This window comes from Vicia villosa, unplaced genomic scaffold (genome assembly GCF_029867415.1).
Source record: "Vicia villosa cultivar HV-30 ecotype Madison, WI unplaced genomic scaffold, Vvil1.0 ctg.000664F_1_1, whole genome shotgun sequence".
Taxonomy (NCBI): Eukaryota; Viridiplantae; Streptophyta; class Magnoliopsida; order Fabales; family Fabaceae; genus Vicia; species Vicia villosa.
In genome coordinates, this window is record NW_026705296.1 from 174300 (window position 1) to 246388 (window position 72089).

At 32.6% G+C, this 72089-nt stretch overlaps 3 protein-coding genes and 2 long non-coding RNA genes across 8 annotated transcripts in view; 2 read left to right on the forward strand and 3 right to left on the reverse strand.

Moving 5' to 3' along the window:
• Positions 1 to 6669: 6669 nt before the first annotated feature.
• On the reverse strand, positions 6670 to 8981 carry LOC131630264 (uncharacterized). Its single transcript, XR_009292291.1, has 3 exons — positions 8705 to 8981; positions 8366 to 8439; positions 6670 to 6953 (listed from the first exon to the last, which is right to left on the reverse strand). It is a non-coding gene; the product is annotated as an uncharacterized LOC131630264 (long non-coding RNA).
• A 7857-nt stretch (positions 8982 to 16838) lies between these two features.
• LOC131630266 (transcription factor MYB14-like) lies at positions 16839 to 18224 on the reverse strand. Its single transcript, XM_058901059.1, has 3 exons — positions 18092 to 18224; positions 17881 to 18010; positions 16839 to 17322 (listed from the first exon to the last, which is right to left on the reverse strand). The coding sequence occupies exons 1-3, from the start codon at positions 18222 to 18224 to the stop codon at positions 16839 to 16841; spliced, it is 747 nt and encodes a 248-aa protein (XP_058757042.1).
• A 28940-nt stretch (positions 18225 to 47164) lies between these two features.
• Positions 47165 to 48295, reverse strand: LOC131630265 (transcription factor MYB14-like). The gene is made up of 3 exons (XM_058901058.1): positions 48101 to 48295; positions 47881 to 48010; positions 47165 to 47689 (listed from the first exon to the last, which is right to left on the reverse strand). Exons 1-3 carry the CDS (start codon positions 48231 to 48233, stop codon positions 47203 to 47205), a joined length of 750 nt encoding a protein of 249 aa, XP_058757041.1. The 5' UTR covers positions 48234 to 48295; the 3' UTR covers positions 47165 to 47202.
• A 17653-nt stretch (positions 48296 to 65948) lies between these two features.
• LOC131630250 (uncharacterized) lies at positions 65949 to 68716 on the forward strand. The gene is made up of 3 exons (XR_009292287.1): positions 65949 to 66338; positions 66429 to 68299; positions 68449 to 68716. It is a non-coding gene; the product is annotated as an uncharacterized LOC131630250 (long non-coding RNA).
• A 3197-nt stretch (positions 68717 to 71913) lies between these two features.
• The window catches only part of LOC131630248 (uncharacterized), a 1817-nt gene continuing 1641 nt past the window's right edge, over positions 71914 to 72089 (forward strand). For 3 of the 4 annotated variants that reach the window (XR_009292286.1, XM_058901045.1, XM_058901044.1), the window contains exon 1: positions 71914 to 72089. This exon is cut by the window's right edge and continues 329 nt beyond it. The gene's annotated coding sequence lies outside the window, so the exon portion shown is untranslated. The other variant, XM_058901043.1, reaches the window with a different exon arrangement.

Genomic DNA, 72089 nt, shown 5'->3' on the forward strand with positions numbered 1-72089 from the left:
TTCCGTAGATATGCCTCTTGAGATAGACATAACTTCGACTTCTTTCTATCTCTTCGAATGTCAATTCCAAGAATCCTGGAAGCAGCTCCCAGATCCTTCATATCGAACTCCTTATTGAGTTCAGCCTTCACCCTCATCACATCTTCAACATTGTTGCTTGCTATGAGAATATCATCCACATAAAGCAACAAAATAACAAATGAATTACCAGGTCGAAATCTGAAGTAAACGCAGTGGTCGAACTGACTTCTAATGAAACTTATGCTTGCCATGAACTTGTCGAATCTCCTATTCCACTGTCGAGGAGATTGTTTCAGCCCATACAAAGATCTCTTTAACTTGCACACATAATCTTCCTTCCCCATTTACAGCTGACTAACCTTGCCCCAACAGGTTTCTTGATCAGTTCCCAAGTATGATTATCATGAAGAGATTTCATCTCATCATCCATGGCCTTCAGCCATTCAGTCTTATTTCGACTCCTCATAACTTCCTTATAGTCTCTAGGTTCTTCGTCTAGAACCTCACTTGCAGAGATTAAGGCATAAGCTATAAGATCTGCATATCCAAGTCTCTGAGGTGGCTTGATGACTCTTCTCGACCTATCTCTCGACAATAGGTAGTCATCGTCAGTTTCCTCAACTTCAGCATCTTCTGCTTCTTCTTCGACTTCATCTGGGATATGCAATTCAGCATCAACATGCTCCACCTCAACAGGAATCTCTACCTGTTCCAGCTCTTCGTCAGATGTTTCTGTACTTCGACCAACATCATTAGTTTTCTTAAAAGCCATTTCAGCTTCATTGAAAACTACATCTCGACTGGTGATACACCTCCTGTGACCTGGCTCTAGGCACCATAGCCTATAAGCTTTGACTCCTTCAGGGTATCCCATGAACATGCATTTCAGAGCTCTAGGTTCGACCTTATCTTGCCTAATGTGAGCATAGGCTACGCAGCCAAATACTCTCAGTTTGTCGAGATCTGGTGGATGTCCCGACCAAACTTCTTCAGGTGTCTTCATATCTAACGCTGTCGAAGGACATCTGTTTATCAGATATGTTGCTGTCAAAACAGCCTCAGCCCAGAACACCTTTGTTAACCCTGCACTAGTCAACATGCATCTGACTCTCTCCAAAATAGTTCGATTAAACCTTTCAGCCAAACCATTTTGCTGTGGAGTACCTGCAGTAGTTCTATGCCTTGCAATACCAGAGGCAGCACAAAAACTGTCGAATGCCTCATTGCAAAATTCAAGGCCATTGTCGGTTCTCAACCTCTTGACCTTTCTGCCAGTCTGATTTTCAACCAGAGTCTTCCAACTTTTGAAATTCTCAAAAGTTTCATCCTTAGTCTTCTGGATGAATACCCATAATTTTCTGGAATAATCATCTACTATGGATAGAAAATACCTTGCTCCTGAATGTGATGGACACCTTGCAGGCCCCCAAAGATCAGCATGGATGTAATCAAGGGATCCATGTGTTCTTTGTTTGCCTTTGTTGAACTTCACTCTGCAAGATTTTCCAAGTACACAGGGTTCACAAAACTTCAGCTTTTCGACTTTGTCTCCACCAAGCAGATTTTGTTTCCCTAATTCGACTAGACCCCTTTCACTGACATGGCCCAATCTCATGTGCCAGATTTCTGTTTTCGACAAAGGTTTCGTGGATGCAACATTTGTCGAACCACTTACAACTTCAGCCTCAAGGGTATACAAGCCTTGTTTCTTCACGCCTCTCAAGACTTCCTTCGAACCTTTCATGACTCTTAGGATACTTTTCTCTCCTTGGAAAACATATCCTTTCTTGTCGAATTCACCAAGAGAAAGCAGATTTCTCTTCAAATCAGGAACATACCTGACTTCAGTCAACAACCTTATTGACTCATCATGGAGCTTGAATCTCACAGATCCAACACCTGCAATCTTGCAAGCCTTGTTGTTTCCCAGCAATACTGATCCACCATCTTGATCACATAATTCCTCGAACAAGTCTTTGTTTGGAGTCATGTGCCAAGTGCAACCTGAATCCATAATCCACTCCTTCTTAGAGTCACTGCTTGAAACCACAAGAACATCAGATGATTCGAAATCATCTTGAACAATGGCAGCGTTGCCATTATCCTTACCTCCATGATATTTCAAGCGTTCAGGGCACACCTTTCTTGTGTGACCCTCCTTTTTACAATGGTAGCATCGAATGCCAGATGCTTCGCCACTGTAAGTCTTCGACTGGCTTTTGCCTTTCTTCTTGTCGAACTTACCATCCTTTCGTAAGAGTTTTCCTTTAACGGCCAAACCTTCGCCAACAGTCGAAGGTTTATGCTCCTTTCGTTCATTTAAGTCCTTAGAGTACAAGGCTGATTGAACTTCTTCAAACGTCAGGGACTCCCTTCCATACAAGAGAGTTTCTTTGAAGTGAGCATGTGATCGAGGCAAAGAACACAATAGTAACAGCGCTTGATCTTCATCATCGATCTTCACATCAATATTTTCAAGATCAAGAATCAGCTTGTTGAACATATCCAACTGCTCAGCCAATACTTTGTCTTCAATCATCTTGAATGAATACAAAGCTTGCTTCAGGTAGAGTCGATTTACCAGCGATTTGGTCATATACAAACTTTCAAGTTTCACCCATAACCCTGATGCCGTCGTCTCCTTTGATACCTGCCGGAGAACCTTATCACCAAGGCTCAACAGAATTGCGCTGTGTGCTTTCTCGATCATAGTTGTCTTCTCCGCTGCCGTTAATGCAGCATTCATGGCTGCCTCTCCCTTCAACGCTTCCAAACAACCCTGCTGAACCAGTAGGGCTTTCATCTTCAAGCGCCACAGACCGAAATCATTCACTCCAGTGAACTTTTCAATCTCATACTTTGTTGAAGGCATCTTCTCCACGCTCACCGCACCAATTTGTTGTGAAAAACGATACCAATAACAAAGTATAATAGGGAATTAGGGAAGAGAATAAGAACACAAGAATTGGTTATAACTGCTATTCTTTTACTTTCTCTTAAAACAAGATTACAAGTTTACAAGAATAACAAATAACCTCTCTCACCCTAAATTAGGCTTTGCAGCTTAGCAATGATGAGAGACTAGTATGCTATTTATAATAAAACCTAACATACTAACTAATGGGCTTTTTCCACAAGGCCCATTACACAAGTCAACTTAATAAACAAGCTAACTTAACAAATTAGGGTTTAAACACTAAAACCTAATTTAACATGCTAACAACCCTAGCATCTTCGACACAAGCATGTGAACAACCTTCGACTTCATGCTTAACCCTGTCGAACCAAGAAGCTACCCTTCGGCTATACTAGAGTTCGATCCAAAATCTCACAACAACAGTTTCTAATCCAATATAATCAAACTACCAATTCTCTGCCCAACGGAACCAGACGTACTGGATAACAGAGATCATATGGTCTTCCATAACTCTATAGATTACTCTAGAAGAACATTAAAGATCGCACCCTCTACAAGGAAGAATACACGGGGAAAAGACAACCCAGAATCCCAATAATGTTGAAGCAAAGAATCATTTATGAAGCCTCTGATCTTTACTCATATCTAACTCTATGCTTGGCTTCGTCGAGCCGCTAGGAGATAGTATAAAGAAAGAAGGAAACTAGGTTCGATCCGTATAGAACGTTAACATTTATCGTGAAGAATTCTTTAAAATTTATCACCTCCATTAAACAATCCTCTCAGCGTGAGTAGGATCCTACCAAACGTCAAGGGATAAATTCTCACGATTCTTTTAAACACAAAACCATTTATGCTTTGGAGAATCCGGGATAATGTCTACCCCAAAGTAATGGAAAGCAAAGATATTTCCATCCTGTTATTCATAAGGTATAACACCAAGAAACCCCTAGAGATAATCTTGTGACGTTAGGGTATTTACAATATTCAATAAAATACTCTACGAAGACGTCGACTGCCCCTGTGGTGCTTGTCGTTAAAGGTACGGGGAGAAATCCAATGTGGACCATTGCCTCATCAGGAGGACTAAGAAAAGGTTGTCTTTATAGACGTTATGAACAACCATGGAAAATGTGATAAAGAAGGAGAGCAATTTATCCTTATGACTCCATCTATGAATTAAATACTCTGGAAGGTTTTTTGCAATTTCAATCATCAATATGCTAATTGTTAAATCACTGCGACCAAAAAGAATCTTATAATTCTAGGTAGGATATCATAAGCCACTCTTTTGAGACAAACTTCACGTTTAAGGAGCACTCTTCTCAACGTAGCTGACGCACCCCCACTTAGGAACTAACCACTTCAAGAGCCTAGGGAGTGGAGCCTGAAGACGTCCACCCAAATTAGGTCAACCCTAGGGGCAGGAACAAGAACCTTACCTTTGCTCGCGGACAATTCCTAGCGACATGGAAAAAGTACAACAACTCTTCTCAATTAGAGCTAGTAACAAAGAAACTCTGATTGAAAGTACAAAATTAAAAGAATACAATAATAGTGGCGCAAAGAGGAACTCCTTTGAGAGATTAAAACTACAAGGGTTATCACACTCGAGGCAGACAATATGTCACATCCATGCTGGTGCAGACTAGAGGCCGACCGTTTTTACCGTGAAAATTGGTATACAAGCGCTAGACTTCCAATAACAAAGATTTTTTTGTTATTTACAGGGTCGACTAGATTGATCCTAGGACATGTGCTTTATATTTCAAATTCTATTTTTTATAGTTAAGAACACTTCGACACAATACATGTTCTTATTGAAAAGCTTGTTTGATCTATGTGACTTTTGGAGTAAAGTTATGAACTTCTAAATAGATTCAAGTAAGGCAATTAAACGTTAAATTGCAAGAATGTAAAATTCTGTAAATAACAAGAATGTAAATTCTGGAAATGGTAAAATTGTATAAAACTGTAAAAAAGATGTAAAGATGGTGTTTAAACGTACATTCTCAGATGACTCGTTTCTCACCACACGGATACTTTGAGTTTATTTAATGAGATTTTGTACACAAATGAACACCCCCCAAATCCTAATTGCTAAGACTCTTATATATACTACTTCGAAATAACCGTTTTCAATGGTCTTTCGAATAGGGCATGCCACGTTTCACTCGGAATGCCTTCCTTTTGCCCTAGAGCTCCACGCGTCCTTTTGTCAAAAACGGATAAGGACAAAAGGTAGTTATATCTTCCTTCAAACTAAACTTCCCTGTCGAACGCCTCTTTATGTCGAACCAAGTATAAAACTTAGAAAATATTTCTAAAACCAAGTCTAACACTTTCTTCCATTCGAGGTGATTTTGACAGACCTTCAGAAAAATATGCTATTTTGTCGAAGGCTCATAATGTCCATCACAAATATTTTCTTTAATTAATAACCATGGTGTCAAAAAACTCCAGCTATCAGGCCGGTACACAACATTGGCTCTGGCAACGCCCACGAGGCAAGCAAGTTTTAAATTGCAGGGACAAAAAGCAAGCCATGAAAAATAATAACTCGATAATTATTCCAATTTGAGGGTATTAATAGCTCTTTCGCAACACTAAACGACAATTAAGAAAAGATAAATACATATCAAGTACACATATTGAAATAAAACACCAAAGCACTAAGGTAAGAATATATTTATATGAATATTGTTGTCCTAGCCAAGGCACAAAAGACTGGCGAATATCATATGAAAGAAGAAAGAAAAAACAAAGAAGAAATTAATCAAGCATCCATGCTCGGAGACCAGGCACCTTAATCACCCCCAAAAATCCCATCCAAAACAACCTTGAAATGGCCGACTCCTTTAAATGGATTTGAAATGTCAGGGCAGAATTCCTTCGCCTGGCTAACTGCCTAATCAAGGACCCCGTACACAGCCTGTACAGTTTGTTGAAGGTACTCCCGAATCCTCTCATTAAAGGCGGCCACCTCATTTTCGTAAGCTTTCTGAGCCTCAACACGGGTCTCCTTTTCCCGTTGAAGAAATTTCTGAGACTCCTCCGCACAACACTCTGCCTCTGCAACAACATTGGAGGTCTCCTAATGTTGTTTCTTCTTTGCCTCAAGAAAGGATTTCGGGTACACAATCCAGGCAACCAAAATAGAAAGAGACCGTGGAGCTTCGCCTCTTTTTGGAAAGCCTCAACAAGCTTGACCTCACTACGCCATAAAAGCTATTTAATAGCACTTTTTTTGTTTTTAATAGCACTTAAAAGCGCTATTAACTGCGCCGCTATTGTAAACGATTTTGTTTAATAGCACTTTAAAAGCGCTATTAAAGTATCAATTTTTGATAGCGTTTTTCTTGAAGCGCTACTGAAGTGGACATTTTGCGCTTTATAATACGTTTTTCAATTTGATTTTGATAGCACTTTTAAATAAAGCGCTATTATAAGGCACGTGTTTGATAGCACTTTCAAACAAAGCGCTACTATAAGGCACTTGTTTGATAGCACTTTCAAACAAAGCGCTATTATAAGGTACATATTTGATAGCACTTTCTCTTAAAAGTGTTATCATAGGATGTTTCATTAATAGCAATTTGTATAAAACGCTATTGTAGTACACTTTTTCTCTTTTTATTTTGCTGTCACAAAATCATTCTTTTGGTGTGCAAATATCAAAAAGCTACGTTCAATTCAATACCAAATAATATTCTAAACCAAATCCACTTGTTTATAAATATCATAACATTTTAATGTACTAAAAAAAGAGGTCATGTGCATAGAAAAAATTTGTATATGCATACATTCCAAGAGTACTTTAATCTAAATCCTAAAGCAAAAAATCATATTCTCTAAACAAAACACCTAAAAAAACAAGAAAGAATAACAAAACAGCACCAGGATTTAGAGCCTCCTAACACGCCCAGGATAGTTTGGGAGATTTAGAGCCTCAAATAATATGTCTGTAGGACCAAGATCTTGTCTCTCTTTTTCAGTTAGTGTTTGTTAACTTCTCCTGGCATTAATAAGTATAAAAGAAACAACCAATAGTAAGACAATATAAAACTACAATATCAATATTCAATAATTGGCTATATAAAAATTCAAAATTTAACCAATCAATAATCATTAACCGTTTATAGAAATAACATGGTTATGTTTTTTTTTATAAATGTATTTTAAAAAAACATGATTATCTACTACACGTTGAAAATAATTGAATCCAAATTCATCGTTGAAAATAATTTTTTTCTTTTCCACATTCAGCATAAGCTACAACTTATTATACATACTGTGTTTCAATCGACTCCACGCAAAAAGGCTATCAAACACAATCACAATTAGCTACCCTATACCCATAATCCACAATTGTCACACCTATTTTATTTAACATATCCACCACAACAGAACAGTAAATAATCTTGGAAGTTTGAAAGCTAAGTCTTATGATAGAACAAGAGAATAAACAGAATTATAGTCGAATGCACCCAAATTCTACGCTATTTGGTCAATGTAAGTTACACCACCCACAAGAATAAGAGCCTTACTTCATTCAGGAAAACATATACAGTGATTCAATAAGCAGCCCTATTACCTCTTATGATAGCAATTCAAATCGGCATTACTTCTTTCATTTTTTTTAAGTAAAGAAAAATCTGCTTATGATTATTTGAAACATGAATGGAATGAGAAATAAATAATTTTTTATTAATCTGAATGTTGTAAAAGTGGCTCATAATTGAGAAAGTGTTGCAACGCAATGAAAATAACTTCTCACCTACTAACAAAATCTGTCATATTCATCAAGCACTAAGTGTTCAAAAATGTTTAATTAATTACCATACTAATCTTCATTAAGTGTGTTATTTTCTACTTATAATTAATTCTATATGGACATTTTTCAGTTCTATATGGGTTTCAATTAATGTTTGATTATTTGATTTCCTAATAGTTGAGAATTCAATTAAATTACAGCTAAAGCATGTTTGGTTAAACACTTCAGTTAATATATTTTTCCTTAGATAATATTTTGAGAAGCAATATTGCCATAAGATTTTCTTTTCATATCTGTAAATATATCATTTTCTGTTATTAATTTTCCACTACAGAGCAAAGGTTCGACGATGTGGGTTGCTGCACCAGGTTGAGAGAACTTAATTGATATCAAAGTTCTAAAATCACAAAACCGATAGTGGAAAGAAAAAGTCCTTATTCTAATTTTAAAAGTATCTACAAGTGACTAGCTTTTACTATTAGGATATTTGATGAGTCAAATGTCTTCCAAATTGATATGCAATAACAATAAAGTATACGCAAAAAAATGTAGTATTTTAGTCAGAGTGATAGGAGTGTAAATTAAAGATAAGCAAAACATGGCATTTGAGTATTTATAGGTACAAACTCTACTGTATAAAAGATTTAGCTTACGTGTGTATTTGAGACAAGGTTGCCCACAACAGTCCTTTGTTGATCAAGTGAGCTTTCAAAGAACTGGTAGTATCCTGCAAAATGACATAATGAGCTTTCCATTGAACTTACTTCAGCTAATCAAAACACATCATGTCCTTGATAGTTTTCTTTTTCTATTACTTCCCTTTTAATAGTTTTCTTTTTTTATTCCTTGTCTTCGACTTGCGTTCACCATAAAATTTAGTTCAATTTTAGATATCTTGTTGAATCAATTATAAAAATGTATTCAAACATAGAATTACAATTGACATAGACAACTTTTATTAGCAAATTTTGGAGAAAAAAACTATTCTTAACTTTGTGAACTACATCGGTTTTTATTAGTTCTTTCTCACCATTCCCACCATCCCCAAACAAATGCAATACATGTTATCACTTCTATTAAGATGACTTCATTTGAAGCATTCTTCTGCTGCGCTCCACTTTCCCTCACAACCTATGTGACAGATTCATTCAAAATGAGGTTGTTTGATGATTTTTTTTAAGAAGAGAGATAATGCAACACTTAAACATAATTTAATAAGTACAAGGCAACACATAATCCAACAAATGGATTTAAAGATAAGAGCATAATTTTTTTAGTGGAATTGAATTCACCTTAAACTCCACGCGTATCAACAAATATCAGTACACAAGTTTTAATGGAATTGAATTCACCTTAAACTTCACCCATATCACAAATATCAGTACAAAAGTTTTACCAACTACACCTCAAATACATTTCACGTTTCATTGTTGAATTTCTATCTTGAATTTAATCTTAAGGATAATATCTTTCTTTTAAAAGAATACATGATTGCTTGTGCAAGAGTAAGTAAAAACCAATAAACCAGAAAGTTTGTTTAACAAAATATTTTTGATTAAAAGTCTATTTGTCATCATAAACAGGTCACAAAGTTGGTGACTAGCAGAATTGAACACCAGAGAATTATGTCAAATTTACATACAATGCCTTTTCTAATGGAACTTTCATTCACTGCTAAAAATCAAAAGCTTAATCTGACATAATGCTGTGAATTTAGTCAATCATAAAGCCTTCATAACCTGTAAGGATAACCTACCGTAACCATAACTTTACAAGACAAAAACTAAACTCACAGGACCTATGGTGATTTACTTCCATGTGATTATGAGATTAGAAAGTTCAAAAATCAGACACAACAACACAAACCAAAACTTATTCTAATTTCCTGCTAAACATCACTTACAGCACCATAGCAGCCACAACCAACAAATCAATTCAAAAAGCTGCAGCATCAATTAAATGAATCAATGAGCCATTGAACTCATCTGCTTCATCACCTCACCTGCAATGAACCAGACCTGCAGAAGTAAAACGATTGCAACTCAGCTCCAACAACAAAATGAAATCGAAGTATTAACAACAGTTCAAGATATTCATCAACAACACTAAATTTCGAAGACAGAAGAAGAAAGGTGGGACCACGAAGGCTTACCCGACTGAACCACCGCCGGAAAAGAAAGTCTCGTCGGAGAAGCTCCGACCGTGTAAGATCTCCTTCTTCGCTTTTTTTTTAAAAATACCACTGTGTTCATCGAGACTTGATCGGTAATAGCCCCCATGATATTCGATTGAACTTGCACTCCATTGCTATTTAATCTAATTTTGAAACTCTAGGATTTTGATGACATGAGAATGTTTCTGGTTTTTGCTGTTTGAATCATGGAGAACGATGAGAACATAGGGAGACCGAAGGTTGTTGTTGATTGAGCAAGAGAGAGATCGATGGAGAGAAACAAAAAGATATAGCAATCAAAGAGAGGGAGACCGAGAGTTTTCGTGAATTGAAACGAAAGAGAGAGAGCTATTGGAAAGAGTGAGGGAGACCGAGTGTTTTGTTTTTTTATTTTATTAATTATTTATTTATATAAATCAATAGCGCTTTAGGTAAATGCTAACAAAAATAGTAGCCTTTTATTTTATTAATTAATAATATATGGTGGTAAAATAATAGCATTTTATAAGAAAATGCTATCATAAAAAATAATATTAATAGCGTTTTAAAGAAAGTGCTATTATAGAAAAGTTTAATAATAGCATTTTGTGACAAAGTGCTATCAAAATTAGATTGTTTGTATCCTATAATAGCGCTTAAGTATAAAGTGCTATTATATAGAAGTTTAGTAATAGCGTTTTGTGACAAAGTGCTATTATAGATATGTTTTATCCTTTTCAATATCACTTTTTTTTAAAGTGCTATTAAATTAGGCGATACAAAAAATCAATTTTGGCGTAGTGCCTTTTTCCTACAGATCGGAAAATCCCTTCTAGTAAATTAAAATTGATTAATGGAGTATAAATATTGGTTAATACACTTCATAATTTAATATTTAAAAATGATTAATATTATGTACTTTATTAGTTAATGAAATAGTGAGAATAATTAATAAATTATTAATAAAATAAATGGTTAATAACATGCAACTTTATGGTTAATGCAATAGTGAAATTCATTAATATAACCTTATATATATATATATATATATATATATATATATATATATATATATATATATATATATATATATATATATATATATATATATATATATATATATATTTAATTAATATTAAGAAAAATATTTAAAACAATTTGAAAAAAAAAAATTGTATATAGCGTAGCTAAATTGTATAAAAGGCTACACTTCACAATCATGAAAAAGACTACACTTATGCTAAATACAACCTATCCCAAATGGTACAGGAAAAAAATTGTGGAACTCATATGATCAGAAGAAATTAATCGACATACATATGCATATGTCACTCTCTCCTTTAATTAGTCTCTATTGATAGATCCATACAAGAACCTGAAATTAAGGATTGGTACTACGTAGTAAGACAAACTACCGTAACCAGCCTTTAGAAAACATGGTCATGGGGACAAGTTGTTGTGACAAAACATGAATGTGTGAAAAAAAAAAGGTTTATTGCTTATGTGACTATGTAAGGCAATTGGAATTGGCACAAACTACTTAAATTAATTTCTAGAAATTCCATTTTCACAAAACAATTATAGTTAAACTCTACAAAAATTTTTGGATAATATGTATTTACTATGCAAACTCTCTGTCACTTCCTCCATCGCAAAAGTATCATTAGAATTTATGAGAAAAAGACTCACACGCCAACTTATATAGTTCGGCACGTTTTATTAATGTGTATATCACCTATAATAATAATAATAATAATAATAATAATAATAATAATAATAATAATAATAATAATAATAATAATAATAATAATAATAATAATAATAATAATAATAATAATAATAATAATAATAATAATAATAATAATAATAATAATAATAATAATATAATAACGATAATAAAAATAATAACAATAATAAAAATAATAAAAATAATAACAATAATAATAATAATAATAATAATAATAATAATAATAATAATAATAATAATAATAATAATAATAATAATAATAATAATAATAATAATAATAATAATAATAAGCATTTCATGATACACCTTAGAAGAAGAAAAATAAAGTAATGTTATTAAAATGAAAATTGAAATACTAAGTACAAGCCAAGGTCATACTTTTTTTTTTTTTTTTGATAAGATGGAGTGTCTAAGCCCAAAGAGAAAAAAACAACTACACACACTCAACAAGAGGGGAAACAATTCCCTTAGCATTTAACTCTCCAAATTGCCTCAAGAATCAAGAATTTAGGAAGCTCCTTATAAATCACAAAATTTCGCTCCACGCATCCATGCTTAGCTAAGCAGTCCGCACAAGAATTTGAGCTCCTATAAGCGTGAGAAATAACGGCTACTTGAAAGGTGGACAACATATCCATAATTCTTCTAAGAATAGCAACACACTCAATCGTTCCCACCTTCCCGTCTTCAATAGCTTGAGCGACTATCAATGAGTCAACATTGATTTCCAAATTATTGAATCCTAGAATTTTGGAAAGCTTTAGCCCTTCTAGAACTTCCCAAAACTCAGCCATTAGGGGACTGCACTTACCAACATACTTCGAAAAACTGCCTTTACAATTACCATGATGATCCCGCAACACTCCACCACAACCAGCAAATTTATTATCATCGCAAGCTCCATCCGTGTTCAATTTTATCATGATTCTAATAGGGGGATTTCATCCTATATACTTGTTGTCACTGTCACCTTTGTTATGAATTCTAAGCATCCTCACTGCTTGATTATAATCATCATGTCTTTGAATGATATGCACAACTGGATCCAAAGGTCTCTTATACTCCGCATTATGCTCCTCTAGATTCCTCCACAACCAAAGAACGTGACACGTTATGATCCAAATGCTGCTCCAACTAAGTCTACTGCTACCACTATAGTTGAGATTTATATGAATCCAATCCCCAAGATCTGCTGTGAAAAAAATCCCCATGTATGTCATTCAGCACCAGGCTCCTCCAAACCGGCACACACTTCCGACAATCCCGCATAGCATGAATTGTGGTTTCGTAAATGTTTCCACAAAGGTTGCACCCTGAATTCCCAAGACCTTTCCTGCTTTTGCTGAGATTCGTAAGTAAACGATCATCCCAAGGCCGAAGCTTTCCAAATCTTTTTCTAATCTTTGTCCACGATATCGATATTGTGCCAGCTATCGTTTTAAACATCTCCTTAATTGAGAACTCATGCATACCAGTACCTGCAAAAGAACAAACGTCAGCATAAATCTCCATGCTTGGTGGCGCACAAGCTTTGATTTTGTCAACCAAAGGCTCTGGCATCCAGCTAGCCATCGAATTGATATCCCATTCAAGCCAAGGTCATACTTAGAGAAACTACAATACTGCTTTAAATATTGCTTTAATTGGTAAACAAGGGTGGAATATTCTCAGTTATTTGAAATGTGTAATATTGTAACTCTTCAAAGCTCGATACTTACCGACACATATTTTTTCAGGAGTGCTATTCTTACACTTCCTTTTTCTTACACCGTATGCACACCGTATGTGGTAATAAAGGAAAGTATTGGCTGCACAAAAATTAAAGCAGCATAAATTAATAAAAAAAATTAAAAGTAGTATATTTTGTATATACTTATACGGTGTAGTTGTTTAAACTAGTGTAAAGATATCTTTTCCCATATATTTTTGGCTCATAGGTGGGTCATAAGTCAAGCTTTGTATAATGTAGCATCTGTAGTGCTAAATTTATTTTGAGAGGATGATGTATAAGATATGGGGTGAACGTTATTGTTTGGAATGAAAAATGGCTTATTGATGGTTCTTCCTCTCTTATCTCATCACCTCATTATTGCAAACTCATAACCATGTTTGTGTATTTAACCTTCTTTTTCCTAATACCATGATGTACACTTATTAATTAGGCAGCACTATGTTCGACCCAATTAGAGCTATAAAACTTTTCAGTAACAACCTTTTTGATTAAAGCACCTAATTTATAAGATTAATGCACCATTGAAAGTCAAGAACATGATTTGCCGGATATGTAGAAATTTCTTTTATGCAAGAAATAGGTTGCAAGACAGAGATCTTCATTGTCCCATTAATTGTGATATATGTGATGATGGTATAGAAGACTATATATATATATATATATATATATATATATATATATATATATATATATATATATATATATATATATATATATATATATATATATATTCTTCAAGTGTTCTAATAGTCGAAATATTTGGATTTAAACACCTTATTACCGTGTGATCTATGAGGTAGAGGATACTGGATGTGCTATTGCTACAATGTTCTTTGATATCATCTAGAAGGTACACCACGACATTTGTCCTCCTTGTTTCACTATCATATTAAGTATCTGGAACCAACAAAATAAGAAAATATGGAACAATGTTACAAAACAACAAAAGAATGTTATTGATAAGTGCTAAAATATAGTTATTGTGAATATATAATTGTGGCACTTATCGATTCTATTCATTCCGTTTTTATAATAAAATTCCAACTTTTGTGTAAATATGTACATACTTGTGTTTTTGATTAATTTGTGTACCGATTAATATGTTTCCATTCATTTTGTAGGTATACATGAATATTTGGAGCATTGATTAATAAAGGTCAAAGGCTAAGCTTCAAGAATGCACATTTTACCAATTCATCAAAGAATAAGGCTCAAAATAAGGATGATAAAAATCATCAATTTAGTTTCCATTTATTAATTGATAGATAGAGCATGGAATAAGCTTTCCAACGCTTCGAACCGGACGTAAATCGGAGTTACGATTCTCAAGTTATGGCCAAAACAATATTTCATTTTTCTGTTGAGCGGGCTAAGCGCGGATTTTGGCGCTTAACGCGGTATGGGAGCATTTCAGAGAAGTTTGGCAGAAGATGGCCCGCTTAGCACGGATTTTGGCGCTAAGCGCGGTCTGGGCGGTTTGGAAAGTCATTAATTAGGGAAAAATCCGATTTTTTTAGGGTTATGCTTTGGGGTATTTGTTCCCAAAGTCATCACAACCATTTTTGAGTAGGGAGAGCTTAAAAACAACAATGGAGCTTTCATCTTGATGATCTGAAGTCAGATTTCTCATCAATCGAATTTGACAAACCGGGAGATTTGTGATTTTTCTTCTTTTATCTCTCTGTATTCTCCATTTGTTGGGTTTGTTTGTAAGTTTACTCTAAACCTATGTATATTTGTTACTCTATTGTTGTTTAAAGTTTGCTTTACAAATCTTTGTCGGTGTTTCCTTGATCTTTTTGCTTAAATGCTTTGGATTTGTGTTATTGTAGAAATAGACATCACAAGTCTTGATTAGGAGGATATCTGTTAGCTTTAGATTCTAGAGATAGGTATGGGGTTAACATCCACATAATATCTGAGTTTAATGCATTTGTGTTGTTCGATCGGTTGAGACATCGTCGAAAGAGCTATATATGATTGAACTCTCGTCGGTGTTGCAGAAATGGACATTGATGTGAGGGATATGTGGTGATTCTGACGAGAATTGTAAGTTGAGTGCAGCGGAGTGATAGATTTAAATTTGTGACGAGTAGTTTACATTCGTGCCGGATTAGTTTCTCCTCTCGAAAGTGTATTTATTTTTTGTTTTTACCTTCAACCCATTCAAACCCGAGCCCAAAAACATAGAAACCGTTGAACGACATTTTAACAACCATCTCTGTGGACACGATAATTCCTGGATAAATATTTCCAAAACTTTTGTTGCTTGTCTTCTACCGCTTCAACAGTTATGCACTGAGACATTGACGTTCTCCACTCTTAAAAAGATATCAAGAAGATAATTGACTGTCATCTTACTCAGGAACGATCTTGGGCTAATTGGAGTAAGCCAACCATAGAAAGAATCAAATGTAAGATGAGTGTTTCTTTTTCTACTATTCATAATAGAGTAGGAATTCGTGTTTGTGTTAAAGATGAACATGGTACTTTTTTGTAACAAAAACCGAATGGATCACTAGGAGAGGGTATTTTCTTACTTTCGACATGGGTACATGAGTTTAATACGCATATAGTTTATTTTGAATTAGATTCTAAAATGACGGTGGAGAGTTTCTCTTCTCGCATAGTAGACTATACGAAATTTGATAGCATCATTCGACATTGTAGACTCTTATAATAATTCGAGTGGTGAGTTTTATGAGATAAGTAAATGAGATTGTTCATAGGTTACCTAAAGAGGTCAACTCTACTACCTTCAAATTATTAGTAGAAATATCATATTACATTAAACACATTTTAATTAATGAAATGTCATAAGTTTTTTCAGCTAAAAAATAAATATAGGAGGGAGAAAGCGATGCTAATTTTATATTTTAATTTATTGAATAGTAAAAATATTTAGGGTTTTTCTATCCTATATAAATTTGTACATGTTAAGAAATCTAAAATGGTAAATTTATCTTGAAATTTATGTATTTTATATCAAATATATAATTTTTTAATAAATAATTAGTGTTTTTTCAATGAAAAGTTGCTAATTTTAGTTGCCTTAACATGTGAAATACTGCACATGTTAGACAAACCCAAATATTTATCTATATATTGTCCAAATAAAGAAAACTTTTTCATAAATAGGAAGACAGAGTGGGAGTGTTAGTTTTTTTTTACACAAATAGGGAGTATTAGTTAAAAGTACAACATGATAGGGGAAAAACATGACAAGTAGTAGTCAAATGATGCTAGTATATGCTTCACAAGACATCCATTTCCAAAAAGAAGTAAACCCCTACAATACTGTACCTATTGACATGACAAGGTTAACAACAGCAAAATATTAGAGAGATAAAGAGATGCAAATTTATTTCAAACATTAGTTAAAACCACCACATGACAAAGGAAAAACAATAAAAACTAGTAGTCAAATGATGCTATTAATATCTGCACGGCATTTCCATAAAAAGTATACCCACACACTACTGTACCAATTTATTCTCAATGGTTCCAAAGTTGTTCATCGTACACAGGACTGAAGTAATCAAGTTCACACCAGACAGGTAATAATGTAGCTTCTTCACTTGGAGGAACATATGAACTGTCTATCATATATGGTTCTGTCCAAAAATTATCATTCAAAACATCCATATATGCATCCATCAAAGGAAGCTCATCAAGAACATAATTTTCATATGATAGTTCCGTAGTTGTTGGAGTATCCATTGTTTCACTTGAAGATGGGATTGAAAACAATGGACTGGTAATATTTGGAACACTATTGTTTTCTAATGCTCCTTCAAGTTTCTTGGATTTTTCTACTATAGGACTAGGGTGATTAGTTGAATTTGAACTATTACCATTTTCTTTTCCATGTTTAGTATCTGACTTATTTTTTATAGAAAGCTTTTTCAGTTTGGTGTGCCAATGATTCTTTATCTCATTGTCCGTTCTTCCTGGTAAATTTGCAGCAATCACAATCCATCTGCACAACAAAAATCGTTTCATCATCGTAGAAAGCCCTAATACCATACTATATCATAAAAGCCCTAAAAGTCTTAGTATAAATTATGTATCTGATAAATTTTCACATATCTTGAATATATGTAAAATTAATTAATTTCACGTTAATTAAATTTGTTAGTTATTTTTAATTTTTTTAATATAAAAATAAAATAAAATAAAATAGAGTTCATGAACTACCCTCGGAACATGAATGCAAGTAAACAAGTTAATATTGAAAACCATGTCCAAATTAAATTAAAGGGTGTTTTGATAATACAATCATTAAGTTGTTTGAATGATATCTTATTTGTAACTCTAAAATATGTGTTTGGTAGTGTTATACACAATTTAGGGTTGAGTTATAATCATATATATTATAATGTTATTTAAGATAAATAATATATTATGTCAAAATATTTCCTTGGGAAAGAGTTGTTAAACTAAATAATAGTATCTTGTGCTGTTCAAGAAAAATAATAGTATCTTGTTATTTCATTCTCTTTGTAGTGTGTTGTGTGCATTGAAATGTAAATGATACCTATTACCCAGTTTTTCATGAAGTTTGATGATAGTATCTTCTTCTTGTTGAGTAAAGTTCCCTCTTTTGAGATCTGGTCTTAGATAGTTCAACCACCTTAGTCTACAACTCTTTCCACACCTTTTAAGACCTGAAAACATTATTCCAAAATAACACATACTATTTTATGAAGAAAACCAACCTACACTGATGAATAAATTATGATTTACACCTGCAAATTTAGGTAGTTGTCGCCAATTCCAACAGCCATATCTAGTTACATAAGCAATCAACTTGTGGTCTTCTTCAGAAGTCCACTTGCCTTTTCTCAATCCATTTTTGTCACCACAAGAGCTCCTCACCATGTTATCTTACTACTACTACTACTGATTCCTTGTATGAGTGTGTGGTTAGGTGTGGTGTCATATATATTTAAAAAGTTTTTTTTTAAGGTTAACTCTTTGAGTATTGGTGGAAGAGATTATTTTTAGGTTAATCTTTAGTTTTTGGTGGAAGAGATTTTTCACAATTCAAAATATAATTAGAAGATAAATAAAGTAATTTAAAATTATTTTATTTGAAATTTATATTTAGATTATTTTAAATAGTTCAATGTTTACAAAATTTTATTTAACATTTATGCTCAATCTATTGGTCTCAGTATTATATAATTGTAGAGACTGGTATACTGGAGGGCATACATGTGATATGTCTACTAGTTTATTTTCTTATGTTATAACGACCACACATTTTGAACATCCACCTCAATGATAATGTGCTCACACTTAATTGTTCTATTTGGTCGAGTCGGCGAATCCGCTTCTCACTTGTTTGTTATTTGTAACTTAGTTAAGACAATATAAGATTTCCAGTTGGTCAAGGTATCAAATAGTTCTTTCTAAGCACTCTAGTCTTCTCATCAAAGATTTTTTTTCCTTTAAGTGGTAGGGCAAGGTCTAAGGAGAATTTTTGTATTGTTTAAGATTTGTTATTGATGTATGTTATTGTTAAGGTTTGTTTAGAAGATGAATTTATTATAGAGTAATGCTATTCTTACACCTAAAATTTACATCAATACTTACACCAAACACTGTTCACCGTATTTATACGGTGAACAGTGTTTTTTAAAATAAAATAAAAATATTTTTAAAAAATATTTTTAATTTTTAAAATTACGGACGAAACTGTTCATATACGAACGTCAATTAACCAACTTCATTACTGCATTAACCAAGTTTTTATACTACATTAACCAAGTTTGGTAACTGCTAAAAATTATTTTTAATGCCTGGATGTTGTATTAACCAACTTCATTATTGCATTAACCTAGTTTTTACACTGCATTAACCAAATTTGAGTAATGCTATTCTTACACTCATGAACAGTACTTTACAGTAGTCATCAAATTTGGTTAATGCAATGTAAAAACTTGGTTAATGCAGTAATGAAGTTGGTTAATGCAACATCTAGGTATTAAAAATAATTTTTAGCAGTCATCAAACTTGGTTAATGTAGTGTAAAAACTTGGTTAATGCAGTAATAAAGTTGGTTAATGCACGTCCGTACATGAACAATATCGTTTTTAATTTTAAAGATAAAAATAAATATTATTATTTTATTTTAAAAAATACTGTTCACCGTATAAATACGGTGAACAGTGTTTGGTGTAAGTATTAGTGTAAGTGTTGGGTGTAAGAATAGCATTACTTTTTATTATATTGTAGGTGGTTTCCGTGTTTTTCCAACCCCTCACCGAATATATAATTTTTTGAATTAAATTAAAAAATTATATTATGAGATATTAAGTTATATTAAAAAATAACAAATTACACTTATCAATATTATACAATATTTCTTTAGTCTAATATCCGTATTTTCACCCTTTAACGTTTAGAACTTGATTTAATGCTTCTAGTTCTTTAACCGCTCATTCCTTCCCCTATAATTTTGTTTGTAAAGTAAATAATATTTTGCAAAATGAACTATAGGCGAAAGAAGGAATGGTTTAAGAACTATGAGCATTGAAACAAAATCTAATTGTAATGAGTGAAATGTGGATAATAGACAGAAGAAATCTTGTATAACACTAATTAGTGTAACTTGTTTTTTTAGTATAACTTAATTTGTCATATTATTAATTTCTAAATCAGATAAAAAGATTATATACTTAACCCTAGGATATACTCCAATTTTTAACTTAATGTGTCATATCCCAATTTTTTACCTTAAGATCCGGCATCATAGGCATTGTTTCAATTGCATCAAGATTACTTGCTTAGTTTATTTTGCCTCTCCCCTCTTTGAGGCGCTCACCTATGCGGGGATCACCAACACCTCTTTGTTTATATTTTTATCGTTTATAATTATTATGTTTCACTAACTATTAATCAAAATACCAAAAAACAAAATTTCTTATTTGTTCTGTTTCTTTTACAAGACAAGGCTTTGGATCAAGATGTTTCTCAAAGGAAAAAGAATTATGTTGCTCTATTTCAGCTTGTTTAAGTTTAAAAGTTCTGAAGATTAAATTGAGATTTTCTTCTTGAAATAATACTCGAGAATCCTCAAGGATCCATGTTGTGTTGGAATTATCAACAGTAGAATAATTTTGTCAAGACAAGATATTTTGTGGTTGAGATACAAGGATGAAGCATGATCTAAAGGAGGTGTTTGAAAGTCCTTGATGACTATGTTTTGGTTGCATATCGCTTACAAGTTTGATTTAAATCCATTTTGTGAAGTATTCACTCAATTGTGTCATTTCCAAGTAATCAAAAGGCACGATTCAAGGCATTGATCTTTAGGTTTATCATGGCATCAAGTTCTTAAAGCATTCGTGTTAACATTTATTTTGTTCAAAGAATTTAATTCAAGTAAAGAACTAACTATTTTCAATTCAAGATGCAAATGCAATTTCCTTCATGTGGATTGTTCAAGTTACCAAGAGTTGCAAAGCATTCAATTTTAATTCAAGTTTATCCAAGGATTCATAGTCATTCAAGCTTGCAAGATACGGTCCATTTGAGTATCAAACCTAACTCAAGGCATGTTCGCTAAAATTCCAAGTTCCGAATTCATGAGCATTCAAAGTTTCAATTCTAGCTTAAGGTCACATGGAATCACATTTAGATTTAGGACAAATTGTGATTTTTTTCAAGTTGCATTAGCCATCAAATACCAAAGGATTACAATGTTTAAATTTTCAACAAAAAAAAAGGTGCAATTGGTATAAATAAACTCGAGAATTTGCAAGAATGCTAAAGGTTTCATTCCTTCAAGGTTACAAGTTTACAATTCAATTCAATTTGAGTTACAAGACCTACAAATTTCCTAAAGCCAAATGATTTGATTGTTCCTAAACTAGTGCCACGACTTCAAACTTTATAACCATATCAAGTGCAATCATATATGAAACTCCACGCCACGTTTCCCTTTTTACACCATTTTCCATAGCTCCTAGCACAATCAACAAGACATGATTTATCAAGACAACTTTGAAGGAAAATGTAATAGTTTGAGTCATGAAGATTCTATGATTTTTTTTTCTTTCAAATCATTATTCACTACGCCAAAAATGGTTTTAGGCAGCACACCATAGACAACGCTTATTTCCCAAAGCGTTGCTATAAGTAAAAAAATAAAATAAAAAACGAAAACTAAGGAAAAACGTTGCTAAAGGCCCTCTTTTGAAAAGCGCTGCTACAGGCCCTCTTTAGAAAGCGCTGCTAAAGGCCCCCTTTAGAAAGCGCTTTCTACAATCGCTGCCTTAGGTCATTTATTTATAAAAATTAAAATAAAATGACCAAATTAAGTCTATTTCCCTCTTCTCTTTTCCACAACCGCACGCAAACTCCCTCCTCCCTCCTCCCTTCGTTAAAGGCCGCACGAACTCCCTCCTCCCTCCGTTCACAACCATTCGCACAAACTCCCTCCGACTCCATTTGTTTTATTCGGCCGCTCCATTCACACGCCCTCTGTCAGCTCCTCCCTCTTTCGCCGTTCTTATTATCTGGCTGCTCCGTTCACACACCCTCTATTTCTTCTCAATGTTTGGCCGCTGTTTTGGCAAGTCTCTAAATCCTTTATTCGCTATAAAAGGTTAATGTTGTAATTATTCTGATAAACATTCTTGTTGTGTTTGAAATTATAATTTGAGAGTATAATATGTTTGATTTCTGGTTTGATGCTGAGAGATTACTATGTCGTTATGCTGCCCACAATTGATATGTTGTGAAAATACTTTGATTTCGGGATGCTGAGACGATTACTATGCCGTTATGCAGCCGAAAATTGATATATTGTGAAAATACTTTAATATCGTGATCTGAGACGATTATTATGCCGTTATGCTGCCGAAAATCGATATGTTGTGAAAATACTTTGATTTCGTGATGCTGAGAAGATTACTATGATGTTATGCTGCCGAAAGTTGATATGTTGTGAAAAATGCTCATGTACTATTATATCTTTCGCTTGCTTTTAAAAAAAATCATTGTCTTCTGAAATAGCCATAACAAAAGTGTTGTTGTTGTTATTGGTCCTCCATTGATGAAATGAATTTTATCGAGTGTTAATAGGTTGGTGTACTCCAAAATATTGTTTGAAATAAGTTGTGTTTGATTATGGATTGTTGTTCTCGGTTTTCTTAAAACTACATAACTATATTGTGTTTTATAATATATATTGTATCTCTTGTGTTATATCGATTGGTTTCAAATGATAATTTTGGTTGTAACATTGGTTGCTTTCCCGTTTTGTTTTGAACATATTTGAAATGGAATTAATGAACCTGATTATTTATAGTTGATGCCTGGTTTCATCATTGTTGCTGCATCTCTGATTTCTCTTTTGAAGAGTGTAGTTCGGATCGTTTCCAAGAATCTTACAGTGTGTGGTTCCAGAAGTTGCTGATTTTCTCTACAGGTAATTAGTTATTGTTTTGCTATAGTTCTGTGACTAATTAGCGTTTTTTGTTTAGTTTACTTAGTAGTAAAACCATGGATACAAATTGGATGTATGCCAATCGATTGTCAAAAGAGTACGAGAATGGGATATTGGAATTCGTTAAGTTTGTTGTTGAACACGTCGAAAATTGCACAATTACATACGATTGTGATCAAATCAAAGAGATTGCAGAAGCACTTGAAGAAAATCTTCAGGATTGTCCCAAAATGTTCGAGAGGTTTGTAAGCGACACAGAGAAACCATTGTATAAAGGTTTCACAAAATTCACAAGACTGTCTGCGGTATTAAAGTTGTATAACTTAAAGGCAGACAATGGATAGTTGGATAAAAGTTTCACAGAGTTATTAGCCCTTATGAAATATATGCTTCTAAAGGATAATGTTCTTCCTAATCGAACCTATGAGGCCAAAAAATGTTGTGCTCTATTGGCATGAGCTATGATAAGACACATGCTTGTCCAAACGATTGCATTTTGTTTCGAAACAAATATGCATCGTTAAATGAGTGCCATAAATGCGGTGTCTATCGATATAAGAAAAAACGGTCTCCAGCAAAAGTCTTATGGTATTTTCTTATAATTCCGAGATTTAGACGCATATTTCGTAGTGAAACCGGTGCAAAACACCTGACTTGGCATGCAGATGAAAGAATGATTGATGAAAAGTTTCGACATCCGGCTCATTCACCACAGTGGGCGAAAATTGATAATGATTATTCTAATTTTGGAGAAGAAACAAGAAACCTTCGCTTTGCATTATCTATGGATGGAATGAACCCGCATGGTCTTCAAAGTATTTCACATACCACATAGCCTATGATTATTATGATTTATAACCTACCTTCATGGCTATGTATGAATAGTAAGTACATGATGTTATCTATGTTAATTTCTGGGAGGTGTTGTTTGGCACAATTAATGATTTTCTAGTATACTGAAATCTTTCAGCGTGTCCTGTTTGTAAAGATGGAACCGATACGACGCGATTGAAATTTTGTCAGAAGAATGTATTTCTCGGTCATCGTAGATTCTTACATTCTAAAAATCACTACCATGGATGGATAAAAGCATTCAATGGAGATGCCGAACAATGTAGAGCTCCACCTGTGTTGATAGGTGACCAAATTTTTGAAAAGGTGAAAGATGTGAATACTCAGTTTGGCAAGCCTTTTGCACATACGGTTATCAAAGGTGGGTGGAAGAAGAGGTCGAGTTTTTTTGAATTGCCATATTAGAAATCTTTGTATGTAAGACATTTTCTTGATGTTATGCATATTTAAAAAAATGTATTTGAAAGTGTTATTGGTACGTTACTCAATATAAAAGAAAAGTCTAATGATAGCCTTAATGCAAGAAAGGACTTGGTAAGTATGGGAATAAGAAATGAATTAGGACCCTTGGCTAAAGGAAGACGAACATATCTACGACCTGCTGTTTATACTCTATCTAGAAATAAGAAGAAAATATTGTGTAAGTTTCTAAGTGAAGTTAAAGTTCCAGATGGTTACTCTTCAGATATTAGAAGACTTGTGTCAATGAAAGACCTTTCGTTAAAGAGTTTAAAGACACAAGATTGACATGTTATAATGGAGTATTTTCTACCAATAGGTATACGTTCTATTTTTTCAAAAAAAGTAAGAAGTGCCATAACTAAATTGTGTTTTTTCTTCAAGTCAATTTGTAGTAACGTGATCGATCCTGAGATCTTACCAATATTGCAAAAAGAAATAGTTATTACTTTGTGTGAGCTTGAAATGTATTTTCCTCCCTCATTTTTTGAAATTATGGTACATCTTGTTGTTCATCTTGTGAAAGAGACACAATTGTGTGGACCAGCTTATATGATATGGATGTACCCTGTTGAGCGTTATATGAAAATATTAAAAGGGTACGTGAAAATCGAAGTCGTCCAGAGGGTTGTATTGTTGAACTATACATTCTTGAAGAAGCAGTTGAGTTTTATACTGAATATTTGTCCAATGTGCAATCCATTGGACTCCCCAAATCTCATATTTTCAACAAAAAAAAAGGTCAAAAATTAATTGGAATTAAAATTGTGAAAGTATTTAGGGATGAACAGGATCAAGTACATTTGTATGTTCTGCACAATGACTTTGAAGGAAAAAGGAAGAGTTTGAGTCATGAAGATTCTACGATTTTTTTTGCAAGTCAATATTCACAAGTTGTTAACCCAAACCCAAGGTTCAACAAATCATTATTTTCGTTCCAACATTTCCAACAAAACTTGTCAAAATAACAAGTTCATAATACAATTCAATCCATGCCCAAAATCAATTAACATCACAAGTTCCAAGCAAAAAACCCAAAAAGTTTGGACTAAAAAAAGGATTTTCAGATTGGGTTTCACAGCCAGATTAACATTTCATTAAAATGATTTCTCAGCCCAATTTCATAGCAAAAACACTAAGGTTTCTAAGCAGTATTTAAGCATTGATTTGTTACTGACTCAAGGACTTTTGGGATTGACAAAAAACATACGAAATCAGAATAGTAGAATAACACCAGAAAACAAAAATTCAGTTGAACCGTGTCGGAGTCGCTAGCCACCACTGGAAAAACCAAAACAACCGTGCCGACATTCATAACTGTCGTCATCTTTTGTTTTCTTTGCTTCATAAGGTTGAGAATCCTCTTCTGATACCTAATCCACCCTTATATTCGAGATACCTGTGTTTTGGTTTTGATTTTTGAGTTTAGAATTATAAGATTTGAATTGTAGATCAACTAATTTTGAGTTTTTTTTTTACAAAATCTAACTTAGGATTCGTGATGAGGCGAAGAAACAAACCTGTGCATATAATTTTTTTTTACTTCTGGCGATATTTTTCGATGATGCCGTGCCAGACCACTATCGATCGCCGCAGGCCTTCATAGATTCCGCCTTCTGTTCTTCATTTTCCCCCTGTGTTGATCTTTTTTTTTTCTACTGTTTTTTATGTTAGTTTTTGTTTTATGGTGAGAGAGAGTTTGAAATTTATTAAGAGAGAAAGAGTGGAACTGATAGATTTTAAAAAGGAGAGAGTATTTTCTTTTTTTTGTTTCAAAATATTGAAATAAGTTGATATTATAATGGAAAAAGCTAACATGTGCCCCAAGGGCACAAGTTAATAAGCTATTTATAGAAATATTTTTTTCGAACACGTGCATTCAATGTGTTGAAATTTTAAATATGATTTTATTATATTTAATTACATTTAATTACATTTAACTTTTTCTAATTATAGTATCCTTAACATGTGCCCTAAGGGCACATGTTAGCATGACCCTTTATTTGGTTTGAAGATTTCTCTCTCCTTTCTCCCTCTATGGCATAACTCCAAACTTTTTAGGGTGCTGAAGAGATTTGAGAGCAGTAAAATGTGATCAAAGTTTTAAGATGGAGTATAATTAGATTTTAACTTCTTTCACAAACTAAGCTTTGTGATTAAAGCAACCTTTATGAAAATGGTAATGATGCTTTATGCAAAAATGATCCCATAATGTCATATACGTTTAGACAAAGTTCAAATCAAATGTGTAATACATTTATTATTTGTGTAAAGCTCATTTTTGTTGAGATTAGAAGCAACAATAAGACCTGTAATATAATTTTTTTTTATATTGCGTAGGTTATGGCGTGGTTTGTGACATGGGAATTTACTTCAAAATCAACTCAAAGATGCCAACTTCATATCTTCGAAACTTCTAGCTCAAGCAAAAGCAATTCATGCTCTTGAACTCTTTGGAAAGATGAGATCATCATCTACAACTTTCATGTTAAGTACTTGAATTGAATCAATTTGGATCATGGAGAAATCTGGCCAACAAAATTGGAAAAATAACTGTTCGACACTCGGAAAAAATTTCTAAGTGTTTGGACATTTTTACAACTTCAACACATCAACTTGATCACTCTATAACTTCAAATCCTTATGAGGTTTTTGATTATATCATTCTACAATATTGAAGTATGAAATGCCATATTTTTGTAAATCCTTTGGGCATGAAAAATGTTCACTTGAAGAAGTTACAAGCTAGCAAAGTAGGCTACTAGAACATGAGTTTTGACACTTAGAAAAATTTCACTTTCTTCATCTTTGCCCTTTTTGTAAGTTATCTCAATTTTGTGATTTCACTTGATCAAATTCAACCATCCACCATATTTTCATGATATTTGACTTGAGAAGTCCATATTTGACCACAAATCTCAAAAGTCAAACCTTAGCCTTAAGTAGTTGACTTTTCATCAGATGAATTTTAAATCTTCCAATATCAATGGATTAAGTTTCTTTAGCCAATTGAGACAGATGAGTGGGCTATTAAGGAGCATATAAGGATTTTGAATCATGTTTCAAACCACTATATCATGTTTTGTCCAAAAATTCAGCATCCTAATGATCTTGGTCAAAACACTAACATGGTGCATTAGATGAATTGGAGAATATTGTTCTTGAATTGATGCACATTTGAACATGAATATTGGTGAAGGTAAATCACTTGAGCATGTTAGAAGCTTGAATAATCTTGGAAGACACCACACCCTATTTAAGTCAATCACTTGAGCTCCTTGTCCCAACACCTACCTTGGAAAACAAGAAAACAAACAACACATCTCTTTTTATATTTTGAGGTTAGTGATATGAATTTATGCATGAGGATCTCTTGATGAGATGAATGAGATGGTTATGATTAAACTCTATTCAATCCAATGCAAATAAAATATGATCTTAGGGTCAAAATTTGGGGTATGACACCAGGAAGCATGAGTAGACTCCATCCTCGTATATATTGACTCCCTATGCGAATGAGTCAATACATTATGACTTAAAATTGTTCGAATTCATAATTTTTTAATTTTGTTGTTTCTATTTTATTCTTCTACACACACACACACACACACACACACACACACACACACATATATATATACACACACACACATACATATTCATGTATCATTTCTAATTGATTGAAACCAAAAATATAAAAAGATATTTTCACCATATCATCCTCTCTCATTGCATACATACAACAACTACACATAATCATTTTTTTGTGTGATCAGGAGATAGTTTGATAAGGTCCAATTAGGTTTATCGTAATTAATTATATTAAAAATTCTTTGGGGGGTTTCAAGATAAATCCATTTGGGGTTTTTCTCCAAGATCAAGGATTGATTTGGGGAATTTTCACAAGATTTCGCAAATTGGATTCAGTCGAGTTAAAGCATTGAAGAAAGATGCTTTTGTAAAAGGAGTAACGGTAGCCAGAGGATTATTTTGGTAATCTTGGGTCACAATAGTTTGCAATTTTGATTCAGCCGAGTGAAAGCTTTGAAGAACGGGGGTTCTGTCAAAGAAGTAACAGTCATCGGAGGATCAAGTTGGAAGTATTGGATTTTTTGATAGAGCTCAATATCAAGGAAAGAGAAGAAGATATGATTAACATAAAACATAGGGTTTGGAGGATTGGGTTGCTACTTTTTCTCTTGTAAACATAATTTTCAAAGATTACTTTTCATTATCTCGATTCTAGTAGGAATTGGGGGCAAGCATACCCATAGTTAGGCCGATTGAAGAACTTCCTAAACAAATCTATGTGTGCGTGTGTGTGTGTCTCTCTCCCTCTCTGTCTCTCTTACTTCCTTCGTTTCCTCGTCTGAGAAACTGAGAAAAGATTTCTTTTTCAACCAAAGTAAAAGGCATTTTTCGTTGTAGTGTTTTTTATTGATGGTATCTTAAAATCATTTTTCAATTTTTAGCATGAGTGTGGAGGTATATTCTTAATGAAAATAAACAATATATTAATAATTCATGGGAGTAAAGATCCAAACACAACATAAATTAATGAGATCATAAAGTACAAGAAGTACTTAACTAGGGTCACTAAAACAAAAATAACACAAGATAAAATAAAAACATTCAAACAACAAACAAGACAAAAATAGATCAAATCAAAGAACAAACTCAAATAACTCAAAACTAAAACTCAACAAGGGACAAGTTAGATCTCACACAACAAGTATCAACATCAACAAATTAGAGACTTTGAAGAGACGTACACCACAACCACTAATCAATCCTAAAATGAAGACCGAACTCTCGTTCCACTGTTGATCAAGGAAGATGGCGTGGTTTAAAAGTCAATCAGAGAAATTACATGAGATCACCATAAATCTGCAAAGAAATCACTTCCAAGACAAAAAAAAATTATTTATTTCTTTCACTTTTGTTGATGAACTAGAAGAAAAAAGTATCATTTCAAAAATCCAAATAAATCACACAACTGCATGTAAAATCATAACATATCAACCGTTACTCTAAGTCATATCAATAAACTAAAAAAGATGGCTAAAATTACTAGGGAGAACTACTTGTCAGCATGACCACTTAAATATCTTATACCACACATCCGAAACTAAATCACATGTGACAAATAAATGAGAAGTTGCTCAATCAAACTCCCACAAATAGAACAAAAACCTCAATATGAGTTATTAGTTACTTTGTGCATAAACAAGTTCTCTTTAGAGTAAAATATGTTTTGCAAAAGTTGTCAAAAAAACAGATATCACCTTAGAGGAGAAGGTCCAACTAAATAAGATAAGAGACAAAGTCAAGTTCTCGATTGGAAGAAATGGAGCAAAAGAATTAATAAGACCAACCTGAACTTTATAAACATAAACAACATAGAAAATGACATATTTAACATATTTTCAACTCCACTTATCTCGCGATTCATTTAGAGTCAATCTTTTAGAGAGTGACATCCAATATATTAAGAGAATGACATAGATATTTAAGCATAGGTTTAAATAGTTTTTTTGTTCTTGTAAATTAGCGTGTTTTTTGTTTTTTTCTCTGATTTTTTTTTGATAATGTCCTAAAATGTTGAATTTCATTTGGTTTTAGTCCGTAAAGTTAAAATCCGCAAAAAAATCTATATATTTCATACAAATTTTCCAGGCACGACCTTGCACAAGTGCAAGGAACGCTACAACACCGGACCTCATGTCTTAGGGGACCGAATTATTTATAATTAGACAAAAAAAATTTAAAAATTAAAAAATATTAAAAACGCAAAATTTATTAAAAAATAATTTATAATATAAATAATAATTTGAGTTGTTTTGGTGTTTCATTTGATTAATATACAATTGTATTTTTTTATGTGTTATTTTTAATTATTAAAATTATATTTTAGAAAAAATGAATCTAGACTATTTTTTAAACTAAAACAAGAACTCTGAATTGATTTGAGCCGATCATGAAATTTGTTTTTCAACATTTTCCTATGCATTTTAAATTTAAGGACTAAAAGAAAAATAATTTTAACATTTAGAAATTATTTCCATAAAAAGTAAGACTTAGAAAAACTATTTAAGCCTTAAACTTATACTAATTTCTAAATTCTCTTATATATACACTATATTAGAATAATGACCACAAGTTTAGATTTCTCCCTCAAGTGTAACATGTCGTTCACAATTAAAACGTGTTCCGGAATCTGCGCTAACAATATTTTTGTTGTTGTGTTCATAACTTACAAGGAACATCATCGATATCTACAACTAACTAGCTTTGGCCTTACTCGGTTAAGATGCCATAGGATCTTATTTTTTTGCCGCTAGAATTAAAAATAGGTTGACTGATACTCTCTGGATAGAAAAATATCCTATATTTTTTTAATATGGTATTCTCCGAATATCGTTCTTTGCAGAGACTCGTTTGCCACTCGAGTCTAAACGCTTGGTTGATAATTTAGTTACTTTACTTAGTTTAATATTCCCTATAGATTCGAAATTTAACAATACTTCATTTATCTTTTAAAGCGCTTTAAAGTGTGGTTTAAATTAATTAACTAAGATTTAAAAAAATGACGTTTTTGAAGTAATGTAACAAGTAAGAAAATGAGAGCGCTTTTAAATAAAAAAATCGTTAATTGATTAGAATTTTTTTATAATAAAGTACTGTAATTAATTTTTCATTATTCTAAAACCTTTTAAAAAAACTTTATCACATTTTATGTTAAATTAGTAAGATATTTGTACTCGCGCACGGATAAATTTTTTGATACTGTATAAAATGTATTTAGATACATATAAATTAGAAATGAGTGATTTAATTCTAAATGAATAATGATAATGATAATATAAACTGAATTGTATTAAATAATTATATAAAAAAGGACCCATGAAATGGAGAAACAAAATGAAATTTTAACATTTGAAAATAAAAATTGTCTGTCAAATAAAGGTAATTGTTGGTTAAAATAAACTAGATATTGTGTTGATTATGACCCGTGAGATAAAAAAATTATTTGGTGTGATATAAAATGTATTTAGATTCAAATGTAAAATTTAAAATGATTTACTTAATTGTAAAATGGACACTAATCATATAATTTAATTGTATTAAATAATTATACAAAAAGAAAAAAAGAATCGTGAGATGGAGAAAAAAAATTAATATTTAAAAATATGAATTTTGTCTTTCAAGGGGGAGGTTTTCTTGGGCTGAAATTCAAATGGAAGGGTAACTACTTGGAAAATGGTGCGTTTGAAAAAATTTCAACTTTGTTTCTTATTCTTTGGATAGGAGAGGTAGTCATAATGTCAATAGGTTTGCTGCGCGAGTTTAACGAGTTCATAGAGGAATTGGATCTTATTGATTTGCCTTGGTAACAGTTTCAGTTGGTACAATGGAGAAGTGAAATCAATGAGAAGATTAGACCATTTTTTGTTATCTGGAGTGTTGATTGACAAGTGGGGCATTGTTGGTCAATTGATTGGCAATAGGGATATTTTCGATCACCGTCCTAAATGGATAACGATCAATAATTCTGATTGGAGTCCCAAACTCTTCAAAGTTAACGATTGTTGGTTTGATAATAAAGACTTGATTTCTTTCGTTGAGAAAGAGTGGAAGAGCTTTGTTGTGGAAGGAAGAAGTGACTTTGTAATAAAAGATATACTTAAGACGCTCAAAGAAAGTCTTAAGAGGTGTAGTCTATAAGTGTTTGTTGTTTTAACCTTAAGGTTGAGGAGAACAAAAAGAAGTTGATTGTAATTGATGTTTTTCTTGTTAGTTGCAAAGAGGATCTGGTGGAGGAGCTGGTAGTTAGTAGGAGTTTGGGAACTAGTTTGATGTGAAAAAATTTAGCTATGGAAGAGAACATGCTTATTCAGAAGTCGGGATTGAAATGGAATATTAAAGGCTATGTGAGAAGTAGGTCTTACCACAATTTTATGTGGGGGGGAATATGAGAAAATTTATCTGTTCTCTGGTTATTGGCAGAGGCTTATTAGATTCAGTTGTTGATGTGAAGGAGGAGATCTGAAGGAATTTTAGGGAAAAGTTTAATGAACCGGACTTCAATCGACCGCTTTTAGATGGGATTGAATTTAGTTCTTTGTCTACAGAGGATTATCTTTTATTGGAAGATTCTTTTTCTGATCTTGAAATAAAAGAAGTAGTTTTGGGTTATGATGGGTCTAAAAGTCTGGCATTTCATACGAGAGGGTTTCACCATATTCATAAAGGACTTCCATGGCAAAACTAAGTTATCTATGGGCAATAACTTCATCTTTTTTAAATTTAATTCTGAAGATCAAGAATCCTCCTAGTCTCGACGATTATAGGCCGATTTTTTTTAGTAGGGTGTCTCTACAAAAATTTGTCTAAACTTGCATCTAGATTAAAAAGAGAGTTGGGATCGTTGATTCGATAAATCAATAAGCTTTTGTTCATGGAAGACAATTCTTGGGAAGTGTTTTTGTTGATAACGAGGTGGTGGATTATGCAACAAGAGCTAAGAAGGAGTGTTTGCTTTTTAAGGTTGATTTTGAAAAAGCGTGCAATAAGATGAGTTGGGATTTCCTTAAATACATGTTGAATAGCATGGGCTTTGGCAGAACCTGAATGAAATGGATGGAAGCTACAATTTTTTCCTTGTCGGTGTTGGTGAATGGGAGCCCTTCAATGGATTTTGAGGTTGAACGGAGTTTGAGGCAGAAAGTTCCTCTATCTCCATTCCTCTTTGTGATCATTGGAGAAGATTTGGCGAGTATAATGAGGAAGGCTACTGTTTTGGGAGAATTCACAGGTTTTAATTTTATGGACATATGTAAATTTGATTTACTTCAATTTATGGACAATACTCTGATTATAGGGGCAGGGAGCTGGAAGATTATTTGGGCTATCAATGCAATCCTTAGAGGTTTTGAGCTGGTTTCTAGATTAGGCGTCAATTTTCATAAAAGTATAGTCATAAGAGTTAATGTTAGTATTCATCTTTTGGAGGTTGCTTCCAATTTTTTGTTTTGTAGGATCAAAGATAAAGCCTTTTAGTTTTTTGGATTCCAATTGGTTCTAATCTGAGGAAAATCAGTATGTGGAAGCAGTTGTTGAATAAATTCTAATTGAGACTTGCAAGTAGGAAAAGTATAATGTTATCCTTCGACGATAGGATTACTCTTATTAAATATGTCATTTTTAGTTTGTCTATATCCACTTTATCTTTTTTACAAAGCTCCGTTGAAGATATGGAGGGAAACAAATAGAATTCAAAATAGGTTTCTTCGGGGTGGTTCGGAGGAGAAACGACACATCCATTGGATTGGGTAGAGCCAAATTTGTACACCCTTTCGCTTTGGAGGTTTAGGGGTGAGAAGTTTTGAGGAATTCAACTTAGCTCTACTTCAAAAGTGGAAGTGGCAGATCCTTGAGGGGAAAAAGTCTTTGTGGTTGGAGATTTTGAAAGCTCGTTACGGAAACGTTAATAATATCATTCTATTAGGAATAGAGAGCAATAGCAGGTGCCACGCTTCTTCATGGTGGAAGGATTTAATCAATATAGACAAAAGGAATGGTGATACTTTTTTTTGTTTTTGCAGGTAATATTTCCCTCATAATTGGATGTGGAAAACCGATTCCGAATTTAGTTTGGACAAGAAGGCGACGGTGGATCAAATAGGAAGGTTGATTAACAATGTTTGGCAGTGGGGAAATTTCCGAATTCAATTTCCCTTACAAGGTCCTTTGCTGAACATGTTGAATCTTTTCTTGGAATTTTTACCGGTTGCAGGTCCGGAAATTGATGACTCAAACAGAGTTGTGTGGATGTCAGATCAATTTAATGGTTACACTATTAGATCAGGATACGACTTACTTGCAGTTAACATTGTATCTGTAGAGTTCAACGAGGTAAAACCTGAAGTTTTTCTTCTTCTTTGGAAAGTCCAGGTTCCTTTTAGAGTTAGAGTTTTCGGGTGAAGGTGCTTCCATAATAGTATTCCGAGTAAGGATCAGTTGCGTAAGAGAGGTATTCTTAATTCTCCCCCACGAATTTTCTTGTAATTTTAGTTTTCAGGAAGAGGAAAGTTTGAACCATATCTTCTTTGGGTGTAACTTGATTAAGTTAGTTTGGGAGAAAGCGGAGAATTGGATAATCACCTAGAAGGGTTGATACATTTTTGTGGATAAACTTTCTTAGTTGGGTCAATTTTAACAAGGAAAAGAGGGTGAAGAAAGGGAAGGAATGTGTTGTTTGGTAGGCTATTGTTTGGAGTATATGGAAGCTCAGGAATGACATTTAGTTTAACGGTACTTGTTTCAACTTAGAAGATTTAGTTCGGTTGATTAAGTTAATAGCTTGGAAGTGCTCTTTTGTAGGAGATATTTCTCATTTCAAATGTAATTTTTACGAATTCTATAAAAACCCTATTTTCTGTTTAAAGTAAGTTGCAGTTGGTTTGGAATATAGTACTCTTATATATAATATACTTGCTTTCAGAAAGGAAAAAATCAATATTGAATAGAAAAACCTGTTGAAATAGCGGGGGATTTTAACCTCTACAAAAATACTAACATTGTATTGTTCAATAAAAAAATTTGAAAATAGCGGGGGTTTTAAACCCCCACAACTGTATTGTTCATTAAAAAATTTGAAAATAGCTGGGGTTTTAACCCCCACAACATGTTAAACATTAAAAAAAAAAAAATTTACGTGAGAAATTTATTAAGGTCTCTCAACGTACACGTCACCCTTACATACTAACATAAGATCTTATGGCAGTGGTAGTCTATCTTACTACGTAGTATCAATTAATCCAGTTTTGTCACAACAAAGTCTCATCATATTCTCTATAAGATGGGAGTGGTAATTTGTCTTACGACCTACGTAGTACCAATCATTTTTTTTTTCTTTCAAAGGTCAAATAATATATGGTAACAAGGGGAACGCCCACCAATCCTTAAATTCAGGTTCTTGTGTTGTTTGTATTAAGAGATAATAATTGGAGAGAGTGACATATGCATATATTGTTAATTAATTTTGTTTGATATTACGAGTTCCACATGTTGTTTTTCGGTACCATTTGGATTGGGTTGTATTTAGCATGCGCGTAGTCTTTTCATGATTATGAAATGTGACATATTATTCAACAGTCAATACACTGTCTTAATAACAATGAATGCATGTAAGCCTTTTTTAATTAATTTTAGTTTTACATTTTTACACTATTTGATTGATTACATGTAAAAAAATATAATTAATTTAATTGAGTCGATAGTTTTTTTTATAAGTAATGGAATTAATCAAAACAAATAGCACAAGAGCTATTCACTTGATTAGACCAGTTACAATGATAATGATGTATTGAATAATTTATTAAATAGTTGAATGAGTATAATGAAGCGTTGAATGGAGTCTTGAAAATGAGGTGGATTAATTGGTCTTGAATATATTCAAGATGTTGAATAAAGAGAGAGTGGGGGCCACAAAAAACACTTGGCAAAATATTATTGATTGTTGTAATTTTTTATATTTTTATTTTATCATACTCATTTGAGGTCAATTATTTCATAATAATTTTTTTTTATTTTTACCAAAATTCATTATTTTTTCTCTATAAATAGAGACTAGTTTCATTAGATTTGTACACAAAAAAAAATCAACTTTCTTCTCTCTAGTTTTTTCCATGTGTTTCATTTTAGGTGTGTTGTATGTTTAGTGTATTGTATTGCATTTTAAATTTTATGTAATTTTATTTGTTTTAATAATGACTATCCATATTTGATCCAAAAAAAAATGACTATCCATATATTTCGTATTTATTACTTGCAAGGAAAAAATTAATTAAGAATATAAAATTAAAATAAGTTATTAAATTATAAAAAAATAAAATAAATTATTTAACTCTTAATTATTTTAATTTAATTTCAATCGATAATTGTTATTAGGGTCTTGCTAACCTGTGTCCTCAGGGCAATGGTTAAGCATTCTAAAAAAAGAAAATATTTTATAGGAAATTTAATATTTTAATTTTCAAGCCAATAAATACGCAGATTACCGAGATAAAATTTACTATTTTAAAGTGTTAACCATTTCCCTCAGGGCACTGATTAGCATTTCTCTTGTTCTTAATATATAATCACAAAATTAATAATTAAATGTGGAGAGAGAAAACTATTACTTATTATTTTTTACCAATAAATTAAGAAGAATTAATGCTCAAAATGAAGAGTAAATGTTAATAATTTACTCTTGGAGTAAGAATATTCCTCCTCATATATATATATATATATATATATATATATATATATATATATATATATATATATATATATATATATATATATATATATATATATATATATATATGAGGAGGGTTATATTTACTCCAGGAGTAAGTTATTATAACCTACTCCAAATCTAGACCATTGATTATTCTCAATCTAATTGTTAAAAATAATAAGTAATAGTTTTCTCTCTCTACATTTAATTACTTATTATTTTTAACCACTAGATTGAGAATAATCAATGGTCTTAATTTGGAGTAAGTTATAATAACTTACTCTTGGAGTAAATATAACTCTCCTCTCTCTCTCTCTCTCTCTCTCTCTCTCTCTCTCTCTCTCTCTCTCTCTCTCTCTCTCTCTCTCTCTCTATATATATATATATATATATATATATATATATATATATATATATATATATATATATATATATATATGAAGATGTATCATATGAGAATGATATTTTTATGTGAGAACATGAGAATGAATCTAAATCATTAGATTTTAAAATAAATTGTGGAGATTATGTGTCTATCTTTTTTTTCTCTCTTCCATCATTAATAGGCACATTAATGCATTAACATTCTCTCTCTTGATCAATCCAATAGTTAATATTTGTACCTCTCATCTTTCATTATAAAATACTCTCACTTGATATATATATATATAAAAGGAAGAATATATTTACTCCAACATTAAGTTAATATAACTAACTCCACATCTTGGCCATTAATTCTTATCAATCTAATGGTTAAACATACTAAGTAATAGTTTTTTCTCTCCAGATTTAATATTACTTATTATTTTTAATCATTAGATTGATAAGAATTAGTGGTCAAGATATGGAGTAAGTTATAATAACATACTCTTGGAGTAAATATATTCCTCCTATATAAATGATGATGGAGAAAACATCATATTAGCAGGGTGAGTTTGCCAGGTGTTAGTCACCTCGCAAATTAATGCACTTGCGGGATGTATTTCACCTTGCAAATAAATAAATATTTTTCCATCTCGCAACAGACGGTGGAAAGTTTGAATTTTTTTAAAAGAAAGTTGCTAGGTGAAAAACACCCCGCAACTATATTTTAAAAAAATGGGGGGGGGGGGGGGGGGGGGGGGGGGGAATTATGTTTAGTATTTACTGATGGCGCAATTTGAAGTTTTTGAAAATGAAGTTGCTAGGTGAAAAACACCCCGCAAAGTTGCTAGGTAAAAAACACCCCGCAACTATGTTTTAAATAAATTGGAGAGAAATTATGTCTGCCAATTACTGATGGCACAGTGTGGCAGGTGGGCGTTTGATTGACCAAAACATTGCGAGGTGAAAATCACCTAGCAAATCTCAACGATTCTAAAAGTTGTGGGGTGTTTTTCACCTCACAAGTTTTCTTTAAACACCACAACTTCAGTTTCCTTTCTCACATTCCAGATTCAACAAATTTCATTCATTCATTCATTCTCTCTTTCTCCCAACCATGGTTCCACATTTCAAAACCCTCAAAATTTCTCAAAGCTTTCATTTTTAACACAAATCAACACATTCAAGACTCAAATTACTTGCTGGTTTCAAAGTTCTTTTTAGTTTTTTCATCAAATCCGTTATTTAAGGTACACATATGAATTAAATTGTTTGTTATTTTATATTGGGTTGTATGAACTAGTTTAAATTATGGATTTTTTATTGAAGTTTGTATCATGTAAGTAGTGATGGTTAGATTTGTGTATAATATTTTAAAATTTTTTTGATGAAATTTATATGATTTTGTGTATAAATATGTTAAAATGTTAGAATAGGTGTATGTTAAATTGTTAGAAATCTGTAGGTAAAATTTTTTAGTATGTGAAATTTTTAGAATTACGTATACAGTTTTTTTTTTCTTTTCGTTTTTTCATAAATAAATAAATAATATTATAGATTTTAGTTTACTATTTTTATAAAACAGAAATATATTATAATAAATATGATATATATATATATATTAATATATATTATATTATTATAAATATTAAAACTTTGCCAGGTGAAACTCACTCAGCAACTTTCTGTCTATTTAAAATTTGCCAGGTGAAATTCACCTCGCAACTTTCTTTTTATTTTTTGAACATCGTGCTCTGCTCTGCTCTGACGTGCGTGTTGTATTCTGCTCAACTCTGGGACAGGTGTTGCGAGGTGAAATTCACCTGGCAAAGTTGCGAAGTGATAGTCATGGCAAAGTTGCGAAGTGATAATCACCTTGTAACAAGTTGCGACTAACGTTTTTGCGGGGTATTTGGTCAACCCTGCAATTGTTGCGTTGCAGGGTGATTTTAGCTTTTGCGAGGTGAAATTCACCTGGCTAATTGCAGTTTTTTTGTAGGGGATTATAACCATTGTAATGGTTCTCATATGCTTTGAACTAGCCTTCAGGCTCTAGATAAAATTTTCAAAGAGTTTTTTGATAGATTTATTTTAGATTATTCTTTCTTGAAAATAGAAGAATTTTTCTTTAAGGTTATGTTTGGATACGTAAAAAATAACGGAGCGGAGAGAGATAGAACTGAGTAGAATGAAATAAATATGTCATTCCATTATTTGGATACATCATGATGGAATAGAGTAATTTTATCATTCCGCCCAAATTGGAGGATACAAAAAATGATGGAAAGTGATGGAATAAGATGGAATGCATTCCATCCGTTACCGCTCCATTCCATACTTTTTAATCTAACCAAATGATGGAACATAACTATATTTCATTTCATTACGCTTCATTCCATCGTATACCATCAATCCAAACATACGTTAAGTGTAATGTTAGATCCTTTCTTTTTAAGTATTTTGCCATGTTTATTAGGGTTAATCCTTAAAGAGTGAAGACTTGACACCCTCTAGTCAATTTCATTTCTAACACATTTGATTCTGAAATAACAAATTATTAGTATGTTTGGTATGGTTGTCCTTAATAGTACTATCATGAATTTGATCCACATTTTTTATTTTTCTTTCATAATAATGTATATTAAAGTATCAAAAAATTATTGTTTGTAACCCTAAAAGTAAAGAAGCTATTGAGGTTATGAATCTATGTCTTATAAGAATTGTAAAGATTCCAAGTCCAAACCATATTAGATTTTGTCTAGTTCATTCTTACAAAATTGACATGTAAGATGAGGAGTGTCACTTTATATAATTTTTTCTTGAACTCTATCTTTAATCAATGTGGAACTTGAGTTTTTCCTAATACACCCATAATTCCCAACATTATTAAGCTTGATGCGTGAATATAAATAATGGGTGGCCCGATTGTATCAACTTTTATTATTTCCTTCATGAGATGGTAGCAGTCCTCAGTATGATGTCCCTTGACTCTATAGAATTTGCATTGTCTACCTGGTTCAGGTCCCATCACTCTAGCCTTTAGAGCAGGCGGTGTAGGGCTGTTATACAGGTGGAGTACCTCACGTCAGATCTGCTCTTGACGAGTATTCAGAAGCGTGAAACTTTTTGTCATATTCCCTACTCTTTTGAACATACACTTCTCCTTTATGGGCGAGATGTAATTGTTTTTCCTAGGAGGGTGTCAACTTTAAGCGTTGGGGACACACTTCTTAACGTCATGAGCTTTCTATTTGGCGTTGTTTTCCTCGCCTTCAATTTAGACTTCCATCCTAATGACCAATTCTGTCAACGTGACTGTCAAATTTTGGGCGAGGTACTCGTTTAAGTGCCATTTTGGAATTCCCCCACGAACATTTGTTAGTTCGGAGGGACGACCTTGATAGTTATATATTGAAGAGGGGGAGGTAGTCCCTCAATGATTCTGATGGACCTTGGAAAATGTTAAACAAATTAGTAGTGGACATCTTCTTGTGGCGACTGACGTAAAGTTGGTGTACTAGCTTCCTTATCAATTCTTGATAGTTATTAACGGAAGCACGATGAACATTCATGTACCATCTAAGGGCGGAATCTTTAAAAGTGAAAAATAATAACACTACTGCGGAAAACTCATTTAACAACGGTTGGGAAAGATATATAACCACGCGGAACCATGCATTGTTATGTAGCTTGTTGTTGTATATACGGTACTTACAATCACGGTCCTTTGACCGTTGTTGTATTCTAGAAAGCATGCGCCATATCACAACGGTTCGTTGACCCAACTGTTGTGATATAACTAAAGGTCCCAGGTTCGATTCTCAGCATTAACATTTTGTAATTTATATTATTATGGTCACCGTTTAATATACAATCACGGTTAGGTTTTATAACCGCTGTCAAAACTTCCTCTGTTTTAAATATGAAATTCTCTGCTTCTCAAATCTTCCCAACTATTATAACCATATTCGATAATTCACAACAACCTGTATATTTGTTAACCATGCATAAAGAACATAAAAAACAGCTAACATTGTGCTTCAAAGGCTAAAATTAATATTTACATCAAACACAATATGTTTAAGTCAAAGTAATATTCACATCATCATAAATAAGTCATTATCACATCTCAAGAAATCAAATATCAGGACCCTTAAGCATATTGTGGATATACGCCCAACGCTTACGAAGATCGACCAAGTCCTCAATGGGGAATGGGTTTCGTCGTTAAACAACTACATATGAAAGAGCACAAAAGTGAATGTCATGCATGATAATAATTCAATAGTCAATTTATATATTAATATTTGTAAACATATTATGACATATATACCTTATTCCATGAATCAACAATGCCGGTAAGGATAATGTTTAACACGTGTTTCAGACATAATACCCATCCTCGTATTTCTCGAGTTCTATCCTCGTCTACAAATGAATGTAACCACATGTGAATATAACCATACATGAATGTAAATGAAAGAAACGGGTAATTGGGCCACTTACTTTAGGAAAGATCCATGAGGACTTTCTTCTAACATTATTAATCATACTCACTGGCTCCAAAACACTGTACATTGAATATTAATTAAACATATTACATGCTAAACTACTTACGATATCAAATAAAATGAATGTAACAAACACTTACGAATTGATAATCTCTTTCATTTTCTTGTCGAGTGGATCATGCAAGGAACAAAGTGCAATTATCGTATTCATCCTAAATGATATTATGATCAATTGTCAATGACCAATGAACAAACATGAGCATAAATATTATTAGTATTTGCTAAAAAAAACTAAATATAGAATACATAAACATCAATTAAAAAAATACATACGAATAGAGAAATGATGCGAAGTGACATTCTTTTCCTCCCTCATTTAACTGTTTTTTCAAGTAATCTCGAATGTCTCTCGGTTGATTAAACGCGCATCGAATAAAAAGAGGATCCAAGATTCCATAAATACTGGATTTATTTAACTCTATACAAACACGGTAAATGTACCTAAATGGTTAAAGAAAATGAATAAATTAATTGAGGAAATACAAAAATGTGTTATATAATGACACGTATATTCAACTATATACTTACGTGCACCAAACTTGCAATATCCCTACATCCAGCCACTTATATCCACCGAGAAAATCCCTTACATCGTCCAAACTTTAATAGAATAACTCCACATATGGAAAATTTTCTAGCAGGAGAGGTTGCGAAACATTTATCACCGTAATAGTCGTATATAACATGGTGATTTCATCTGAGTTAGGATCCAATAACTCATTGCGGTTAGCTGGAGGGGGGAGGAGCTTAACAATTACTTCCTTTAGTAGAAGCACGGCGTACAACACTTCTACTTGGAGTTTGATCATGATCATGATCATCATCACCAACAACATAACATTGATCTTCATTTGTACGTTGTTCAAGTTTTTCACTTAATTTTCTACATAATAATATTCAATTAGAACAAAAATAAGCACAATTTATATCATACATTTTCGATACAACACTAAAATCTCAAGTAAAGCACATACCGAATATAACTCTTGAAACTTTTCCATATCTTTCTCCCTTTTTTCCCTCTCCTCGTCTAACATCCTCCTTTGTTCCTCTAATTGCTTCTCAAAATTTCCAATCTTTTGTTTTTGTGCATTCAATTTCGAGCTTTCGGTACTTTTTTTTAGACCTAAAGAATAACCTTAAGTCGACACCTTCTCCCATACTACGGACACGTCCATCATGCTCATATGTTTCGATAGCTTCTACTAATATGTCATGTCGTGCTTCTATAACAAATGCACCTTCACCAGTCGCCCTAACCAACTCATCCTACACAACATGAGCAACTCATGTATATTGTTACCAACACATTTAAATAAAAAATAACATAAGCAAAACAAATCATACTTGCAATTTTCTCAGGAACTACTCTTGTCGCCTCAAAGGTGTACTCTCCATTTGGTCTTAATAGAGCCCTCTTCCATTTCTCATGTCTTGACGGTGGGGATGGGATGTGACCATCTCTTGTTTGTGGTTGTTTTTGAAGCATGATTCTTTTCTCAAGTTTCCTGTAACCCCCACAAGACAATCTATGGGGGTACATGTTCTTTGCCTTGTTACGTTTTCCTACTTAGATTTTAAGTTGTTAGTAACATAGTTAAAAATATATATGATGATTATTAACTCATTAGCATAACATTATCAGTTAAATAAAATTAGTACTAACCTTGAATTCCTCAGAACGACGTATCGCAAAATTCTTTCATTGCTTCTTCTATATAAAACTATATCTATTCCATGGAAGATCAAGACCGCTCTTAGGCTTCCTAATGTAGTAAGTCGTGATCTATGACTTTAATCCCCTCCAATGAGTACCAGCATAAGAGATCCACTTTTTTTTCAACTTTGGGTTATCGGTAAACTCAAAATTCAACTACATTTAAATCAATGTATTAGAAATTATAGGTAGTTATATGTAATATATAAAAATTATCTTATGCAATACCTTAACTTCTATCCATATACTTTCTTTGACTTTCTCATCCACTTGTTTCCAATCATCTATCAATATACTTACTTTTCTCCATCCAAGGAACGCCTCACAACTCTTAAAAGTAGATTAATATTCATAATCAACTACTATGTAGAATAATTAAATTTAATCGGAGTTTTTTGACCTGATGAGTTGGGGACTGATGTGAATTGGGGCATCATTGTGACACCTCTTTGTGATCTTTTTGATTGAGTATCATTTGTTTAAGTTTCATTTGGTCCACACTCTTTTGTTTGTATGTCTAATGAAGAACTCGACAAGGTTGACATCTACGTTCAAAAACAACAACAACATGAACAACAAAAACATAAAAAACAACCAAAACATAAACAACAACAACCACAATAATGTAAAATGAAGTTTACTGTAAATGTGATGACTAAGTAAATGATTTTGGTGTTGGTGTTGTCTTCCTTCCTTACGACAACGACGGTGTGGTTGTTGTCTTCCTTCTCGACGGTGATAACTTGGTTGGTGTACTATTCTTTCTTGATGTCACGATCGTGATGGTCTTGTCAACCTTGACGATGATAACGAAAATGACAAATATACAATGAAGAATGATACTGAAGAGACAAGCTAGGATGAACAATGGTGTTTAAGGTTGAAATTGTGTATTGTTTCATAGTATTGAACGTTAGGGTTTAGGGTTGAAATCGTGTATTGTTTCATCTAGTAGTGTATACTGATACCCCCACGGTAAAGACCAGAAACTGTAATGATATATTACTTTCATAGTGAAATTTCCTAAAGAAGTCCCAGAGTTTAATTTACAATTAAAAATAAAACAAACAAAATATATCACAACGGTGGAACAAACCAACCGTAGTTATAACCCTTTAAGTTTTTTATTTAAAAATAAATAAAAAAGAAACGGCGCGCCTTAACATTAATGGAATAATTTATATGATGGCGTTGAGGTTCGAACCCATGAACACTTGATTATTTCACCATGGTTGGCTTTTCAACCGCTGTTATATATAATTAATTTTAAGTAAAAAAACAAAAATAATATGGGAGCGCCTTAGTTTAAAGATGTTACTACGGTGTAGGGAAGAACTGTGACGAACATGGCGTTGTTGTTTATGCGTTTTGTAGTAATGCAACTTGAATTTCAGAGAGTTTGGCGCTTCTATGATGACCATCTGCATGTTGATGGAGGCTAAGTGCTCATAGGAATCGGTGCATCCATCAAACTAGGCCAAGGAGGGGGGGTTTGAAACCATCAGGAACAGGCGCCCCCTATATTTCATTTGAAAGTGGTTGGGGGATCTAGCAGTTCCACATCTTCTGGGGCCTTGACCTTCTGTTGGCGCTGTCTGATGTTGTGGACATCGTCTTCCAATGTCCAGTTATGGTATCCTAAGGGATGGAGCTTTCTTGATGACCATGGTCGAAAATGGCTAGGTGTAGGAATTGAGGGTACGATGGAAAAGGTGATGGTGATTGAAAAGGGATGTTACCTAGGTTAGTTTAATCCGGGCCACACGATGAGCGTCACTGTATTGTAAAAAAATTACACGTGTATGTGTTCCCTCTGAAAGGGCAAGGAGACTCAGAGGCTTTAGTATATTATAACACATTTTTGTGGTGAGGGTAGCCTTGTACCGTGGTGTTTTGAGGTAGTTTAAAGGACCAACTCATGTTAAGTGAGAGACCATGTTGATGACCGGTGATTAAGTCAATTGTATGCGCTAAGACTGTAATAAACATAGAGCTCTTTTAGTTATGGAGAATGTGTATCACTTTAAATCCATCCCATTCTCCTCGGGGAAAAGGTATATATAGATACCAATTTAAGCCTAGGGTTTAGACCCCTTTCGTGGTGTTAATCGCTCAATTCTTACTATGAGAAGTTTTTGAACACCTATCTTTTAGGAGTTAGTGAAGACACCCTCTTCCTTGACTCCCGTGTTGTGGATGCCTCTGGATGATTCCTCAGTGACAACTTTTGTCAAGGTAGACATGCAAAGTAACAAAATAACTACAATATATTGTCAATATCATACATAACTAATTTAGTTTTATTAACATACATACCTATATTTATGCAACCTAATAGAATACATATAACACGAGTCTAGAAGTGTCAAAATAATTTTAATAATGTTTATTCATTATATATATATATATATATATATATATATATATATATATATATATAAGAAACGAAAAAACACAAGAAAGGGGATTTGAATTGAGTTTTCAAAAAAATAAAGCAAAATGACACGTTTGGTTATACTGGTTTGTTTGAACTCAAACTACTTCAGTCCATACTACCAAGGTGATTTTGCCTCTCTCTCTCTCTCGGTATTAATCCACTAATCAAAACTTGATTACAAATCACGAAGACAACCGTCAACGTCTTATCGATATCAAACCACAACCCGATTTACTCAAGGAATAACAACTACAAAACAAAACTTAGTTTGTTTACAAAGTGCTTTTAGAAAGTTGCATCACAATTGTGATGTTTACACAAAGTTATAGAACAATAGAATAAGAGATAAAATGTATGAATAAACTTTTTGAGCGCTCTAGGTGTTTCCGTGCGTGAGAGTTCTTGCTTCCATTCTTCATCTTTGCCTAATTTATATAAACTGAATTAAGAGATCCGTTGGAGAGACATTTTCTTGTTTTGGAAGGTTGATAATGTGATTTAAGGCTCTTTCCAAAAACAAAGATTTCGTCCATAGTAATAATGTTTCACCCATTACTAATTGATCATGTAATAATGACTTTAACGCAAAGAGGATCTTCTGAGCATCAGAGTATTGTATCTACTTGAAAGAATAGTCAGAAACTTCTTATCAGAGTATAAGTTGCAGCTTTGTTCATTGGTGCTTGTGAAGCGTCTTGGCATCAGAACTTCTTGTTCTTTTAAACTTTCCGTTTCGGACTTCTTGTTCTTGTAAACTTCCCGTTTAGCTTCAGAACTTCTCGTTCTTGTAAACTTTTCGTTTAGCTTCAGAACTTCTTGTTCTTGTAAACTTCCCTCAATGCAGCCTTTTGCTTCTGAGAAATCATTGTCATAGCTGTGTATCCTCTTTGAGTGCTTCAGAACTTTTATCATGTTTTTGTATATATGATTTATACGATTAGAGTGCATATTTATTCTTATTAAAAATTATGTATTTGTTATCATCAAAACTATTACAAGGATATTGAACCAAACTATGTTCTAATATATATATATATATATATATATATATATATATATATATATATATATATATATATATTGTCAGCTGAAGACTATTAATCATTGGCAAGTCTCAGTGTATTACGTGTGTAGAATTGTCAAATATTTTAGTTGATCTAGTCCACGATATAAAGTTGTGTCATGTGCGTTTCCAAAAATATCTTCAATTTTTGGAGGTGTATCTTCGGAAGCACTTTTTTTATTTAATGTTGTTTTGTTCCGTAAATGCATCTACGAAACCGTATAAACAACGTTAAAAAAATTTCTTAAATGCATCTACGGAACAATTTAATCTTAAATAAAAAAGGTACTTTTGAATATATACCTTCGGAAGAGAGGGGCAAAAATAAAATTTCGCCAATATACCTAAGAGTATTACGGAATGGATTAAGATATTGTCAATTAATTATTTAATGTATTTAAAAAAAAGTTATTTATAAATACGACCACAATAAATATTTAATTAGATGATATAGAGAGAGATTGACATTGACATGACAAGGTTAACAAAAGCAAAATAGTTAGTTTAAAGTTTAAACCACAACATGACAATTTGTCCAAAAAAAAAAAACCACAACATGACAAAAGAAAAACATAAAAAGTAGTAGTCAAATGATGCTATTATTATCTGTACGGCATTTCCATAAAAAGTAAACCCACACATTAACGCAACTATTTATTCTCCATGGCTCCAAAGTTGTTCATCGTACATAGAACCGAAGTATTCATGTTCACACCAGACAGGTAATAATGTAGCATCTTCACTTGGAGGGACATATGAATTGTCTATCATATATGGTTCTGTCCAGAAATTATCATTCAAAACATCCATGTATGCGTCCATTAAAGGAAGCTCATCAAGAACATAATTTTCATATGATATTTCCGTACTTGTTGGAGTATCCATTGTTCCACTTGAAGATGGGATTGAAGATGATGGACTTGAAGAATTGGGACCACCACAACTATTCTCAAACACTCCTTCATGTTTATTGTCTTCTTCCATTGTAGGGTTATCTGAACTTGTTTCTTTGGAGTTTCCTGCTCTATTATTAGTGTCTGACTTTTTATTTTTTATAAAACGCTTTTTCAAGTTTGTGTGCCAATGATTCTTTATCTCGTTATCTGTTCTTCCAGGTAAATTTGCAGCAATCACGATCCATCTGTATAATAAAATTGTATAATGATTATAAAAAGACCTAATAGGCTAATACTATATTACTGAAAATAAATGAACTATCTTAAAAATTTAAATATTAATAGGTGGAATTATGATATATAGATGATTTCCAATGGTTTCAAAAAGTCTAGGGTTCATTTGTATAAAAGGGTTAGATTCTATCATAGACAATACCTATTACCCAGTTTTTCATGAAGTTTGATAATAGTATCTTCTTCTTGTTGAGTAAAGTTTCCTCTTTTGATATCTGGTCTTAGATAGTTCAACCACCTTAATCTACAACTCTTTCCACACCTTTCAAGACCTGAAAACATTATTCCAAAATAACACATACTATTTTAAGAAGAAAACCAACCTACATACACACATGAATAAAATAACTATTTATATATACCTGCAAATTTAGGTAGTTGTCGCCAATTCCAGGAGCCATATCTAGTTACATAAGCGATTAACTTGTTGTCTTCCTCAGGAGTCCACGAACCTTTTCTCAATCCAGTTTTGTCACAACAAGGGCTTCTCCCCATCTTCTCTAACTACCACTACTACAATTGATTCCACGTATGAGTGTGTGGTTGGGTATTGTGTCTTATATAGTTTAACTAGAAGATAAATAAAGTGATTATATAATTGAAGGAGAGACTGATAAGTATACTGTGAAGTGTGAACATACATGTGATATGTCTACTAGTTGATTTTGTTATGTTATAACAACCACACGTTTAGAATATCCACTTCAAAAATAACATGTGCTCAAAACTAGTTACGTGTTTCACGGTATCTTAATATTTTGTTTTTTTGTACAGTTTTAGGAGTTTTTTTATTTTATTTTATAAGCTGATTAAGGAATACCTAATATCTCATGATAAATGTACAGTCTAAACTTGTATTATATAATTAATTTAATTATAAAAACCATAAAATGTTTTTCCTTTTTTACTCGGTAAAGAAATTGTGGCAATATGAGAAACCATAAAATCTCCACTTTTCATGTTCATATTTTGTGGGCAATATTTTCTGTTTATGGAGTTTTTGTCCTTATATGTAGATTCATGTTCTCTTTTTCTAGTCCTAGTTTCTTAGGTTTTTCTTTGGAGTGGGGGGCTACTAACACTTTGTGCTATGTAGTCAATGTTTATTTTAAGTGCTTCCTATATTTTAAGAGAGATTTGTGGAATGATTTGTAGTCCCACTCCCATATTGTAACTGTTTTGAGTACAGTTTGTACTCAGTTCTATAATATCATTGTTTATCAAAAAAAAATATCTAGTGTCTTTTGTATGATTAATTCTATTTTTTCTTGGAAAGAAACTTTAGAAATTAGAGATCCTTATATACCTATAGTAATGGATATAATTAGGAGTTCTCTAATTTTATATTCAGGATAGATCTTGTTAACTTACCTCTTTTAAGTAGGAAGTTTAGTAGGTTCCAACTCAATAGTGGAGCAGCTAGTTTCTAGCGGGTGGATAGATCATTGGGGGCGGGGTGTTCCAATGCTTTGTAGGGAAATAAAGTGGCGTGTGATTCTTAAGTATGCAAATCACGTACGGGTCATAAGTTTTTTAGATTCAATAATTATTATTGTTTATCTCACAGTAGTTTTCCTGAGTTAGTGCATTCGACCTAGATTGGTTCGAAGATCCACGAGTGAAAATCTTTTACTTTTTTTTTTCTGGAAAAACTAAAAGCTCTCAAATTAGTTTATAAAGATTGGATTTAACAGGTATTTGAGAACCTTAATTATTAAATTGACAATTTAAAAGAGACGGTGAGTAAAATTGAATCTTTTGTTGATCTTAAGACTTTATATGTGGTCTTTGTTAAGAATTAAAGATTCACACACTACTCTAAATAAGACATCTTATCTCGAATGCAAAATGACTTTTACCTCGATTACACTGACAAGATAACGAAAAACATCATTAAAAGTGTGCCATTTAATCTCTCGGTTAATGCTAAATCGACGGGTAATGTGTACACTGGTTACTACGGGTAATGTGTACACTGGTTACTAGTTCGATCCCCAATAAGATCATTTTTTAAATTTCTAATTGAAAAAACCTTAACCCCTCGGTTTTGAAAATAACTGAAAGATTAAACTAGTTTTTTCTCTTGGTTTTGACATATAATCAACGGGTTAAACATGTTAAATTTTATTATATTAATGTGGATTGCTTATTCCACTTTACCCTAACTGAAAATATAACCTTAAAAATTGATTTAGAATATGATAATACTAAAGACTAAGTTATGTTTAAAAAACAACTTACACTAATCAAAAGTTTTTTTGGCATCTTTCAACTCATTATTATTCTCTCTATATCTTTTATGCTTAAAATCTCTCTATATGTTTCAATTTTTTTATTCAAAACATCCTCCTCTACTAATTCATTCTTTAAAACATAAAATTTGATGTTTTTCAAAATGAAAAAAAAAAAGGAGTTGAACAAAAACTAGATGCAAACGAAGAAATTTTAACAATAAAGAAAGGGAGGGGAATAATGATTTGAAAGATTCTAATTTTTTTTATTAATATAACTTATTTTTCAAATATAATTTATTTTTACCTATTATCATATAGTAAATCATTTTAAAAAGTTATATGTTCAAAGAGGGGTTGGTGAAACAAGCAATCCACATTAGATATAATAAACTCAAATGTTACATAGACTTGAGGAGAGTTGCACAAATAATCACAAAAACATTAATCTCGGTTTAACAACAACAAATAATATGAGTTTAATAAAATATCAACATATAAACAAAATGACAACAACATAAATAATCAAATAATCTCAATATCTCTCAAAAAATTGTCAACAACATAAAAATAAATCTATAACATCAATTTTAATTTTACAAAAAACAATTAACATTATTTTAACCAACAACATCAATCTCCGTTTAAACCTCTAGGGTTTCTTGTCTAAACATAAAAAATATCTAACAGTAACGAACTCAATAACAAACTACGACAACAAAAACAACAAAAATAATGTAAAATGAGAAGTGATGTTTGACATACCATATCTGTGAAGAAGATGTGAAAATAATGATGCGGGTCTTCCATTTTGGCATTTATAGAACGAGAGCCCTAAACACATATCATATTCGTATCGAGGATGATATGTACTTAGAGGTCTTGTTGCTTAGGAGTCACATTATCGAACGAGAGCCCTAACACATACAATGGAAATAATACCAGGAGGAAGAAGCTGAAGTGAGACTAGTACAAGGATGACGAAGCTTGTGTTAATGACGAGTTATCAACCTCACTTCAGCACCATCCTCTATTTATTTTTCCATGAAAATTCGAGGAGGATATTAGGGTTTTGTTTGAGAGATAGATGTTAGGGTTGTTATGTACTAGGGCGAGATAATTTTGTTTTTATAGCAATAAACTTTTCATGTCAGTTTTCTTTAAACCTGAGGGAAAATGTTAATTATAAAATAAGGGTTCCTTTTAGGTTCTAAATAAAACATAAAATTGCAGGAGCATGGAATCGAAGCTAAGACCATAAGCTACATTGGACATTGGCCTTTTTAAAAAATTAAAGGATAAGTAATTATCTAAAACTAAAAAATAAATAGCGCGGTCTAGGTCAATTGACCTCGATTTTCCATTAGCTGAGGTGAAAGTGTTGACATGAAATGTAATATTAATAATAGTGATAATTGTTTCAAAGATCTAGGTTTATGTAGCTTAGCGAAAGAGTTAATAATCTTGGCTATTTTCATGGTTCTATTAAAAGTAGAGGTAGACATAATGTTATAGTAATTTTAATAGTAGAAGAAAGTTGGATTCAAAGGGTGTCTGAAACTAGGCAAGAGATTGTTAAGTATTTCACTGATATCTTTAGAGAACCAAATGTTGTTAGAACTCTTTTTTGATGGTGTTATCGTCGGTTCTCTTTCGCATGATGATCTTGTTTTGACTACTCCTTTAGTTTTCAGGAGTTAGATAATGTTGTATTGAAATGTAATGGTAATAAGATTTCATGTCCAAATGGATCCATTTTCACCTTCCTAAAAAGGTTATGGAAACTATTTAGGGATCATGTTTGACCAGTTTTAGTTGTTTACATATCTAACAATAAAGTTTATTTACAAAAACATCTACGTACTTCAACAATACCACAAACAACAATATACCTTAACAAAAACATCAACAATCCTAAAAAAACATCTACAGTAACACAAACAACAACATTTATCAACCCAAACAACATTTACATTAACATAAACATTAAATTACCTTAACAAAACAACAACAACAACATCCCTAACAAAAACACCAGTAAAATTAATTAAAAACATCTACAATAACACAAAACAACAACATTTATCAACCAACAACAACTTACGTTTGCATAAACTACAAATTACCTTACCAAAACAACAACATACCTCAACAAAATATCAACAAACCTAATAAAAAAAATTTACACTAACACAAATAACAACATTTATCAACTAAAACAACATCTTACATTAACATAAACTACAAATTACCTTAACAAAACAACAACACACCTCAACAAGAACTTAAACTCTTTACTTATCTCAATAAAAACAACAATATAAAACCTATAATCTCAACAAGACAGTAATAAACCTGATGTTTCATATATATTTTGAACAAGAAAATAAGTATAAATATTTTGAACAATAACAACATATCAACTAATAAAATGTATCAAGAATGTACCTTTTATTGAAAAGTTTCATGGAGAATGAAGACGAAAAAAATGAGCTATTTGTCTCGTATTGCAAGGATTTGTGAAACCTTTCCTTGATTCATAATAGTTGTAGAAGTTATGTTGGAATTTTGAGAGATTGACATAAGACGATAGAAGTTAGGGTTTCCTTTGAGTGCAATTATGATATTAGTTATCATTTATAGGTAATATATTTCACCATATTTGATAAAAAGAATCATGGTAAAATGTCATAATACTTAACTACGATTTTTCTTAAAGACCGTGGTGAAAAGTGTTTAAATTTTAATTAAAAATTATAATTGAGGGTACTCACCCATTTTTAACGAAAAAAATATAAAATTGCAGGTTTGGGGATTCAAAGTGTGTCAATGCTGCACATATCATACGGTTGTTTATAAGAAACGTAGTTATACGCTATTTAATAATTTAAAATAATGAAAGACGACTAATGACCATATATTACTTCGGTCTGTTATGTGGCCATAGTAACAAAGTGTTACAAAAGGAGTATTTTGTAGTAGCACTTATAAGAGTTAACCCAATGAATCTTAAAGTAGGTTATGCTACTATCTTAATTTGAACACAACTAAATTTTACATTATCACATTTTAAGATGTGAATTTCTCCCACTTATATATAAACATATGTTCAAGCAATATATTTACGAAAATTTCTTTGCCAACCTCCCAACTCTCTAGCCCACCTCTGGTGAAAAACCCAAACTACCCCTGACTTCGGAAATGCATTTCCGAAATGTAAGAAAAAGGTGTTTTCAGAGATGCATCTCCGAAAGCGCCCTTTTTTTTTGAAAAAATTGTCTTATTTCGGAAGTTCATTTCCGAAAACAGCATTTCGGAAGTTCATTTCCGAAATACTGTGCGTTTTGCAGATTAAGCAAAACAGCCCCCTCCCCCAAATCATTTACCCTAATCTTCTTCAAACTCAACCCCAAAGAGATTTTTGTGCAAACCAGTTCCAAGCTACCTCAAAGGCTCCATCTACTTGCTCTATTACATTCTAAAGTCCTCCAATCTATTCAATAGGTAAGCATTTTGATTTTAAGATCTATGATTAAAATGTATATTAGGATGTTTACAAATAGCAAAAAATGTATTAGGTTAGGTTTATAGTGATATTTAGGATGTTTAGAATGTGTATACATAGGTTTGAATTTTGATTTTGGGGTCTGCCATTGAAGGTTGCAGAAAAGCTCTGCGCAGGGGTGTTTCGGAAGTTCATTTCCGAAAACACCTCCATCCCAGTTTCGGAAATGAACTTCCGAACTGTATCAGAAGTGCATTTTTTTTTGTTTTTTCATTTGTCTCGCATATTAATCGATTTCGATTGTTTACAGGAACATGTCAGGCAACCAGCCAACACGCATCAGACAGGGCAGGAAGTCCCAGACTGCGTCGGCTAGACGCGAGCGGGCGGCGGCGCAGTTGGCGTCGACCCAGGGACGGGGCCGGGGACGCCGTGTGCGCGTTCCACAGGACTTGGTGGAGAGTTCATCTGCTTCAGGCTCTAGGAGTAGGCTGGCTCGGGTATCTTCTTCCCGCCAGCGAGAGGAGGAGGATGAGGATGAGGAGGAGGTGATACCGGATGTCGACCCTCCAGTCGGGGAGGAGGAGGAGCAGGAGGTGGATAGCTATCCGGGAGGGCCTTTTGACACTTCCCTGCTGATTCACTACCAGGATCACGTCGCTCGGCGGATCTGGGAGGGAGAGGTATTTTTTTTAACTTAGCCGTTTATTTGTCACCATTTTTTATAATTTTACCGTTTATTTCTCGCTTATTTGTTTTTTTTTTGTAACAGGAGAGAGAGCCATTGAAAATGGTGAACCACTCCGGGAAGATTTTCGGTCTGTTTAAACCAGCAGCTCAGTGGTTTAACGACCATGTGCGAGGTTCAGGGCTTAGCGGGCTCTGCATGACCGGGTACACCACCATCAGCACCAGCATGCAGGGGGCATTTGTGGAGCGCTGGCACAAGGAGACGTCTTCTTTCCACTTGCCGGTGGGGGAGTTGACGATCACCTTGCATGATGTCCAGTGTCTTCTCCACCTGCCCATCAGGGGGTGGCTGTTGGACCACTCCAGGATCCAAAGGGTCGAGGCCATTGAGTGGATGATGCACAATTTGGGCATGCCGCACGAGGTTGCTCACCTGGAGTGCATCTCGACTTCTGGGTGTCATGTCCGGTTCAACACACTGAGCCTCTATTTTGAGTTCCACCTGGACGCGGCGGCCGAGGCCGAGCAGGAGGGTAACGACATATTCAGGGAGTACCACCGCGGCTGCGCTCTCTGGTGCTGGTACATGCATGTGGTAGGCGCTGCATGCTTTGTGGACAAGAGTGCCAGGTACGTCGACGTGGCCTACCTCTGCTATTTCATGGACCTGGATACCGTTCACCAGTGGAACTGGGGGTCAGCTACTCTGGCATATCTCTACCAGAAGCTGAATGAGGCCTCCAACTGGAGGACGAGGCAGTTGGTCGGATCCTGCACACTGCTTACGGTACGTTTTATTTTAATACATTATCGTATTTATTTATTTATATATGTTTCGTATTTAATTTTAATACATTATCTTGTTTCTGTTTCAGAGCTGGATCATCTCCTACTTCTCCCGCATCCACGGCTACCACCTCGATCCTGCGTACGTAGACGCCTTGCCCAGGGCTGCCAGATACGATCTCCAGAGGGGGAACGATGCGGTGGGACCATACCGTGGATACCTGGACCGCACTCTGCACGACGACGTCACCTGGAGGCCGTTCATCGACTACGCTCAGATTGTCCCCTTTGACGGCATTGCACTTTATTCTGGCTGGTTGGCTTGCGGGACCGGCATCATGGTTCGATATCTCCCTGAGCGGTGCATGCGTCAGTTCGGATTCGTGCAGCGGATACCCAGGTCACCCTTTGAGGCTGCTCCCGACTCTGTGACCCGAGTGCAGCTCACTACCATATGGGAGCATTGGGAGGATCATGTGGTACCGCTGGAGTACCGTCTCACTCGGGTCACCCAGGACTGGCACAGTGAGGAGGGATACGTCACATGGTTCTACCGGGTGTCACATCCTCTTCTGAGACCCGACATTCCCGGCGCTCCTAGGCCAGCACACGAGGAGATCCTGGAGAACCAGCAGGCCGAGGATGATCACGCCATTGATCTCATGCCGATCTGCCAGCGGATATCGATGATTGGGCAGGACGCGTTGGATCGAGGTATCGTGGAGCGGGGCGGTCCAGAGGCAGTCGCCGTGATGGAGATGATCGTCACTGATGCGGACCGTGCGGCGACATACACGCGGCAGAGGAGGTCTCAGGGCGAGAGGTTTAGGCACACCCAGTAGTGGTCGGGTTTATATATTTTTTGTTATCGGATTGTATCTTTAGCACACTATTTTTATTTTTTTCGGTTTGTATATATTATTTTCATCGGATTAGTATTTTTTTTTTTTGTTTATTTATCATATTAGTATTTTCAGTTTATCTATTGCTTATTTTATTTGGCGTTTACGTTTAATTAAAATGCGAGACTGTTTTAGATAAAACATATAAAAAAAACACAGTTTCTGCATAATTCGGAAATGAACTTCCGAAACCCCCCAAAATCTGAACAAAGGTGTTTTCGGAAGTTCATCTCCGCAGACACCCCCCATGAGGTGTTTTCGGAGATGCACTTCCGAATTAAGGAAATTTTTAAAAAAAAAAAACGCTTCGGAAGTTCATTTCCGAAGCAGGGGTATTTTGGGATTTTCGCTGGGGGTGACCCCCATAGGGAGGTGGCCAAAGAAATTTTCTATATTTACTGATGTAAGACTCTTAAGTTTTTCAACAAAATTATTTATTAACCAACCTAACACAAGTAATTGGTAGATTGACTTGTTATCTAACTGAAAATCATCATTTTTTTTAGTGTAGATTTTGCTGTCAACGAGAATAATAAAGATTCTCATCATAAATCAAATTGTTTTGGTTCTTTTACCTTTATTTTGCAATAAACAACAAAAGGAAATATAAATTAATATTTTACTTAAAATGTGAATTTGTAAAAATAACATTAATTTCTAAAAAGTTTATATTCTATTTTGTAAGACTAAAAATTTTATTTTTAACTTTTCAACTCACATTAATTAAAAAATTTATTTAATAACTATTTTTTAAGAAAAACTTATAATTTTTTTACTACTTTATGACTTTTTATCAAAATCTATTAAAATAGCTTTTAAAGTTATAACTTATCATCTACTCATCCATTTTCATTCTAATCATTTTAGCTAAAACTCATTTTATCATAATCATTTTAGCTAAAATAAATAGATTTTAAATACATAATAGAAAAAGTTTAATTCTTTTTCTCCATTGTCTCCACTCCACCTTTGTCGATTTTTTTCTGTCAATTCCAATCTCACTCGCTATTGTTGTTCAGTCATACTTATTGGCCGTTCACTTGCTGATATATAAATGGCAAGACAGACCGCCCGCCCCGCGCCCGTCCTGTCTTATGTCTGCCAAGAAAAGAACGGGTTGAAAGAGGCAAGTCCGTCAAGTCGAAATGGGGCTGAAAATCATGCCTGCTCCGCCAAGGTGGCGGGCTGGCGGGCGGCGAACTAAGCTCGCCTATTTTTTTATTAATTTATTTTTATATTGTTTTAATATATTAATAGACTTTTTAATCTTTCAATTAAATTTTACACTTATTTTTTAAAATTTTTTATAAAACATCTTTCTAACAAATTTTACTTAAAAAAATATTGCATATATTTATAAATAAATGTATAAATTAAACCATCAAGAATAGAATGAACTAAAAAATTACGGATTTAAGGCAGAATAGGCTGAACGAGTAGGCGATGCGGGCTTTGGCGGGCGGCGGGTTTTGGTGGGACGAACATTGACGGACGGCGGGTTTTGGCGGGGCGGACTTTAGTGAACGGTGGACGGAAAATCCCAACCCAACCTGCCATTTTATGGCAGGTATATGCGGGACAGCCTAGCGGGCCACAACCCGTTTTGCCATTATATATATATATATATATATATATATATATATATATATATATATATATATATATATATATATATATATATATATTTACATGCATGTGACGTTTAATTTTAAATAAAGTTTTATTTAATAAATATATGAAAAATAATGGATGATAGAGAAAGAGATTGACATTAACATGACATGGTGAACAACAACAAAATGTTGGAGAGATAAAAATACCAATTTATTTCACGTTTTAGTTAAAAGTACAACATTACTAAGGAAAAACATAAAAAGTAGTAGTCAAAGAATAATATTATTTATGTGCACGGCATTTCCAAAATAAGTAAACTCATACTTTTAGGCTATGTTTGGGAGTTTGAAAGGGAGGGGAGGGGAAGGTTTCCGAAAACGAATTTTTAAAAAAATATAGAGAAATATTTGACATTTTTTGAAAAAATGATTTTGTTTAGAATGATAAAAGAGTCATAATCATTACAAAATTTTTAATTTTCAAAATAGTATAACAACCTAAAAGATATTTGGAAAATTTATATAAGCCCTTCAAAACCCTCCAAAACCCTCCTTCAATACAATTTTTGAGTTCCCCCATTTTATGGGGTTTTTGGTGTTATGAATAAAACCGAACCCTCCAAAACCCTCCTACTCAAAATCCTTTTATTCTTTTCACCCAATTCTTCTTATTTTTGAAAGCCCCCCTCCCCTTCCCTCCAAACTCCCAAACATAGCCTAAATATATAGTTTGAACAGGGGCGGATCCAAGGGGATATAGGGTATTCCATGAAATACCTTATATATATAGAAATTTGCCCACATGGTAAAAGCTTTTGGTAGTTTTATACAAGAGGTTCTGAGTTCGAAACTTGTAACAGATTATGCATATGCATATTCTGTTCTTTTTTATTACACTTTAATTTTTTACCTTCACCTCTTTACTTAGTGAATCAATCGTGAACTCTAAATCATCATTAATTATTAGATTTTAATTACAACCACACACACTAAATGATTGCTTAGTGATATTTGTGGAGAAAGATGTGTTTAATACAATTGATGATATGGATATCATCAAGTGTTTTCAAGAAATGAACAAGAGAAGAATGCATTTACGATTAGACTAGAATTTTTTCGTACTTTTTTTTATATATTTTACTTTCATTTTCGGAAAACCCTAGATTTTAATCCTGGCTCCGCCCCTGAGTTTGAACATATACTATAGTAGCTATTTTCATATCTACGGTTTGAAAACATCTTGATACTCGAATTCATTTCAATGTGGGCATTAGGGATATTCATGGATGGATTATTCACATTATCAATACATATTTAATTTATAATATTTTTTATAATAAAATATCATAATCAATCCATATAAATGGTTGTATTTTTACCTAATCGGTTATAAAACCGGTTTATCAATAACCGTATTTTGTACTTTTCAAATATTTATAGTCAAATTTTAATTTAAAACCGACTTCGAATATCAGAATAAATTTTTCTACGGTTAGTTTTACATTTATATTTTATTGAAAAAAATTGATTTTTCATATTTCGTATTTCGGGAAAAAATTTAATTTTTATTTTTTTTCAAAAAAAACTAGATTTTTTGTATTTTCGAAAAACAAAATTTTTTTATTTTTTTCATTGCGATAAAATACGATTTTTGTATTTATGAAAAAACTTAATTTTTCCGTATTCCCAAAAAAAATCGACTTTCGTATTTTCGAAAGAACTCGAATTTTACCAATTTAGAAATAAAATTGATTTTTTCGTATTTCCGAAAACAAATCAACTTTTCGTATTTATTAAAAATTATTTTTTCTATATTTCCAATAAAACTCAACTTTTTTCGTATTTTTCGATAAAAATCAATTTATCGTATTTACGAAAAAATCGGTTTTTCATATTTCCAAGAAAACATCGATTAAAATCGAACTTTACTATTTCTAAAAAACTATATTTCTGATCTTTAGAAAAAAAGCTCGATTTTTCATATTTTAAAAAATAATCGTTTTTTCATATTTTAGGAAAAACTCGATTTTTTTCGTATTTTTGAAAAATCTTTTTTTTTTACGTTTTCAGAAATAAAAAGAAAATATTTTGTATTTTTGAAAAAACCAACTTTATCATTTTTTTAAAAAAATTAATTTTTTTGTATTTCTGAAAAACTTAATTTTCAAAAAATATTTTAATTTGGTTAAAATCGTATGAATAATGTTAATTTGGTTAAAACTGTATTAATAATTACCCGGTTTTTCATTACCAGATTTGAATATGAATATGGATCATTTATATAATCGATTAATTTGAACACCTCTAGTGGGCACCAATGTTCATAGCCGTACTTATATCATATGAGCCCCTCAATATTTGCACCCGTACCTGTTTATCTGCGTTTGTAGTAAAACTAAATTGATTAATAATAAAATATCATATAATTTTAAGTTTTTTAACATTTTAAAAAATTATGGTTGTTATTGTTGAGTTAAAAAATAAATAAATAATTTTATTAAAATAGGTAATAGTTTAATAGCGATATAATTTTTTTTAAAGTTGATAAACATGTATTTTTATATAATAATATAAATGATATTTATATAAATATATAGTGTTGGTATGAGGCGGAGTGGGTAGTAAGATATCCGTATCCGCACTCATACCTAATTATTTTAATGAGTAATTATCTGTATCCGTACTCATATCTATATTGTGAGTTTTTACCCTATCTGTTGTGGGCATTTTTTTAGGAATATCCATATAAGGTATGGATCAAATAGCCATCATTACCGCTTATTCTCCGTGGCTCCAAAGTTATTCATGTTCACCCCAGATAGTTAATAATGTAGTTTCTTCACTCAGAGGGACATATGAATTGTCTATCATATATGGTTCTGTCCAGAAATTATAATTCAAAATATCTATGTATACATCCATTAAAGGAAGCTCACCAAGAAGATGATTTTCATACAATATCTCCTTAATTGTTGGAGTATCCATTGTTCCACTTGAAGATGGGATTGAAATCAATGGACTTGTAATATTAGGACCACTATTGTCATCTAACACTCTTCATGTTTGTTGTCTTCTTCCGTTGAAGGGTTATCTGAATTTGTTACTTTGGAGTTTCATGCTCCATTATTAGTTCTGACTTATTATTTTTGTATAAACCATTTGAACTCAATCTATTGAATTTAGTAATATATAATTGGAGGAGAGACTGATAAGTATATTGTAGAGTGTTGACATACATGTGATATGTCTACTAGTTAATTTTCTTCTGTTATAAAGACCACACGTTTAGAATATCCACTTCAAAAAATAACATGTGCTCAAAACTAATTACGTTTTACATGGTATCCTAATATTTTGTTGTTTTATACAGTTTTAGGAGTTTATTTTTCTTGAAAAGCTGATTAAGGAATATTTATGGTCAGTTTGATTTAGTTTTATAAAATTATTTTTTTAGTTTTTGAAATTTGAAAACTATAACACTTATTTGGTAACAAAATTTTACAAAACTACCTTTAAATTTTTTTTTTATTTAAAAGTTAAAAAAAAAAATCTAAAATAGGTTTTTGAAATTTTGGTATTGGATTTTTAGTTTAGCAAATTAGAAAGAAGAAAAAATTAGGTAAAATTATACACTTTTTATTAATGAAAAAATTGTAATATTTTGCAACTTTAAAACAATTTTTAAAGGTAAGATTACTAAATATGTTTTATTTTTTATTTTCTTCAAAATTATTTCTTAAAATTGATTTATAAAATAGTTTTTAAAAACTAAAAATTAAAATTCATTCAAACAAATCTTTAATATCCTTATGATAAAGGAGCATTTTATCGTATATACATTTGTATTATATAATTAATTTAATTATAAAAAATAAAAATCATAAAAATGTTTTTCTTTTTGGATTGGCTGCATTATGCAAAAAATATGGTTTGTTCATGCTGATTATGTCAAGAAGTACACATGTGGGAATAGATGTCCCCTCATGCTCCCTTGTGTGTAGGACATGAATGTCAAGTGCGCGCACGTTTTTCAGTCTTATAGAGTGTGTTTATGTTACTTGTGCAACAAGGATTGTTGCTATTTTTCAACAATCGAATTTGTTTGATTATCTAATTAGGTTAAATTTAAATCATGGAGATTTAAATTCGAATTCAAATCAAATCTTATATTGTGGAGCTGATTTGGAGAAACAAATCTCAATTGTATCTCCACTATTTTCTAGACAAAATCAAATCAAATATCCAAAAGAGAAAAATCGAGAATTTATTTTTATATATAGGACTTTTTCATGTCTTGAAGATCACGAGCTTTGAGTAATACTTTAGGCTGAGACCTTTTGTTTGTGTTAATTATACACCACGCTATTGCTCCAGTCACAAGGCATAGTAGTTGGTATGTTTAGTTAAGTTGAAATTCAATATTGATCACTTTTATTATTGATGTAGGTCACTTATGATTATTGATTGAGAGAAAGTGAGAAAAGGGCTTCTAATATTTTGGGGGAAAGCTATATAGAAAGAAATTGAGGGTAAAACCATAAGCACAAGCATGCAAAACCTAATAATATAAATAAATATTTTTTACAATTTGAGACTTAAAGCCCGACAAAATATTACAAAATAACAACAGAAGACTATTCAAGAATAAAGATGATCCTCCCATCTAAAAGTATCTGATTTCGTCAGATATGCTCCCTCGAAATAATCAGTGGACGATGATAATGCTCCACATATTGGAGTGCATTCTAAAAAGACTCAATAACCGCCCTAAGGCTCGTAGAAGTACATTATATCAAATTTTAAGTCAGAGAATTATATTAATTGCGTAAGAACTCTAACTCCTTTTAGGAAAAATTAAGATCCTTGGTCTTTCTCTCCATCATTCTAACCAGATGCATCACTTGACTACCCACAATATTAAGGAAATTGGATGGAGCCAAAGCTTTGCTTACCTTTTGAGATGAAGTGGAAACTTTCTGCAGCTCTCTTAAATATGTATCTTATTGGAAAGTTAGGCTGCTGACGCCCCTATCTAAACGATGCTTTTAGTCGCGTGCCTAGTCCGTCCAAATACCTTCCTAGTGGCCAGATCTGTAAAATCCTTAACCTTGAACGTATGATTTAAAGAAAACATGTGAAAAATAACAATATCAAAGGGTGCTACATTTCTCAGCATAACATTCTTAAATCATAATAGAATCAAATTAAGACTCCAATACATCTTCCTAGTATCACGGCTAATCATCCTATACCAATGTTTTGACATCTAATTTATCAAATTAAGTATACATATGTTCAATTTCAACACTAAACTCATGTCATGCACACAATTACGTACTACTTCCACCATATTACTCATATAAACCTCGTAAGAATAAATCATATTCACAACATCATTCATACAAATAAAAATCATGATGCATTACTATAATTACGATCTCGTCTACACATTTAATCCTCAAAAGGTCTAAGTATTAGCTTCCCAACGCAACCGACCGCACCTTTAACGGACATAAATACTCTCTGGTGTTTTCTGAGGTTTATTTGGCTTATTTCGACTTATTTCAACTTATTTTGACTAATTTCGGCTCATTTCGATTTATTTCGGCATTATTTTTTGACTTATTGCTTGGTTTCGAACTGTTGCAGAGAAAATATTTTGAAATGCCGAAAATTAGTTGTTATTTTTGGGTTTTTGTATCATGTTCATCTAAGCAACGAATTTATCGTCAAACTTACAGTCTTTATATGACTAATTAATATTAGGGTTAATATCACTTTACCCCCTACAATATATATATTTTTTGGATTACCTCCATGTAATATTTTTTTATTCCTCCCTAAATGGAAAAATTAAACATTGATTCTGGTGGGTGGGGGGGGGGGGGGGGTGGTTAGTAAAAAAATATTACAGTGGGGTAACTTGTGCACTTATGGGGCAAAAGACATAAATTTTAACATTTTAAGGGGGAATCCAAATTGTATTTTACAAGGGGTAAAGCGAATTTCGTCTATATTACAGAGGAATATTGTATATTTAACCATTAATATTAATAATATAAAATAACAACAAATTGCCATGTGGCATCCATGTCAATATTTTTACCACACTAGCATTTCCATGTGTACACCCATTAAAAAAATTACATGTGGCATGCCACATCAGTTTCTGTTAACGGACGTTAATAGGAAGAATAATAGTGTGGATGAAAAATATTTGAAGGACCATTATTTAAAGGTAAATTTTTTAGAAACTAAAAGTGAAGTTTGAGATATTTAAGGGGACTATAAATATATTTAAATCTATAAACTTATTTGTAAGCAAGGCTACAACCAAAAGAATACGAGTGTGATTATTATGTGATGAGAAATATATTGAATATTGTCTTTGTTGGCATAATTAATTCATGGAAGAAGATAATCACTTTATCTATGATAATTTATTTATGATAATTTTGTTGTTGTTAATGTTGTATTAAGTAAAAGGCTTAAAGTTATTTTTGTTGTTGAAATTTAATGTTTAATTGTTTAATAAAGTTATTTTATTATAAGAAAAATTAATGTTGTTATTGGTGTTGACATTGAAGGTTTAATGTTGTGGTTTTGTTAAACTAATTTTTATTTCTTCTAGTTCTTGTCTTGTTGAATAACTATTTGTATATTTTAGTTTAGTTCTTAAAAAAGAACACATGTGACATTTTAGTTTTGGTGTGATTAATGTATTTTGGTAAATGTATCATTTGGTTATGTTTCACAAAATGTGTAATTTAGATTTTTTTTTTTATAAAAAAAAATCAAGTTAAAAAGAAAATTATGTAAAATTAAAAAACAATTAAATTTTATAAAAAGAAGGGATTTCCCCTTCGTTGAAACTCCCAACCGAGGTAAAAATTCTCCCCCTAATCAAAATGTTCACCTATTACCTCGGGTATATAAACCAACTAAGAGTAAAAATGAGTTTTTCTCCACTCTTAACAGTACATATCCAACTAAGGGGAAAAGTGGCGCCACTACTACAAAATATATCTTTCGGAATACCATATCAACATGGTCGTTCCGTTAACATTAGTAAATAACTTATTTTTGGGCACATAGTTCCTGAGGAGGCTCGGGCAACGAGAGCAGAGAGCGATTGAAGCTGCATCGAGGGATACATCACCTGGTACTACAGGGTCTCACACCCGAACATGCTACCCGTTGCACTTGGAGATCCACCCAGACCAGCCCACGAGGAGATTCTGCGGGCTCATTAGGCTGAGATGGACCACACTCACGATCTCCTTCCTTGGTGTCATGCGATAGTTGACACAAGTCTAGGAGCCATTGTAGATGGTCTATTCCTTGAGGAGTATGCGCAGAGGCGTGTGGTGGATACTATGATTAGGCTAGCACATGAGACATTTCTATACCGTAGAAATCGTGCCAGGACTAGTGGGGCATTTGACACTAGAGGCAGAGCCAGGAGAGACCGTGGTGGACGCAGAGGCGGAGGCGGATGCCGTAATGGAGAGCATCAGGATGATGTTCGGAACACACAGTAGTGATGCCTGTGGTCTATTTTTATGTTTGTATTTTCTTTGATGATGTATTCGACCTTATTTTGATGATGTATTCGACATTATGACCGACATTATTTATACGATGTATTTTTTATTTACCGACTATTGTATTTAAAATGCGTCTCTTTAGTTTTACATTTGTATTTTAAAATATTATTGTAACCAAAATTGAGTTTTGGAGTGAAATGAACATGATTTGAAAATTTAGCAGACTGTTCTCTAGATGCACCTACGGAACACTCCTTCCGTAAATGCATCTACGGTAGCAAACACAATTTTTTTTCAAATCCAGGATGCTTCCGGAAGTACATCTACGGAAGCTGGGGGCAAAATTAGAATTTTACGTGGTGGCTAAGAGTTCCATGGAGTAGATTGAGAAATTGTCTAAAAGGATTGGTCATGGGGGAGATGAGAAATGTGTATCAACCCAGCTTTCTCTTTAGTAATTCCCATGCCAAAATACCATATTAGCCTTCAGCCCATGCATGGATTTCCACAAATGCCCATGCGACACCTAAATTCCTCAATTGGTCCTTTGATTCTAATAAACTGACCACTTTCTTAATCACTTTCTTGTGTTCTATTGGATGTATTCTTGGTGGTGGTTGGCTATGGGCACAAAACAAAAAGTGTTTTGTAATTTTTATGAATGGAATCATAGTCCTTTAGATGTCATGTAAACTTATTTGTATTGGGCTGTTGGTTTGGATGAAAAGCTTTTATACTGCAACTAATTCGAGTACTATTTGTGCTCTTATTTATTTATATATATATATATATATATATATATATATATATATATATATATATATATATATATATATATATATATATATATATATATATATATATATATAACAATATATAAAGGGGATAGGCTATTTTGGACTGGCCTATTTTCATTCCAATTATACCCCTGTTCTAACCAACTCATTATTAATCACTTTTATGGATTAAAAAAAGAGTATTAGTAAAAAGCCAAAAAGTTCAAAACTGCGGTTACCCATCAAAATAATCAACTTCCACATTTAACCTATTTAAAACAATCATATTATCATGGGTTCGATACACATTACACTAATCAAAAACAAAAGAAAAGTTAAAAAACTGAAGAGAGAGTGATAGGGAAAAGGAAGAAGACACAGAAGATGATGGAAAAAGAGGACTATGAAAATTAGTATTGAATTTTAGTAACAGCCAATGCTTTGCCAATTTCTATTTCTGTACTTTTACTTATGTTTGCTAATAGACATTGAAATTAATCAAATATTGCTCTTGGCCTTTGCCATTGTCATCTATCAATCATTGAATTGGGTAAACATTGCCTATTTATTTCTTCCTTTCTCCCTTCCTCTCATTTCCATGGCTGTCTAACATCTTTTTTATTTTCTCTGTTACTTTCAGATATATTCAAATTAAAAACACACTCAAAGTCTCCTATGCTTCTTCTGCATTCAGTTTGCTTTTATTTGTTTTGAAAATTGGTCATTTTTATTTGGATTATTTTGATTTTGAATTTGGTTAAGTTTTATACTTCTAATTTTTTCTATTCCAAAAACTGCCTTTTTTTCTCCATGAAGTGGTACCTGTATATGTAATGAAATCATAGGAGTTTTTGTTTTTTTTTAAGTTTTGTTTTCCTTTGTAAGTAAGTAATTGAATATTTCTTTTTATTGGATCTGGTTTGCTTTGTTAAATGAAGATATCTTTTACTGCAGAAGTACTATGAGAAACATTCAAGTAAATCACGTGCAAAGCCAAAAGAACCATCACGATATTCATCCTAAGAAGCTTCCTGTGACAATGTATACATCTATCTCGCCTATTATTATATGTCATTATATTTTCGAATATAATTTCAGTTATACCAATAGAATGGTTATTTATTGTTGATATATATGAAATTGGTGAATACTTATTTACCCAATTTAAAAAGTTGGATAAGGTTACCTTCAGTGTAAAATGTCTTGAAAACACCAAACAAATGTATTATTTAATAAATGAGTTTAAAGGTAGTGCACTGACAGTGTAAACAAACTTTACACATACATCCAATCAAAATCCTTACACTTGCCATGTCATATTAATTTTTTAAATTAAAATTATGTTTTAATTGGATGCATGGTTGTGATTAGTTGACAGTGTAAAAATATTTTACACTGTCAGTGCATATCCCTTTTTCTCTTAATAAATAATTAAATATGTAAAAGTTAAAGAATGATGAATAGTGTACCTTCAGTTAATCACATAACACCATTTAACTTTTATATATTTAATTATTTATTAAATAGTACATTTGTTTGTTGTTTTCAAGACATTTTACACTCAGGGTAACCTTACCCAACTTTGAGTAAGAGAGGTTACCCAACTCTGTGTGTGAGAGAGAGAGAGAGAGAGAGATATATATATTATTTAATAAATATTTTTAACTTAGATCAAAATGACATAAAAAATATGTTTGTGTTTTGATGTTGTGCACATGAATATAAACATCGTCGCATATCAATATTGAGATGCAAAATCAACAAATTATAATTAGTTATACTACATAAAAATACATATCATAATTTTTTTCTATAAAGTATAAGATAAATTAAATTCAAAATTTTGAAAAAAAAACAATTCATAATTTGCTGCTGTGCGCATTAAAAAAGCGGATAAACGGGCACGAGAGTGCCCGTTTAGACGCTAGTATATATAAAGAGGATACAAGATTTTGGGCTGGCTTATTTCCATTCCTATAATACCCTTTGTCTTTTAGTTAATTACAATAAATAAACAGTTATTTTATTTATTTTTTAAATAAAAAAGTTAATAAAAAAACAAGTTGTATACTTACACTTGATAACTGCACGAAAATAACTGTTGAAAGTTACTGGGGAGTTTTTTTATCATCACATTTATAACAAACTAATTGGTAAATCCATTTACTACCATGGTTGATATTATTACCACCATCAATTCATATAAATACAGGGCAATTTCTAATTTTATTCTCTTACTGTAGTGGCAATTTGTATTTTCTGTGTCCTACTACTATGGACAAATTACTACCATAATTGACATTGGTTATTACTACAATGTTTTTATACTCCACTAACAATTTGTATGAAGTAGTATAATTTCTTTATGCATATATCACATAAGCAGTAACGGCCAAACAGCAGTACAACCAGCAGTGACATCACCGAGCCACCGATTGTAATCAGCGTTGATAGCAGTTGTCGATGCAATCAGTGGTGGCAATTATGGGGTCGGAACTCTTCACTTAGTAGGTATACACTAAATACATGTGACAAGGGTTACAGGAACATGCATTGTGTTCTTTTCAGTTTTTTCTGCAATACTCACTTATCTCATTCAAATTGATAGAATTTATATTTTTTTTGTTAATGTTTTCTTATGATGTTGACATGTGTTGTAGATTATTGCAGAAAGTGTTGTTGGATTTATTGAATTCAAATTAATCAATTGATGGAAGAGGGTAAAATTGATTACCAATAGTTTTGGATTTTTTACCACTCCATTTTTCATATTTGTTGTTGTTGAGAGAGACATTGTAAAAGAAATTAGAGAGGGAGAAAGATCATACAAGAGAAATAGACATTCTTTTCTTCTTTTGTTTTATTTAGTGATCTATTTTTTTTACTATTTCTCTTAATCTATACCAATAGACATAGGATAGTCTTACTCTTTTATCACTCCAAATTTACACTAATTAATTGCAGTTTTTGAAAGAAAATATTCTTTGTAACTGTAATATTATGTTATAATGTAGTTTTCTCAACCCGTATAATACTCTTATTTTATTACGGTTATGGGGATGACTTTTATTACTTCCATATTTATCTTCTTAAGTGTGTTCTTATTTGTGTGAGCAAACAATTAATATTTTAAATTTTGCAGATTCTTAAGATGTATGTACTCATTCATTTGGAATAGTGAACAGTAATATTAAATTTGTATTCTTTTTAGGGAATTAAGTAATACTTTCAATTAACCAACACAGAGATTACAATCAACACGGACTCAAGATCCAACCAACCAACATAAACAAACGCAAAATAAAATTAAAAAAAAATGGACAAATAGACATATGGGTACTTATCACAAAGTTTACACAAAAAATATCTATTTATATTTTGACACTTGAGTGAATTGAAAAAAATGGACAAACAGACACAGAAAAGTAAGCTTCCTCAAAATGTGATGCTTTTTTAACATTGGAAATACTCTAATTTATATTTAAAAAAATGTTAGAATATTCCTTTCTTCATTTTTTTATTGCGCTAACCCAATATTATATTTTAAACGTGCATAAATCTATTATATGAAAAGGGAATAGACATTAAATAAGTATATCAAACAGACATTTTCGTGTCTGTTTGTCCGCTTTTTTTATTGCGCTAACGCATGTTATTTTCTATGAGATTTTTGTGCACGTCGCATAAAAAATAATATTATTTAGACACAATTATTATAATTAAAAATAAGATGATAAGTAGTATTCAATTTCAATATGCTTTAGTATTCTAATATCTCACTCTCTCCCTTTTTTAGTGCGAAAATGCATGAATTGAACAGAAGCAAAACAAAAGTGTGTTAACGCGTGTATGTCTTTTATGATGTTTTTCGCATATATCCACTTAAAAAGAATATTAGTTGGACACAATTATTATAAATGGAATTAAGATGATAAGTAATCACTTTAAATATGGAGTAGTAATTTATTATCAAAGTCTGAGTAATCTCCGCTAAAGAAAAGTGTTTTCAAGACCAATTGAACAATATAAAAATACTTTGGCCCCTCTCACACACAAACACACACTCTCTCTCTCTCTCTTCATCTCCCTATCCCTCTTTCTCTCCCTCTCAATAACCTCCAGATTTCTTGAACAATAGACCTCCCAACACTTGCAGTCTGATTTCGGCCAACAATCTCCACCACCTCAGATGAATCAACTCTAATTTCCACCTTTGAAAGGAATTTTGGTAAAGTTAACTTATGGTAATCACAATAAAGATAGCATCAGAGCCTACTTCAAGATCATTTGGGACAACTGCTATAAGAATTTTTCTACTGAATTATCCACTATTTATATCCACCTATCTCTCGCTATTGAGAACCCACATTTTTCTTCTCCTAACAGGAAGTCCCACTCTTCTGCTAGATACAAATAGACAAAATCACCTGTAACAAGTGAGCTTCAGGAAGAAAAGTTGGAATCTCCGATGATTTAAAATATAGCTTGAATTATAAATTCCGGGCTCTCATATATATCATTTTCAATTTTTTCTTTAGTTGCGATTTCATCACCACTATGTGATGCATTTGCACTCCTATGTTATTTAAAAATAGAAAGGAAAAAAAAGAACGAGAGTAGTGTATTATTAAATTGGCCAAAAAACATGCAGCTATCACAACCACATACACTCATACTAAGAAAGAAAATGCTTCATATGTATATAATTTATTACAGCTATGTGACACCGGGTTAATCCCTAACAAAAACGTTGTTAATTCAATAGAGTAGATTTTTGTTAGAGGCAAACGAATAATATATAGATAAAAAGGGAAGCATTAAGGTCAAAATACAAAAGATCTCTAGAAGAAAGAGTACCAAATTCAGGGCCAAAACCAACACAACAAAGCCAAACCAACAAGATTAAAAAAATCTCAATCCATGACAAAGAGGATCTAAAAAAAATACAAGATATAAAACACACAGAAAAAACACGCATCAGACAAACTAGATCTCTTTAATTTAAGTCAGTTGTAGGAGCAATAAACTACAAACGAATGCAATAAGAACACTTTCAGTGGAGGTCGAAATCACTCACCTCTCTAATGGTCAAGTAACATGATAGGATTCTCAAGCCAGACAGAGAAGGTATCGGAGTTTTTCACAAACCTATCAAGATGTCATTTTCAAACCAAAAAGATGTTCATGTCTTCAAAACTATATCATTCTGAGATTTCCAAATAGACCAAATTACGGCATGCCAAACCATCTTCAACCTCCCTCTAATCCTAAAGACTTTACACGAAGAGATAAACATCTTGAAAATGGTCAAAGTATCACAATGCAAAACAATACACCACCCTAACCACCTAAAGATCATATACCACACATAGGATGCTATCTCGCAGGTTACAAAGAGATGGGAGGACGTCTCAATGTGCACCGAGCAAAAGGGACAGAAAATAGTCCCAGAGGTTAGCGGAACACCTCCATTAAGTGAGTTAACTCTAGCATGATACGATCCTGAAAAAGCTGATTAGAGAAAACTACGAATTTAGAAGGAGATCAGCCACACCAAATAGCCAGAAGAACTAAATCAACATGAGAAACCTAACAACCGGGGGGAACACACGGGCCAAAAGACAAGAGTAAGCGGAGATACGGAATAAACCCATCATTCGACTCACGCCACATTCACACATCTCTCTCAGCAAAAGGGGTGAAATCACTAATGACGGAGTGGAAATCAATAAAGATGGCCAATTCATTATCAAAAAGGAAAAGTCTCCTCAATTTGGAGTCTCAGGTTTAACTTCCTCTCCCTTCTGCCAACCTCCCTAGTTTATTATTTCACGTAAATAAATTCATCATAATTTTGACCGTCTATTGAATTAACCATCAACCGAGTTGAATTAATCATATTTTAACATTATTAATCAAACCCTGTAAAAATGTAAAATATTAAATAAAAAACGCTTGCTTATATTGATTGTTATTAAGACAATGTATTGAATAATATGTCACACTTCTCAATCATGAAAAGACTACACGCATGCTAAATACAACCCAGCCCAAATGGTACAGCAAAACAGCATGTGGAACTCATTGGATCAGAAGAAATTAATTGACAATATATGAATGGGAGATTCTACGGTGCATTCGCCCATTTGACTTCAGTGGTGAAGTCACTGCAATTGACCAATAGAATTAAAGCCCTAATCAACCCTAATTAATTCTAAGTTAATTTAAGCCACATCAGCTCTATGGTAAAAATAACTTTACTGTGGGACCCATTTTTAAAAAAAACTTTTGATTATTGCAT

What these genes read in the sequence shown, in the direction of transcription:
- LOC131630265 (XM_058901058.1), bottom strand. Translation starts at nt 48,233, where the DNA reads ATGGGGAGAAGCCCTTGTTGTGACAAAACTGGATTGAGAAAAGGTTCG. An exon ending in ACAACTACCTAAATTTGCAG is followed by an intron (nt 48,011 to 48,100) that starts GTATATATAAAT and finishes TAATGTTTTCAG; the next exon opens with GTCTTGAAAGGTGTGGAAAG. An exon ending in CATGAAAAACTGGGTAATAG is followed by an intron (nt 47,690 to 47,880) that starts GTATTGTCTATG and finishes TTTATTATACAG; the next exon opens with ATGGATCGTGATTGCTGCAA.
- LOC131630266 (XM_058901059.1), bottom strand. Translation starts at nt 18,224, where the DNA reads ATGGTGAGGAGCTCTTGTGGTGACAAAAATGGATTGAGAAAAGGCAAG. An exon ending in ACAACTACCTAAATTTGCAG is followed by an intron (nt 18,011 to 18,091) that starts GTGTAAATCATA and finishes TAATGTTTTCAG; the next exon opens with GTCTTAAAAGGTGTGGAAAG. An exon ending in CATGAAAAACTGGGTAATAG is followed by an intron (nt 17,323 to 17,880) that starts GTATCATTTACA and finishes TTTGTTGTGCAG; the next exon opens with ATGGATTGTGATTGCTGCAA.